The following is a 69880-nucleotide window of genomic DNA, read 5'->3' as shown; positions in this document are numbered from 1 at the left end:
CTTATCGTTACTTTACTGGCTATTTGTGATGGAACCCACATAATGGGGTGGGTTTGACAGGGTTGTGTATCTTTTGGTTAGATTTTTTTGTCGCTGGGCCAACAATGCGATTAAGATCGCAGTGTCTTATTTCTTTTGTTTATAAGGGATTTCACTGAATCTCGTAGTGCACCTCCTTTATCCTTTAACATCCTGTCATAACTGGTGGGAGAGCTAGCATCCCGCTGTTAATGTCTGTTCTTTTAACAAAGTTGTAACAGGGTGTAATGGTGAATAGAGAAAGTTGTTATTTAGATATAACAATAACAGGTGGCTACATGGTAACGATGTGCGGGCTAGTGAGTCTCATCTTAATTTTACCAACCTGCTGGCTAATTATTTATGCTTGTAATCCAACCAAGCAGGACACTGACACGAAGAAAGGATTTAAAAAAAAAGGCATCTTTTTTTTTATGTCTATCAAACATTTTACATAGAAACTGTTCATTTTAGTTGCATTTTGTTGTCAAGTCAGAAACTAAGTGATCCAGCTACTTTGGTGCGGTGCTTTTTATAAATCAGCTCGAAACTTTAAGACTCAGTTAGCACAACATAGAAAAAGCAGGTTTAGCGTCCATGTTAAAGCTAGGTTAGGTACAAATGCATTTTTTTGTTTTCTCTTTAGATATATATATATCTTTAGATATATCAATTTTGTCCCTCAGAAAAATCCAAATTTCCTTTCTTTAACATTTTTCAATTTGTCCAATGCAACTATCGAATCGAGCAAACGGAGACGAAACATTATTTGTTGAACGTATGCCTTTGAAAGCACTACGCCTTGAAGGCCCTGACGCTCTTACACCAATCCAAAGAACTAGCCGCAGAAAATTGTCCTTAAGCTTTGATCAACAATAGCATAAAAAATCGACACTAAGTTGAGTCGGCAAAAATAGATACAGCTACCGCCTCAACAACGGTATCCTGAAGAATAAAACGAAGCATCATTTGGGTATGCTGAAATTACTGGTAAAATTTTTTATCAATATATTGGAAAAGACAGATGGCGTCACAGGACCCAGTACAGTGAGCTTTAACGCCTTTAGACACCAGGACCTTGACTTTTAAACCTAAAGCAACAAAAAAGTCATCCTTACTACTGATTTACTGCAGAAAAAAATATTTGTTTGGGTGACAGTTTGTATGTTATAAATGGTCATCTCTATTTATATCTAGTGATTTCCTTATGCAATTTATAATGGGTAGACCACAAGAGAATGTTTACAATAACTCAACCTATTTTTTTTAATCCAGCACTGACACTCGTATCACTTTCCTTTGTGCTTTTTAGAATCCTTATGCTCAGAATACATGTGCCTCTTCGCGTAGGAGAACAGCATAAGCACTCTTGACCTCCTGCCACTAACTTCAAGTTAAATGTCTCCTTATATGAATATCAAAATAGCCTATCACTTCAAGATGCAATCGACGCTGTGGCCACATAATGGCCTGATAATGATAATGCTATCTTGATGTAAAAATGAATAATGGCATCGACAATCGATTGTGTTTGTTTTCAACGGGTCTGACTGTCAATATGCTACGCCCCGTAAAAGATGTGTAAAATGAAAATTTAGTCAGGTCATAGCAAATCAAACAATCTGAGTAGCCTCAGTCATTACCAGAGCCTTCACAGGCTGCCAGGTGATGCCTGGTGTCAGAACTCCCTAGTTGAGGCAGCTATCTCCTCCAAGAATAAATGATCCATTTTTTTACTACCCTGCAAGATCTTCTCAGCAAAACTGATATATAGAGTGACATTCTTAACGGGAGCAACGAGTTCGACGAAAGCGTCTATTACACCCAAGACACTCAAGAGGTGATGCTAGGTGCAGAGAAAAACCTGTCTTCGCACAGTGCTGAGACACTGTACGAGGTCTCACCCGATGCGATAACGTTTTCGGTTCTCGATGATGAGTCGTATTCTATGTTAGCTCGCAACCCCGAACGTCATTCGGCGCAGTTTGTTCCGGCGGTAGGCGCGAAAACCCAACTGCCTCCGACTATCATCTTCTGTGAGTACAGCATTACTTGTGTAATGATAAAGGATAACTTTTCTTGAGCTACTATCCGCGCATAAACCCACCACCAAGGCGACTGCGTCCATATATGTAAACCTTCGCGCTCATTATCTGGTATAGAGTGAAGTTTTGTTATTTTTAGCCTCTGTATGTGGTAAGCACAGCAGACCTAGGAGCACTCGGTAACAACGGTGGAACAAGCCAAATCAATTTCCGCTATTTTTTAGTTAGTCCAAATGTTTTCGCATTTTAGAGCTTTCAGCCCTCAAACAAATGTAAACTTCGAGTTTCACGTTCCGTACTATCGTTTAGCGTTGCTTCGGACGCTTGGCCCCAGAAGATCTTTGATCTCTTCAACTTTATGTCAATTCAACCTAACCTAAGGGGTGTGTCAATCGTCTGTTGGGAACTACAAGGAGACCGAGCGAACGGGGTCATCTTACGTTAGTATAAACGTATTTAATAAGGTGTGCAAAGATACCATATCATTTCGGTTTCATGGATTGAAAAGAGAATCGTCGAACCTATAAGAAGCCTAATTTTAAACACGCTCATACGACTCCAATAATGCTATTCTCGTTATTTTCTAATTCGTTTGTTCTTGAATAATTTGTAAGTGACAAAAAGATTTTGAACCTTAAAATGCAATAACTTTTAAATAAAAAAAAATAAATAAAATGCAAAAACTCTTGTGAAGAGTTTGATAATGGCTCCTTAATCCGAGAATCTCCTCTCTTAAATCTGATCCTCTTAAATCCTCCTAAGACCGAACGGATAGATAAAACGATTCGTCTTCAAAGAGAATTGTCGATCGACTTTGCAATGTATACTTCCAGTAATTATGTTTGATAAATGATTTCACAATAACTACCGTTAATACGATCACTATATAGAATACTCTGTATGTTTTTCTCCTTTGCCGCTGTCTGAAGTGACATAGATGACCCTACATTGAACTATGTGTTATCACATTGTGTACAACGCTATGAAAAATGTAAGCAAACCTAAAGTCTGAATTACATTTCAACATCATATCCTGTGACACTGCATCAAGTCCGGTCTGGAGTATTGTTGTTGAACGGTTTTGAGCCCCTGTCGTATTCGATAACCTAATTTGACAAAGGCTGTTCTGTTTATGTGGCAACAGGTTCAGTTTTTGGCCTCTTAGCTACTTCAAAGAACGGGTATTGTCCAGAAAATCCAACGTAGGTCAACGATATTTGCTTCTTCACTCACAAAACATCTATGCTTTTTTTGGGAACCACGCCTCCTAATATTCGTCCAATAAAGATGTACATAGCGGTTGAATATAAGATTATGTAGTAATAAGTTAAAACTGATAGAATTATATATATAGAACGACACTTTATGTGACAGTTCTTAAGAAGATTGTTGATGTTTTATTTATGAAAAAAGAAACGTTTTTATTTCACTAACTGCTTACCCGCCAAAATTTCAAAACTTTGAAATTCCGCGCGAAAACGTATGCTATTCATTGTTCTTGTTCTTGCTCTTTAGCACCACTAGCGACAAGTTCACTGTCTGCTATGACCGATTCCTCCTTCTTTGAAGCGACTCGCCCGCACGACAAAGGCTATGCCGACAACAAATGCGCTGACCGTCGTTGTCGGAACAGAACTGGTAGCTGTGATCACTTTTATACACCATGTAATTATATCTGTGATATCTTAAAAAGTTGCCGCCGTTTTGTATAGCTGTCGCATGTTAACACGGGTAGAAATGGAAACCGCGGTAACTGAATATGTCACGTAAAATGTATCAGGCCACTTTTAGACGTTTCTATTTCGTAGTTGAAGAACTAAGCAATAATAGATTGTTTCTTTTTGACTATTTATTTTTATGTTGTAGGGTAATTTGTATAGTAAAATGGATAGAGATGAGCAAAGAAGTTTCCCAGTACTGCCGCGGCTTTATGACCAGCTAAAACAAAGTGGTTTCTCGACAGAGGGGTTAGCAGACATTTTCGAGCCGACGTTTACCGTTTAGAACCTAAGGAACCTACTGTCGCTGTTGATGGAAAAAAAGACACTTATGTTGACGCGTTCTCAAAAAAATACAAACCTTTGTCTTAACATCTACAAGTTTTAACTAGACTCCAGTCAAATAGGCGGAAATTAAAAAAGAAATTGAGCTTCGACTTACAGCTTGTATTTCTATGCCCTGTCGAGCAAAAGAATGGGCTAATGAAAAATTATGCTCTGCGCGAAAACGTACAGCTTCGTATTAGTCTTGTTTGTCGCTTCAATAAAATGGGTATTTCGGTACCAGTAGTAAATTTATTATAAGATAGCATGTTGTTCTCGAAATTTAGCTTCATTTCTGAGTAAAACTTAGCTACGGTTTTTTTTTTTAATCAAATGTGCTTGTCTGTCATCTTCTCAATCGTATGTACAGTTAACTTTCTCACAAGTTCTTTCAGCTGAATCATCGGTCATATTTTATCAATCATCACACAACCGACACACAGTAACTATACCGGCAGAAAGCCCACCTACCCAAATGCCGGTCAGACCGCTTCGCTCTCTAGTAACAAAAAACAACAATTATAACAATTGCACGCAATATATACTGTAGCTAGCGGAAGAGGGTAGAACGCAGACAATAGGGAGGGAGCGATGTAAAGAAGAAACAGAAACATAGTCTGTTACATTAAGATGCGATGTTAATAAAGCCATTGATTGTGTTCCACCTAAATATCTCCCCCATAGTTCTTCCCACCCGTAGTTCAACGGGGGCGTCCACGCGAACAAATTCGGCTGGTTTAAACGCTCGATGGCGAGCGAACAGAGAAAACGGTCCTATTTTCTTTATACTCACAGTAATACCCAGCATTGCGGCCACATGCGACGACGTAACGGTAGCAATTCAGCCAACAGTGACCAGCACGCGCGTAAAGGGGGGGGGGGGGGGTAGCCACACTCAAGCGACGTGCAAACAAATTAACAGTCGTTAGACATAGCAGTGTCATGACCGATACCGACAACAAAATGTACATAGCTTGTTATATTAGACGATAGCTGCTTTTCGCAAACTCTACGGCGAAATACGGCAGTATCGACACGGACAAAGAAGAATTCAATTCGAACTCAATAAACCTAAAAGCAAATCTGTTTTCAGGTGACTTCGCTGCGAGGCGTGGACGGCGTCCAACAACCGGCCACAAATCTGTTCCCGGTATTCTGTCTAGGCTCGAGCCTGCCCAGGCGTTAACTCGCACTCGTTCGCTCGGTCAACAATGTTATAATAAATCGTCTCTTTCAGATCTCTCACACGCGGTCGACGCGAGCCCTGCGCGCGACCAACCCGGGTCTGGTTAGTTATTATTATTATGGTGTTGTTGACGTGCGCCAAATTCGAGCTACAAAGCCGTTATGCGCGTAACTGTAATATTTAAATCACTGCTAAAAGGCATGGGTCCCAGTGGTTGTACCCAAATACGAATTAATTGCTGGCTATATTTCTTGCAAATTCTTTAATATTTTTAAGCGATACCATTAGCAGGTAAAAAAAAGTTCTACTTGATGCGAGGGAACACGCTAGCCGCGGCCTTAATTGTATTGTTGAACCTGTTGATGAATACGCTCTTTGTTGATAGTCCTTTATCTCAACGGTGGTGCTTTACTTGGCACGTCATAAATAAGCGCCCCAATGTTATTAATTGTTTCGATTGGGGAAGCCCAGTTTTGTAAAATAGTTCATCCGGATCTGACTGTGTTGAAATAGATTTTCGCAAAAAACGTTGTAGTCGTATTGCCATAGCTGGAGGACTAAGTAGTGTTTCTGCATATAATTTCACATTGAAAACGTATACTCGCTTGATCCTAGTGTGTATCCTCGCGCAGGAAAATTGTAGGTCTGCGAACAAGACCTACATTGTCGATAGCATATATCTTATCGTCGTAGAAGATGCGGATGCATCTAGAAGTAGGCCTATGTTTTTTGCCAAAGGTGCACCTGTGTTTTGAGACGAGATTTTGCAATGATATGATGGGGCACAAAGTCAGATTATTTTGTTCAGCTCAGTTTTGAACCATACTCTTCTTGAACCAACCCGATTCTTCCAGTATGAATATATTTGCATTCGCAAGCTGCGATAGTTACTGCAGTCTAGAAACACAGAGGTTTTTCGATGGCAAGAAAACTTCCACGAATAAGATTAGTTATTAGAGACAAAATGTGAGCCTTCTTCATATAATTATGAATTGCAGCTCCCGACGCCTATACAAGCAGCAAGTTAAGTAAATTATCCTGGTAGTTCCTTCTACGCGACAACAACTCCCTAAAGGTCGCTTAACAGTGGATTGTTTTTGTCAATATCATATATATATTTAAACAGAAAAAGACTGATATATATATATATATATATAAACGCTTCAATAATTCGTGTACCCTTAGTTTATGCTGTATTTACTTACCTATGTTCACGGTCACCGCCAACAAGACCCTATCGAATCGAAGGCGATATTGTAAACGTAGAAAAACCAAGATTAAGCAAATCCGCCTCGATAGTTACATATATTCCCGTAAGAGACTTGCATTTTTAAAGGTAGCAACTAAGCGCTAGCAATTTATAAATACATTTATAGCCAGTAATCACATAACGTAATTATATCAGACAACGTACCTGAACCCTAGCTTCTGTGAGGTCGGTTTTAGCGGCTAGCTCCTCTCTGGAACGAATTTCAAAGATAAGAGAAAGAAAAAAGCTAAGTAAATATATTTTTTCTTCGGATAATTTCCGCACGTAAAGATCGGTTTTCTTTGATAATCGGCCCAATTTACTTTGTAGAAAATCGCCTGTTAGATACACACCTCAATGCACACAACGAACCTTCACAGAAGTTTTTCATACAAATTGACTAAGACACACAGATCCAAACACACGTTAATACAGCCGGACATAGGTCTGTCAGCCCGCCGAACACGCTGACCGCATTTTATGCCGTCACTCGATGTTCACAGTTGTTGGTACCGAAGCGCCGGAGAACCTGCGGCCATCTACTCAAGTCCTTAAGCAACTCATATGGGCGAGTTAACAAGTATAACAATAATAGGAAGCTTATTAATGATAGGGGAAGATGTTCTTTACGATGCTATTATGTGTTATTTTTCTCAACAGATGGCGGTTGCGGCGAAAAGTTCTTGTCGCTGCTGCTCCTGCTACTTGTTCTGCTGATGTTCAGTGCAGTGATTACTGGCACTATTTGATGACGCAGGAAAGTCTTGCTAGGCGGTGGCCCGAAGGCCCGCTCCGAAAGTTGGCGGCTGCTACCGTGCTCAGTGTCGCCAGTCCATCGGTGGAATATACCTAGCGGCTGCTATTGTTGTAACAACGCTGACAGCTAGTGCACGTTTATTATTATTATCATGTATCTCGCTAGTATAATTTGTCCTTGTTACGACGAAAGACTTTTCATCTATTTTTCCATTTATCCACCCGTGCTTGACGCAGTTTCGCTGACGCGCGTTTCCCGTCTCGGCGCTCTCAGTTTGCTTGTCGCCTGCTGCTTTTTGGGCATCCCGCCCTAAATTTCTGGCGCTGAAGAACGAACACGAACGGTTTACGTCGGCAAGTGAGGTCAAGCTCGACGAAGGAAGCTTAGTTAGGTTGTTCTTAGGTAATGAAAACTGTAGGAATAGATGAAGTAAAAGGCGAAAAAAGGATTTGTGCTCTCGTGATTTTTTTGTATGAACTTCACTATAAACATGCGCTTATATGATGATGATGATGATGATGATGATGATTGTGACGACAGCGATGCCAATGTCGCTGATCATGACGCACTTCTGCGCTGGCATAGTATGCACTTTTCTTCCACGACCTATTCCACGACCAGAGCGTTTTTCTCAAGCCCTATTTTACATCTGTATTTGTAGTTATTGTCAAATCGCGAGCTTTCATATTGTTATTTCGTTCAATTCGAGATAAATCATGTTTACAGCAGTTTCGAAAGTGTCTCTCGGCACCACAGTGCCCACCAGCACCATCACCGTAAACGTTACCATTCTGCACGATGGCTCGTTCCAACATCGTGTCGCCATCTTTGCCACGGTAAGACCAGTAGTAGACCCGTTGTTAGCTTGCTTCCTGTTTTTTAAGCTGGTTAAACTGCTTTTTGTAAATACTACTAACACTGCCATAGAAGAAGCACATGTACACAGACACACACATACACACATCATACACATATAGATCATAACGATCTCTCGATCGGTATCCCTACATGCCATTTTTAATAATATGCTTTCTAAGTCATTAACGCTACAGTAAGTCCCCATGTTAAACAGAAATCTCTCGAATAGGGGAACTGAAAAAGCGAATCCTTTCAGCCATTTGTTCAGATGAGTCGAAGGATAGATCCATACTGCGTCCATCGGTCTGATAACGGGCCGGTGGCTGTCTTGTTGAATGAACGCCGAGTTTAAATAGTTAAATTTTAGCAAACATTATCAGAAGTCTACAGAGATATGTTTACCTGGACTAGCATGTGATTTACATTGTTTGCTTGCTGGCCTATTCGTTTAGCCTGTACTACATTAACATATATACAGATAGTCTTTCACTCCTAGTATAGTTCTCGTTCGCTTTGTAGAACACGTTTATGTCATAACTAGTTTACAAAAAGGTCCTTAAGTAAATGAAAAATTCAATAAAGAGGTCTAGTGCAAACTACCGTAACTCATAAGCTGAGTCCGAAGGCTAAAAAAGACTGAGATTCTACGGTGAATATGGACTTTCACGAAACATAGAATGGCTGATTCAACATGAGATGAAAGACGCCATCTTAAGTTCTATTTTATTGTGCACAATAATCATTCAGCATGTACTGCTCGCTTTGAACTTACTTCTATCTAATTAATCGAGGTGTCTTTAAACTTGGGCCATAATAGGTTTAGGCATTTGCAAGCATCCGTCCCATTCATATGTTGTTTCTATAGTTTTTTAAGCTTTTTCCAAAAGCTGTTTTTAAATAGCAACTCTGCACTTTGGTAGTCTATGTTTTAAGGGCTGAGCCTAAGGATCAAAATATGTTTCAACAAGAACGACTTTACAAGTGCGACATGGTGAGAGGGACACGGTAACCCAGTTATCGTAAATGCTGAACAAGTAACGAATCATTATGGATTATAGAATCCTGTCCCAATAAAGCTTTTCATCTTCCCGTAAACATGTTGGGGCCGTCCGTATCGGCACCCTGTTAGAGGGTCTGCTTTCTCCCTAAGAAGAAACAGTCACAGAAAATTGGGACTGAAGTCTTTTAGGTGACGGACGTCAGCTACAATTCAACAGGTAAATTGATAGGCTTACGGCAGTCACGTTCAAGCAATGCAGCTCACGGTTATCACAAAACGTTACTGAAGATCAACTGTGTGTAAAATATATCTTTTGTCGAACTAATCACACCGTTAATGGCGCGAATGGCTTTCATGCAAAGAGCTAATATGAAGGCACACTGCTGATGCACGAAAATACATAATACTAGCTTCAGAACTTTTCTGAACTTTTTTTTGGAGAACTTAATGTATATATCTAGTTTACGGACAGCGGGCTTCATATCTACTAGGTATTTGCCATGGTATTATTGTGGGACTGCTGCTGGCGTATTTTTTTTTATAACTGCACGAGTATTTATTATACTTTTAATACTACAGATACGAACAGATTGTGCACCGGTGCGAAGATCTTTTTTGTTCACGCCCCATTTTTCTAATGTGCCTTATTTTTTCCGTTTACATTAAACCAGTGTTAATTAGTTATAACCCATAAAAACTCCATGTTCGAAACTAAAGTGTGTAAAAATAATAATCGTTCATATTAAGTACTTTTGGACGATAGAATTACATTGAGCACTGCTTCGCGTTTATCGGTACTGCCCAGAAACGTTTATATATGCTTTATTAACGTACGGCAAGCCACCACGAAATGCAACCAATGTTAATACGCAACGCAGTATAAATGTAAGGTCACCCATCCATTAGATTAGATTTGTTTAAATCTTTCTACTTCAGATCTACCTTGTTTATATTGTTTTTTTAGCCCGATCTTGTGCTCTGGCAGGCCAGACAAACGATGGCGCCACGCGGTGGGAAAATGGCGCTACTGTTCTGTCCATCTTTTCTTTTTTGTCTTGAACACATTGCAGTTTATGCTTTAAGCCGGCTTTTTGATATCTAAGTTATATAAATGACGTAGCCCACGTATCTGGTAATCAACAGGGGCAGCTGTGTGCCATTAGTGTACACATACGTCCCTTAAAAAATATTGGCCAAAACAATCGGTTTCATGTCGGATATAGCATTGGCCAAGCGACTGATACGAGTATTTATTCGGTATGGACAAAACTTAGTTTATACTAACTAAACTTACATTATCTGTTCAAAGTTACGGTAATCTAAAATGTAGAAACACTTGACAAGCAAGAACATGATGCGCTTCGGTACTTATGGCCTGTGCTGTCTGAAGCGTGAATCCTATTAATTGAAGTAGCTAAATTCTGGAAGTTCAACAGTTCCACTATATCATCAGAACTTTAGCAATGCGCGCCCAACTATAAAACACGACTCGATATAATTAAATTTATGATTTGAGCATATAAAATAATTTTCAGCTCCTGTTTACCCGCACACGCAATGCTTGGGATTGAGCAAATCTATTGCTGCTACCTTGTAAACACGTCGGGATAATGAGACAACGCGAACGCCTTTTCAAGCTGATCAAGCTGTTCCGCGCTGAAGGTAGTACGATATCGCCGTTGTTTCCGGCGCGGTTCTCCTGCGATGCGTCCTGATGCATGATCGGGTAGGACGAGCGTGCCATTGGGTGGCACCCGAGCTGAACACTCCAGGCCATTTACACTAAATCCCATTCCAAGCCTGTAGCTGGATACAACAGATAACTTTTCTGTAAGGAACGAAATAAAGGGAAGTGATTAGCAGCAGAGACGTTTTTACTGGCTAAACTATAGCCCGGCATTGGCAAATGACGCTAAATGTTTGTTTAATGTTCCTCTCTACGTGTATGCATAACAAATCCATATACTATCACAATAGAGGCCAATAGGTAATTCCATACTTTGCGCAACGTAGCTATATGTATCGTATTATTGATCTGATGTGATTCGTCGATAAAGCGTAGCGATAAAGGGAAAAAAGCTAAACTTAAGTAAATTTGATTGGATTGGTTGTACCAATGGTTTTTGCAATGAACCAAGGTTCCCTTCCACTAACGTAGTAAATACGATGCTTTCGATGAACTGACAAGTATTTCCCCTCATATGTGCGAAAGTAGGAAAATCGAACCCGGAATGGTTCGGTAAAGGTCGCTATAGCCTAGTGGCTAGATGTACAAATCTTTCCATAAAGTGTAGGCCGACTCCTTGTGTAAGAAGCCGACCCCGGGCATCGAACCGGGATTACCCCAGGAAATATCCGGCAAACTACTCCTGGATAGATGAAACTACTGAAAACTATTTCACGTTCCACCAGCTTTCAGCTGATACTAATAGTAAGCAAAATTAGCCATATCAAAATGTCAGACGTCAGCTCGAAATTCTCTCATACAGAGTGCAATATAAATAGGTGGTCGTCGGTAAGCAGTAGTGGAAAAAAACAAGTGGACAATATTCATGGCCGTTTTCTCGCTTGTTCCTCATCGGTGATTTCAAAGCTTGGGAATATAGTTTATTGATGAATTTGTCGCTTAACATCTTCTCTAAAATCAATACCATACATATGCGACATGACGCCTGTGCGTTCGGCAGTTAACAACTGCCCTAAAATTCTGTAGCTATTAACTCGGTTACATAAGAGCTCATCAGATAACGGCTTTTATAAAAGTTGCTTAAATACTTCAATATCATACGCACATTAAAATCGTCTGAAACGTTTCGAGATTATAGCTTCTTTGGGTCAGGGGGCAAAGCTCTATGTAATTGAAAGTGCGCTTGAATATATGTAGGCCATGCTGGCAATCTTCTACTGGTCAATAAAGTATTTGTAAAAGACCCGGCTCTTGACGGTTAAAGACGAACTTGTGACGGCGCTTCGCCGTGCCACATTCGTTTATGAAAATTTTACGTCTCGTACTGCCGTCAAGCATTTCTTGAGAAACTAGGCTCCAAACCGATTTTCAATCTAGACCGCCCATACGTCCTAGTTAGAGAGCAAGCACTGCACTATCGGGAAAACACTCGCCGCAGCACAACTTCGAATCGATGCTTTATAATTTTCGAGCGCTTCAAAATGATTGACCATTCCATTGACATGTTTATTTTTCTTGAATGTTCTCTTCCATGTTTTTATTAGGAAAACAAGTGTACAGAAGCACTGCCTGCAAAAACATTTTGAGACCCTATCTATATCCGAATACATATAGCCGTGGTTTTGCGATAGCCAAAAGAACCTTGAAAACGACCTCGCGGTAAATACGAGCGAAAACAGCTCATAGTGGAAGATCGGCAAATTTCCCCTCAGGGATTTCGTTTAAGAAATGGATATCTTACGTGAGAAGTGTTGAACCATTAGGAAAGATTACATAAGAAAAAACAAAAAGAGGTGTTCATTACGGAAATACATCTACTAACATATTGCTACTCGTTTGTCAGGAATGCTCGAGATGTATATTGCCCCAACCGCCATATTGGACAGATACAGCTTTGACTTAGAGCCGTTTCAACATCTGGAAAAACACATTCACCTTGGATCGGCCGAAATCATTTTACAGGGGACAATTCGAATTTGGATCGTCGAGGTAGGTGCAGCTGACACAGAACCACCATCCATCTGTAAAATCGGTACTCGGAATGGATCAAGTGACTAAATAGAAGAGGCAAACTTTGACCTTATAATATATGCGCATCGCGGTGCATTTTCATAGCACAGGAGCCACTCTTGATGAGATAGAAGTCCGGCTAGGAGATGAGAACACTTTGCCTTTCATGTTATCATTCACGCTTCGGTAGCAAACAAGCCAGCCTCAAATATGTTATTAATATATCACCCTTTTTCAAATAGAGAAGAAAAGTAATGCTTTTTTTCCAGACACAATACTTCTTTAATATTCATGCTCATAGGTTACATGGGTTTTATTGTTTCAGAGCGCTCCCAGTGGTGGAGGTGGGAGAGTACGCTGGTTCGACTACAGAGAGTCCTTTGTACGTATAGTTGTCCTGCAGCATTCACCTAGGCCGCAAACCTGTGTCGTATAGTAGTACGCACAAGCTACAAATACTTTTGTTAAACTTGAAAAAGTTACTTTGTTGCGCATATTGTTAGTAGTACTTCTTAGACTTTTGTCCCTCTAAGTAGCAACCAGAAAGATCGCCAAACAGAAATTAGGAACGCTTGTTGATCAAGGTGAATCGCGTAAATTTTCAAAAATATACAGAAAATACCGGAAAACCATCGAAGCAGTCTGGTCTGAGCCGGGATCGGCGTGAGGCGTATGCCTTATCCACAATCAGCAATACCATGGATGTTTATATTGGCGCTAGCTTGAAAGCCGCAAGCCAAGAGAGGAGTGCTAGCGATTCATCGCTCGCGCAATGGTGTGGTTGCGTGAGTGCCTAGTGGTTTATATATACGATATATTTTACTCACTTCGGGGAACGTGCAATTTGCAAAGCTAATTTAGGATATTTTTTAAACGCGTTATGGCAGTCACGCTCTTAAAAGCTTGCACAAACGTGAGTATAGTCGGTTCTCGGCAAAGGTGATCTTTTTCTTTGTAAAAAATGGCACTTTTTACCGGTGAAAAATGGACGAGCGTTACTCGTTTAGGCCGAATGAACGTTAGTCCTTTGTTTGCTGAAGTTAGTGCGACAAATATGAATTGCCTGAAAAAACAGTAATTAGTTCATATCTAGCTTCAACATAAAACTGGGTCCTTTGTAAAGAACAGTAAGTAGTGATTCTTTGTCCAAGCTACGCAAAAATAAGTGCGGTGGGCGAAAACAGAAAGAGAGAGAGAGAGAGAGAGAGAGAGAGTATCGAATTCATTGGGAATGGAAAATCGTGCTTAAGGTGAGTAAAAGTCCCATGCTAGTTTATCTCTCTGGCAACAGAGGACTGCTTGAGGTCCGATTCAAGATGCGTCCCTAACAACCTGGCTTTTGGATTGAAAAAGAAGAACCCGAAAACGGAATCTTGCGGAAAAAACGTCTTAGGCCAAGTGTGCAGACATAGTGTCAACAACCGATTGGGGCTAACAGGACAAATCTTTGTTGATCTTTGCGCAAGCATTAGCTGACACGAGATTTCTTTTTAATTGTATATTTGCTAGTACATTTGAGGAATATTTAACGTATAGATCAAGCTGTTACTAGCGATAATGATTTTTGCTGCAGTCAGAAGCCCGAAAAGACACTTCGTTTTTAAATAACACACACACACAAACGCCCATCGATGGGAAGCATGTGAGATAACACTTTGCAAATTTTAATGAACTGCTTATAGCCGCATGAAAACGACCACTTAAAAGTAAGGAAGTGGAAAATAGTTTTCGTTTCGTGTAAAACCTTACCGAAATTTTATCTAATGCGTATAGAGGACACAGTCTTCAATTTCGTCTGGGAACTTCCCACGGTGCCTAGCTCCATGATATGCCTGCCCAGATTACCCTGTTAATACTGATGACAGTAGCCAGCCTGATAAGGAAAACACTACTTAAAACCCGTAAAACGCTTCTCGATATTTAAACGAGTGAGTAAAATGATCACTGGTGGGATTTGCGTCAAAGCTGGCACTTTTGCAGTACAAACATTTTGAACCGCTTGCCAGCCACCCAAACTAAAAAGATTAGTTTTTATTGATAGGTAGATTTGCGTATATAATAAGCTGGAGCGGTAAACGGAAACCAAGAAGCACGAAAGCTTCAATTACGGTAACATGTTAAACGTTATATAGAACACATGACGATGGCGGTACACTTTGTAATTAACGAACAATTAGTTCTTCTAGTACTAAGATCAATGTTTGAAAAGTAGTGCTTTTAAATGTATTTGAACATATTTCGTTTAACTATTGTCTGAACATTCCTTAACCATAACCTGTCACTTCGCCCGACATTGGACCCTGAACACGTCCTAGGCCTTCAAAAACAAAAACTTTTTTTTTGCACATGAAGCATGCAGTGCACGTTACACACAATGCAATCCCGTCAAAAACATGGTAGCCCTCAGAGGCTTTTGGAATTCGAAGATGCGCCCTGTAGGCATTATATGCAGCAGTTTGCTAGATACGACATGTCCTTTTTCATCAGAATCATCTATCAGTTAGGGCGTTGATCTGTTCATAATTAGGCCTGTTGACATTAAAGCCGCCCTCGCAGAGTATAGCCGGCTGCTTTATTCAGCGTTGTTTATTACGTAAATTTTTACGCTTTTTTAGGCATATGGCCGTGTTTCTTAATGTACGATAGAGGATCTTTAAAAAAATAAAGGGAACCAGTGTGGCGAAATTGCATTAGATGCTAGAGATGCTTGAAGGTTATAGTATTTTCAGCAATAATTGGTATGTAATTGAGTTCGCTCAGCGGGCGCCATCACGGCGTAGCTTTTCAGCTTTCAGGACGTCGGTCAGTCAGTTATTTGCCTTTGCTTGCGACCTAATATAGATTAATAACGAGAGTTTGAGGTAACAGTGCAGGCCAAGACCTGCACGACGGATGATATAAATTTGTTTGATCCTATAAAGTGCTTTCAGCACGCAGACGTTCCGTTTGCTTTTTTCTTTGTACCTGCCATTAGTTGAAAATGGATAACTCCATTCATGGACACGGAATATAAAGCTAACATTAGTTCGAAGCTGATTTGTGACATTTAGATAGGTAGTGGATATTTAGATGACTACGTTAAGTTGTCTGATGTCATGGAAAAACTAACGAATTACGGACATTGAAACGATAACACTTTACGGTAGCTTATCTGAGAAGTTCTCAACGCCTTATAAAATAATTGCATCACCGGACGCCCGTTTACAGGAACGTACGGTAAGATACTTTGAGCTACCTATAGCTTTTTTTTTAAGAAGTAATTCAGATCGCAGAAACTTCCGTTCGGAGAAAATGGGGACTCAGTTTTTGGTCCAAGTCGTGATTAGAGTTATCGTGATAAGTTTATGTATTATCGTCGAACATTTACACACGTCGATGGCCGTGTCACCAGTGCTTCAAACCCTTCAGGCGTTCAAAACGCTTGACTGCGTCTGGTGGATCTTTCTCGGACAACATCTCGTAATAACAAATGCTCCTGATATCCATTGCGAATATATTCCGCGGTGCCAGCTGTTTCAAGTTGTTTCTCTCCTGCCCGACGTTTATCCCCCGCGCGACCTTTCTTTCGGAAACGAAAAAAAACTATGCCGTATATCGTTTATGACAACGCTTTGCTGCAAGTGAATCTTTTAATGGTAACTCTTTCATGAACTATCTCATTACTGAACTCAATTAAGAAGAGAACACATCTTTATCTTCTTCTTTTGTTTTCGATGTTTTTATTGCGATTCCAAAACACGTGCTTCAAGAAACCCGATATTGAGTTAACAAGGGGTGCGTTGGCCATATTCTGTTTTACACAGAAGTCACGGAGGTCCTGAGGTGCAGTTACGTTCTATCTGGTCTTCAACTCTCCAATTTTCCCTCGTTTAGTGATTGCGCCAAAAACGAACTGTCGTTTCGCTGAAGGCCTTTTTTCCCATCTTCGTTTCGCCAGCCTTCAGTTTGACCCTCAGTTTCAGGAAACACAAACTTAAGTTATCGTAACATAACTACCTTATAATCGTCATTATTTATGCTGATAATTATAGATAGATAAAGACCTCCTGTAAGTACTTAATCAAATTTCGTATGCTAACGGGTGTTGTGGTAAAGTCATTCAATTGTTTCGATCCGCTATTTTAGCTCCCGACAAACGAGTACAACAACAAATAAAGGTATCGTAGAAATGAACCCGTTCAAGGGCCTACCTCGGTCGTCTACGTCCTCCCATGGTCTCCTGTTACCCGCCCGTTCCTTTGTCTCACTCATCGCGCTCACAGATATCGTCCGTAATCGTCAGTCTGTCACTTCGTGCATTTATCGAGTATCGAAAAGGTATTTCATTCACTCAATCGACACAAACAATCCATAAAATCGGCATTGAAGGTTCTACAATCTTAAATTATCGATATCCAGCAGATGGGGTATGTCACGACAGAGTTTATCAGGCTTCGATCCGAAGGAACCACACATCACAGTATCCAGTCAGATCAAGAACCCCACTCACAAGCACTCTGGTCGATCCGCTTTTATGCGTCCAGCTTTTTTTTTTAATCATAATTTCGGTCTCGACGGGTTTTCAACAACTTGTGCGAGTTCTCATCATCTTCAAGATTTTATCGTTCGCACGCTTCGCGCTATTTTCTGTCATAGAAAGAAGCTAAAACTTCATTTTGCCAATACATAATAAAATGCTAACGAACGTCATTTTTTTGTGAAATATTCACGCCGACTCGCCACACCGGTCGGTGTCTAGTTTTCAAGTGGATCCGCGCGTAATGAAGAACGAGCTGCCTCCGCCAGGGACTCGTGAGGCTCCGCCTCCCAGAAGACCGCGCGTCGCGATTGGTTCGCGCTCGCAAATCAGCGTCGTCAGCTAGTTTCGGAAGCTGGAGAGAGAGAGCGGGCAAAATTGATAAATACCGCCAATTTGTATTACAGATAGATAGAATAAAAGAGATTATCATCACGATTGGCCCTATTTTCGATTATATATAATAGCGACTAGATATTATTAAAATAGAAGCAGGCAAACCACAGAGTTGGAATATATGGGGGTAAATTTACGGCGTTCAAGACTGGACTTCGTTATGCCAACGTTACGCACACAATTAATCTAACGATTGAGTGGTTGTCGTAATTCTAACGAGGACTGGGGAAAGGGGGGTGCTTCATAAAATGAATATTCGGAGGTAATTGTTATGCGGCGGATAGATGAGAGGGATGCTTATTTGTGCGTTGTTATAGAGCACTCGAAGCTGAAATATATGTATGTGTAATTATTACGCTATTTTTTCTACATCTACATGATTATATTGAGAACAACCGCTTTAAAACGGTCGACAGAAACAGTGGTTAGACATACTAGTAACGGCAATGGATCGATTGTTCAGATGGCACGTTGAACGTTTAACTGTGGTACCACTTCGATGCTGAGTAATGAGGGCCAAAAACAATAGCAGTTATGCCGGTTTAAAGTTTAATGGCAGAGACAGACTTTATATGTCAACACGACTCTTGTAGACGCTTTACGTGCCCTCGTGCTGTTTTATAAACATTTTTACAAACGCTATTAGATGTAAACAACAAAGCTTGTAATGTGCTATATATTCAGTGATTTAAAGGTCGGAAATGAGTTTTAAATTAGGTTGATTTTGGAATCACCCAACGAAGTGATTAAGAAAAACCTTTTGACACCGCTTAATTCTCGGACACTGGATAGTTCAAAAATCATTTGAATTCAATGTCCGTATTGCATTAGGCTGGTAACCTTCACAAGTAAACAGAGACAAATTGTCAAGCTCCTACCGTAGTGAGCAGAGATGCTCGATTTCAATATTACCTAGCGCTGTATTTTTTGTATCCGAAGGACATTAGGAGTGTGAATGATCTTACAGAAACAAATCCCGTGCACAACAGTAAATGTAGTCAATTGTGTCAAAAAAAAGCTGTAATCGGTTAACTTTAAAGCATTTGTATAGAGGATGTCAGAGAAAAGTTTTTAGAATGATCTTCCAAAAAACGAAGAAAGTTATAACTCATGAACTGCAATTCAGGAAATGTGACGAATTAATCTTTATGTCCGATCCGATATGTTAACTTACAGATAACTTTGTTTTTTTTTTTTACCTGTTCTGATATCGTCATAAGAGGCTTCGCAGGCCTACAGATGAAATCCTTCCACCGATTATGGATCAGTGCAGTTTTTTTGGCCTACTGCAATCGTGAATACTTGGTGCTGAGATCCAGTCTCGATTAACGAAAACAAACAAACGTGCCAGCTTGTTTTGTCTGACATATTGATTTCTGCAATATATCTAATTGCAGTATCTTAGATAGACTCGAATCCACTATTGCTTAAAAGGAAAATATCTTTGAAATGTGCGGTTAGTAGTACTTATGTGCCGAGACACTGCGCATCTGGGTTACATATGTAGAACATAAAGTCATAAATCAGTGCAGTCAGTCCGGACATCGGAACGACCTCATGCCAACAAGTTCCGGCAATGCAAACTTTTACTTGAAGCAGTGTTACAACAAGAGCACCCTTGAGCATTTGATTTCCACTTAAGCACAGTGCAGCTCCATGAGGTTGCGGTTTAGGAAACGTCAACTTCACGGGAGGTTTTAGCCCTCCATAAATACATATGGAGTGGCGATGCCTTTGTGTCCAGTGACTTACAATAAAGTAAGCTACTGAACGTGCTCATCACGATTCGTCCGCAGGGCCCGTATCTCAAAAATCGTCGACACATGACGCCCATATGACACGTGACGATCGCATTGAACCGCTCATTCTACCCTCAACTAAATTGTAATCCAAAGTAAACGCGTGATCAAATTCAGCTTCACTTGCTTCATATCTTCATCGGACTCGTATTTTCCCGTTCTGATTGATAGCGTTCGAACGCACCCCGTGCAAACTGGGGAAGATAATGCAATCGACGTTAAGCTTTTGATACGAGCGAAATAGTAATCATTTTCTGACTGTTAAACAGTTGAAATAATGAGGTTCAAATAAAGGCTATTGACGGAAACGTTCGAACCTCAGTGAAGGAACTATTAAGCCAAATTATTAACTTTTATATCCTAATAAATATTTCATCGCTGGGTAATTTTAAGCGTCGAAAAATGATCGGTTGACACCATTTACACCGCGTGTTGAACGTGATCACGTGCTAGAAAGAGAGACGTTTAAGTAGATATGATATCAATCGCTTATAATTCCTTATCGCCCTCCCGGCTATCTCGGGGTCAGATCTTGATCAAACCACCCGTTTACGTGTCAACATTTCTGACAATATTCTTTTCAGTGTATATATGTATACGTGTGTGCTTCAAAGTGGCCGGGAACGTTTGTTTTAGGCGTCGTCCTGCCCTCGAAGCTGAAGATGAGGCATGGCGGTTGCAGAATCGATAGCAGTTAAACCGCAGCGTCGAACTCTTACGACCAATTTTGCGATGATTCTTGTTGGCGCTTACATATCTACTGTTGTTAGTGCAGAGCCAAGAGGATCTTTCTCTTCTGCTCTTTACAGAGGAAGCACCGCGTCGTTGTCTCGAACGGCAGCAGACCTCGCAGACAATTGCCGAGTCCGAAACTGCTACCACGCTCAATACCATATGTCATACGATGTCTATTACTGCAGCTACCGCTGAAACATTCGTAAATATAAACAAACGTCAAAGGCAAAAAGGAGAAATCCAAACGATTTCTTGTGTTTGGCACATTTAGGTCCTCATTGTCTGTTCTCTCCCTGAGGCAGGCGGCCGGCCAATTGTCGTTCATTTACAATTGCCGTAATCTGTATAATTCAGCAATACTTTTGGGTTTCGTAGATCTTTGTTGCCAGACAGACGTTTAGTGGTAATATCCACATTATCGCTATTTATAATGCAATAGTACACTGAAATGGGTGATGATTACCATCAATTTTGAATCATGCGCGTATTGCCTGTTGTCTGGGCATTGCGTAGAGCTAACTGATGCGGTCTGTACGGCTGATCGCTGACCAATTTGTCGCTTTGAGAGGTCTGTGGGGACTGATAATTCGTGCCGCCCCAGTCGGCCAAATGTAATTAACAAATAAAACTGAAAAGGTCCTGTTAGGGACCCTCCGAGTGTGGGCTGTTACCGTTGTTACAATCTGAAGAGAAAAGGAACCAGACTCAAATGGAGAAGCAAAGACAAATACGGACGGCAAACGAACGATAAGGGATAAGGTGTGAGAGATATTACCAGCTGTATAAATGCGGACTGTAGACAAATCAAAGTGACGTTTGATCGTACGGAAACAACGTTTTCGTTGTTAGCGGTTGGCATATTTCATCTGCGAATTATCCCGCTTGCGTCGGCATGGTGGTATCGATTATACTATTATATAGTTGCTATTACAATTCAAATCGAAATTGCCCTCCATTGGCCGAGCGTACGACATATTGTAGATCTGATATCTAGGAATCGATGGAGCTGAAGACAAAGCAGACCATCTCGATTTTGCCGAGAGAACGAGACGGGCTACAAAACAGAAACTGAAAAACTTGTATTCGCGAAAGATGTCTGCCAGTAGCTGGAGAGCTCATTTGTTTTTTGCTCCAAAACGCAGACGGATCACATTCATTTGGCATTTAGTATTTTCTATGGCTTTTATGAAGCCACCTGCTGTTAATCTCAATGTACAGCTGTTTTCAAATAAAGTTCAATACGTTGGCGAAAAGAACTGCAGCTACCCATTCGCTACGAGAGCGGTTAACAACACGACGTTATCGGATCTGTTCCGTATTACAAAACAGCAGGACGTCGAAGACGGTGCTCACGCGGTCCGTTATAACAAAGCTTGTAAGGGGGTTACATTTGTCTGATGGAACCTGCCACCTAAAAGAAAAAACCAACTCCCAAAGTTTCCAGACGAAATGTCAGTCAGATAAAACTAGGAAAGGTAACTAGCGATAGTATCCATAATTGTCGCTTGTTGTGTATTGTGGTGGGGTCATAATATACAATCTTGCATAAAAACATATCAAATCTGTATTACAGGTGCCGACCTTAGTTGGGGGGTCCTTTGACTTGGTATACGTCATCGTTCCGTTATGATAAGGTAGTTACAAGGCAGATAGGGCTACCAGGTAGAAGACTACTCTGCGGCTAATCCGTCCGTGCAGTTCCGTAAATAGCGGCATAGCAACGATACGAAAAACACGAGTGTAATCATGCAATCTAATACGAAAAACGGGCTAACTCGTTGCTTCGTGACTGTATCTGCTATTATGTGAATGCGGCGGTAATATCTGGTTCAGAGTTTGCCGAGGAGATAATTTCGGCTTCAAATTAATGCCGGTCGATATAGTGCGTAAGGGCATGATAGCGCTATTCCCTAGGAATAAGCGTGGGTTAATTAATCTTGTGGGTTGAGAGATGTATACGATGACGCATTCGACGATGACGAAACCCTTGAAATGGGGAAGAACCATTTGCAGCCAGTGCCCACGTGGACCGATCCGTGTATTCAGTTGATACGACAGATCGAATGTACAGGTAGGCAATCTATGCTGGCGTTTGTATTGTTGCACAAAAGAAGCTACTTATTGCCCATACACATAAGATGATTGGTAAGTATGTTGCTTAGCATAACTACGCGACGAGCTGGGATCAACTAGAGTTGTCGACTATAAGAATCCGAGTTAGTCTCGTGGTTGCTAAAGTAGTGCCCTTTTTAGGGCACTATTGAGGCTCAAGCAGCTATCTAAAAAGGCGCATTGGCTTACGACAAAAATGCAGTGAGCACTCCGTATTTTTTTTACTTCGCAGACCCCTATACCACATATAGGGGTCCGAATGATGTCTGAGGCGATAGCACGACTGACATCATTGACCAGTTCTTTTTTTTGGTTACGTCCCGTGTTCAGATACGGACATCCGGGTAAAACAATAGACACCACATGAATTCAATGGTAGTTCGCAAAGGAACTCGAAAATGGGAAAAAGGTATCATATCTTCTTGACATTGAGGGCCGGCGAAGAAAAACTGTGAAGACACCAACATCAATTACACGAAGCAGGATCTACAAAGTCTACTTGAATGAAACCGAAGCAGCGAACCTATGTAGCCGTAGGATTAACCATTTATACTGTGTTGAGGCTTCCCGCTCACTACAATCGGCACTTAAAACTTTACTGTCGTCTGAAAAATTTAGCTTGAATATTTGAATAAATATACAAACCCAATGGCGACCTGATAATTTTAGTTAAAGTGTCTAGTCTAGTAGCGCGTATGCACTGCTTCCTATAAAAAGCGCTCAGTCGACATGGGCCTGCAGCTACGAGAGCGAAAATTGCCGAAAGCGAGTTCAGTGGCCGATCTTCGCAACAGTTTGTTCCAAATACGCTTACGTTCGAGGCAAATGATTCGAAGGCCGTCCATAAAAGCAAGGTCTACACTAAGGGCTATCACTCGTTTACTGATTTAGCCTTGAAAGGACTAAAATAAGGTTAAGTAAATCTCGCCAATAAACCGTTATAGATACCGCTAATTTAAACACTCCCGTTCTTAATATTGCCATCTGTACAATGCGTTGCTTGCCTATATGATAAGTTCCATCGAAACGACGAATTACTGAGTGGTACGTTTTAATACAAATTGATTTTTCCTCAACTTACTCCCTAATGCCAATACCAACCTTAAACGATTCACTTCTGGAAGCGTGATCTATCGGAAAAGATCCTTTCGAGTGAACACACCGTAGAGAATCAGTGCTAGCTTTTTAAGTGATAATGCACATTTACGCATTGTTTTATACATTAACTTTCATCAAAACGAAAGCCAATGGCTATATTGGAGACGCTCAATGGCGTGGACCACTTTTACCAGAGATGTGACCGATGGCGTGTTCTATTCCAGGGCGTGATGTCGAAGCGGTTTCTACAACCGGGATGCGGAATCACAGAGACCCGGACAACTGTCAAAAGCTGAAGACATTTACTTTAACGGTAGCATTTGTATACATGGAAAACCTAAACGTTATAAACCATGATGGAGCCCTCTGCTTCAGTCCGAAAGCTGACCTTGGTCCTGTGGCGGAGATTTTCCCTAGAACAGTCATGTACAAGCGTTAGCCTCTACCGGCATATGCTGCTGATCGCTGATGTACGTTCAATTTGGTTGCGCATCTCTGTGAAAAAATTCTAACGCGTCGAAAAAAGTATTAGCTGTTTTTTTTTAATTAAATAGTTTTAAAAATGGTCATATATGTTAGCTAGAATGAGATATTATGCAAAGCTAAGAGTAGATGTGCTGCTATCACTAGAAGGCCTTTACTTAGACCTATAGAGCGCCCTGGACACAAGAAAAAATCTCCGCGGAAAATTTCTACTGTTTCTACGATGATTATTGTCTCGACTCATAAGAAATTCTACCGTTTACGCTCATTAACGCCCCACAAATGATTTTGTCTCTGGAAATTTCGGTGTGAAAACGCTCCTCATAGAGAGGGCCCAAATATGAAAAAAGCTATTGAAATCATCGCGAAAGCTGGACTAGGTCCAGACGCGAGTACATACGATGTCGCAGAGGAGCTAGACATTTACTAGCAAAAAGTTTAAAACCGTCAAAACAACTGGCATAAAGCTATGTTTGGTGGTTAAGTATAGCGAGAACTGACGCAAAAAAAGTTCACGTGATCGTACTACCATCTGCGGAAGTCTACAACGAAATAGAAGCATTTCTAAAGCGACTGGTTACGGAAATGAAAAATAGGCCACGTGCAATAGCAAACAAAAATGAGCCAGTTAAGCCCGGCCTGATGACGAAGTAGATGATGCTATGAGTTTGGTAGAACTGGGAAGGCATCATGCTTTATGAGTCGCCAGTCAAAAAAACAGAAAAAACTGTCGTCACCGTTCAGTGAACAGAAGAGCTGTCGTCCTTTACCATGACAGTGCATGATGTGACAAGGCTTCTACAACGATCGGATAATATTGCTATAAAAAAAAAATGGCAAAAGACCATCGATCAGAACAGCGTAGCTCTAGTTTGGTGGTATTAGTATAAGCATGATTTGATTTTAACACAATCAATGTTTTTTTTTTTGTTTTGTTTGACAAATTAATATGGCTCTTTTGCTTGCTATTCTGCTACCTGCTGCTCCGTTTATAGGTGGGTCAAGGCGGCGGTCCAAAAAATAACGCACATGGAAAACAGAGGGGAAATTATCTCTTATATAACATGTCACAGTCTGTCACGGACTAATAAAGGTTTCGAGTTTTTATTGGGCAACTGCTTACGGCAGACATTGTTTGAGGCCGCGGGTGTCTTAGAGCCCAAAGCAGCGTACGTGTGCCAGACTATTCCTCGTATACCTTACCACTGCGCCATTACGAAATCCTTCATGAACTAGATACCGCAACCCTATACAAAAGCGTAACTACTGCTGCACAGTCCACCATCAAAACGAAAAGAGAAAATGATTCGCAAGGCCAATTCCTTTCTTTTTGAATATTCTAGTGTTATTTGAGGGATTCTTTTATTCTAATGAGACCAAAAACACATCCTTCTTATATTAGTCAGCCCGGAAGTGATAATCTTAGCATCAAAGAGATTCTTCACGTGGGAAACTTATAGATGATCGATTAAATCGATCCTAAATAAGATTACTTCGTGGCAAAACTTATCGAGCGTATAGATACATTTTGTGACCACTAAAACAAACCTCTTAATAAGACCGACAAGAAGATTTAAGCGTTTTTCTGAACTGGAAACCTGTCCGTCGTTCTAGTCGAATCTCAAGGCGGGAAGGGTGCTCTGACCGATAACAATGCATCTTTTTTTTTTATAACACTGCAAAAGTTTTTTCAACTGTAGCTGTTTATAGGAACACGCCCGTAAAGGTAGCGAAATTGGGTAAAAATTGCACGCGCCAAATTATCTAGCATCGGCGAATTACATCGTTTCACACGGCGGGACAGCTGAACATCCTCAGTTCAGTCTACGTACTGAAGTGGCTCGAGAGGGTAATTCAAATGCTCGTTCTAGTCCAGGTCCTACATAGCGGGGCACAATCCATTCTTTAAGCATTTGTACATTCTCACGCAAGCGGCAATACGAACAAGGAGTTGTTTTCTCATCTAACGGTTTGGCAATTCTTAACGTTGAATTAGTAGATATGAATCGGTATTGCCAAGGTCAAAAAAAATAGACCTTCGCATTTGTTTCGACTACAAAGTAAAAGTATGAAATTTTTTAGCGTTTCCCTCTGTTGGGCATGACACTTACCCCAAGTGACTTTTCAACCTCATGTCAATGAACTGGTTCAAAAAATGCTAACTGAAAACTTCTCGATTAGAGATCCTTACGAGTTTGCACTTACTACAATTATATAAAGGTTAGGCTTAATTTATTATATTAAAGCCCATTAGTTCGTTCGAGTTTGAGTAAATCAGGCCGGTTTAAGGCTTCCTACCTACGGTGCATGGGTATTCGCTTAACACGTCTGGTGGCCATAAATCCTAAATCGGTTTCGCGGTGTCAACCAAATGGACGATTTATTTTTCATGCCAAAACTGTAGCTCGTGTACACTACATGTCTGCATATATAGCTATACGTTCATTTATTTTATTTATTAATTTAATTGTATCTGTCTACAGGATCAGTATTTATGATACGTTCTTAATATAATAGTTAATGGTTATGGATGATTTAATTGATAAGGCGAGCTTTCATTGGGTATCATTGCGCTTCTTTTAAAGCATGTACAACAATCCCAATAGATACAGTCTTGTAGCGTAGTCATTGTTTTACGAAGTTCATTGCACAACCGGCTCACCAGCCCGTGCGAATCGCTTCCTGGCTTTGTACGTTGCGCGGTAAAGCAAACAAAAATTGACCGTCACCATTCCGAATTATGAGTCAACTCCAGGCACAAATGATATAGGCTAGGACGCTTAGTTTGCACCCAGTTGGTCCTTACTGCGGCTTGCCGCAAGTTTTCCAGCTACTAAACTTCATTTGTAAACCTTTGTCCTGGCCTAAACGCTTGTACACGAGCTGAAGTTCAATTATGGTCGAAGTAAGTAAAAAGCACTTGTAGTAACTGCAAGAGCCATAGATACGTCGAACTGGTTCTGCACTAGTTTGTTTATGCCTCAAGCGTGTCTCGGAGATATCCAGCAAAAATGCTGGGACATGATGGTAACATGACAAGGCACCAGGATAATCTGAAGATTACAATTTCTCAAATATCAAGCATGTCTTCTGCGTGTAAGTCAAATATAAATTTTAAAAAACCCTCAATCTTCAATACTTCGTATTAGGTCATTTATATTGACTAACTATGTATTAGTATGTTTGTTGTAGACACTTGTAGCACGAGCATACACGAGATACGTGCTTGTAACAACGACAATCATACAGCATAAAACTGGCCTTATTAACAGAATCCAATGTAGAATTAATTATTTTATTTAATTATATCAGCCCACAGATTTCTAAGAAATATGTACACATTTTCGGTTTAAAGAAGCCTTAAATAAAATACATTTGAAGAACAGATGTATTTATATTAATTTATATCAATTCATGCCAATTGAGTTAATGAATAGTATACAACACCATGAAGTACTACGGGTGCCCTTAGGGAAACCATCTACATAAGTCCGGGTTGAGTCCGCCATTACAGACTGTGACACAAACGTGTTCCTTGGTCAACGTCATTGAAGGTCGTTAAAACTATTACCGTTAATAGTTAGCTACTGCGAGAGCGTTATCGGTCTTGCCTGTCGTTTCGAAAAAAAACATCTATTGATTGTGCTGCGTGTTTAAATCAAGATTTAAATTTTCAAACGAACACGATACATTTTATACTGCATGGATTATAAGGTAAGTGGAACGCGCGCTATATAATTAGCACATAATTAAGAAATTATGGAAATATACGCCTTTGTATAACTTAGAGTTACGATGTCTTTCTCCTTCGTAACGCTATGACCATATTTCCTGATTGAATCAACAGCAGCACGCGCGTAAGGCACCTGTCACCTGAATGACAATAAGCACATTTGCGTTATATCTGCCGTGTTCGTTATTAGTTAGATGGTGATGCTGGCGCATTGTTCCCTGCCTGTGTATTGATCTGGATAATTTTTGAGGTTACCCTATGTGTATATTGGTGGCTTGCTGATCTCAAAAAGTCGTTAATAAGTTGGTATTCTCGACCGATTTTCCCAGCTATGGAAAATTCATTTCTTTAGTCCTTACAGGCCTCCGCATATTCATGGTCCTTCGTTACTAGTGTTTACGAATCGATCGAAATGTAGCTGTGAGTCCTAAACTTAGCGATGAGCCTTTTAATTGCGTCGTACGGAAGTACGAGAAAGAAAAGCTCGACGCTAACCAGTGTTCGAAGGCTCAGCAGTGCCACATTTACGGTCTTGTCTCCCTCGCCTTCGATAGCGCACAGGGCCGCTCTTGGCCTTAGTGCCTGATTGAATTTTCGATGTAGTGTAAACTGTATAATCGACGCTAAAACCATTGACGCGAAGGCGAGCACTACAACCATTGCGTACGTCGACCAAACACCTGATATGTTGTTTGATGAAAATAAATCGGGTTGAAAGAGTCTCTTTAAACATTCCGGTAGGTGACTCTGTGTTAAGGTCAGTAACATACCGATGGCGAGACTCACAGCGAAGGTGATCAGCGCGAGTCGACAATACTGTTGATGTACCGAAGACGTCCTCACGAAGAACATGCTAAATATGAACAAGCTCACTGTTAACATAAACAACATTACAGCAGCATGACATCTGGTGGGCGCTGCGCCCAAGACAAGATCGCCAGAACTAAACAAGAACAAGGCAAATGCGATCGAGTAGATTGCCAAGAGCACAATGCGCGCCCCTGAATATTCACACAGTTTCTCTAGAAGCCACAGTGCCAGCAGACAGACTGCCGGAAACGCAAACACAATACCCAACTCAGTCTGGAATAAGACCTCGTCGCTAATATATAGTGTCCTGAAAAATAAAAGCAGAACTTGTACTAAGGTATGGGTAAAGCACAGCATGGACAAATGGGCGACGATTACGTCGATGGCCAACTTTTCGTTTGTTTTACGACGATCATCTTCCGCATACGCTCGCAATACGCTTTCACCGGCAACGTCACCGAAATGTATACCTCGGCCGTGTTGCAGGTCATTGCGATTGGAAACGTCGGCGAGGAGACACCCTGTAGCCCATGTCACCGAGCGCTCTCTTTCAAGTCGAGCAGCTCCTGAGCTTCCCAGCGTGTTTATGTAGTCCACCCGTTCCGAAGAAATCGAGCTTGCTGGACTCCGCATAATCGCTTGAATCTGAATAGCCTGGTCAAGGGACCCATCTTCTCCATCTTCGTCGAACGGGTCGGAATAGCGGTTACTGCTATCTTCCGAGTCGGATGCTACTGGTCTTGGCGACGACGTCATCGTCTTCACGCACACGCCACTCAGCTAGACTAAAACATTGACTGTGGTCTTAGCGTATTTTCTAGCCGTTCGAAAAGCGTTGTACAGCAGCGGTTCCGCAATGTAAAATGTTGCAGACGACGCGAAAACATACGAATGTACGGAAATGTATTCAAAGTCTTCGTTATGTTCAATTTACGTTGGACCTTAAGGTAAGCACAGTCTTGCCTTTCTTGCCACGTTCCATGAGCAAACATGTGGGCAGCTTTGAAGCAGTCATCCTGTAGCAGAGTGCTACATCTATTGTTATGTATTGTGTGCGCATCCACGTACAGGTTCTGTGACGTTATTACCCACCAGAACGATTTTTTCCATTGGACTGAATAGCGATCAGCATCACCATCACTGACCACATCGTTGTATCGGATATTAACTGTTGGTGTTCAGTGCAGTGCATGGGCAGGCCGACATGTGGCTTCAAAATGAATGCGTTTACCGTATCATATGATGTTGTCGCAGAGACATCGTTGTTGGACTAGAGATCATTCGCAACTGGCAACAGCTGCCATAGAAGATGGAAGGAAAGTTGCTCAGAGAAATACGCATTGGTTTAGGAGATATATATATATATATATATATATATATATATATATCTATATATATATATATATATATATATATATATATATATATAGTACATCTTGCACTTTTTGTGTATTTTGTAGATACGCATAGATAGATAGGTTTTTGGAGCTGAGATAGAAAGACAATAAGCAAATTGTGGGCAAAAAGTTCAAGCTGAACGTACTTGAATCGTGGTAATAGCTCTAAATATTTATGTTTCAAAAACTTTTATACAACTTTGGAAAAATCGTGCTAAGTCCGTCACCTCATTTGCCTCTTGTCCTCTACTGAGGAAGCCCCTCATCTTTGCATGGGCGTAACTTTTAGCTGTTCCTGTAACCTGCTGATCACCTTCCCCAATCTACCAATTTGGTGTACCCCCAATGTGGTGAACATTTCTGCAGAAATCCATATGATTGTTACCATTTGCAAACTTCTGCCCAGTCAGGCCTCTATATCACTCTCGATGCCTCCTCCTCCTCCTCCTCCTCCTCTAGTTACTACAGTCAGTCCTCTTACGTCGCAGTATTTTGGGTATCGAGCATCACGTCGTTGCTGCTGCTCCCGGAAGAATTCCGGCTCTGTGTGCACTTCATGAGTTGTGGTGCCATCTGTACAGTTTCTCATACCGTAGCACCTGCCTTTCCAGTATTTTCTATCCTTTAGCGTTAAGTTTATCTATCGTTTTAGTTGTATGGTGTCACCATTTAACCATTCTGCTTTAGAAGGCCGTGGCTGTTCGACGTTATGGTCCATGGGCCGATAAACCCTGTGGCCGCCCTACGAACCCTTGAGCCGAAATCTGTCAAGGGACTGCTAGCACAGTATGACGGCCTGCGAGCCGACAAACACTCTTACAGGTAGACAGATCTGGTTACTTTAGCATGGCTATCGCTAACGCTGTGCTAACTATACATTTACGGACTGACTGATGCAGCGTTTGCTCCTCTCTCAGTTTCAAACAGCGACTGCCTCCGTATCGGCTGCGACAACTGCAACAACGGGTCTTTCGCCTATGCTTTTTTTGCTACGTGCAGATCGTCAGTGATGGAGCGAGTGACGACGCTTCGCCGAGCACTCCCCTTCTCTTCATGGCTACAACGGCAGGGGAAGCGGCACAGAGGCACTCACGATGAAAACGAAGGCGAGATTGAACGAGATCAACGCAGCGGAAGCACGAACCGAAACGCCGAACGAACGATGAATGGCGACAGTGGCAGAATCGCAGTCGCGCATAGCTAGCGATTGAACCCATCGAAGTACTGCAGCGGTGGAAGCCGATCCGAACAACGGCGGGCCGGTACCGGCCAATATTTTCTCCGTCGTTACACTTAGCGTTCTGCTTAGCGGCGACAAAACGTACACGGCAGCTCCAGCGAAAGCAGAGGCAATTCGAGGGAGAGACGCGTCAGTTATCGCGACGGTGACGGTGGCTGCTAGTGGTCCAGCCCAGCCAAGCCGAATGACGAACCCTACGAACGAACAACGGCTGATGACGCGATGATGATGGAAGTGCAGCAAGCAATGCAGAGCGAATGCCGAACAGGAAAGAGGCGATCAACCGGTTTTGTTGGCAGACGCACGGTCGTCGTCACTCTCCAATGATGGTGCCGCAGCAGTCGGCAATGTTTTCAATACTTCGTTCACAGGTCGCTTCTGCAGCAGAACGATAGCACACAAAGGACGAGTGGATAGATCGAACTCCGGTGGTGATGCCGGCTGCTGGCTACGGCCTGAAGCTGCGATCTTCTGTGATGATGTTTTGTGTCTGTGTGGTAATGAACTGCTCGCTGGCGCTGGTGACACGCGAAGCAACCAAATCGGATCGTGTAGAGTCGCGGAATCAAACAGCAAGCTGAGGCTGGCTGACTCGGCAGTAGCAATAAAAGCGTGTACGACGGATATACTGACTGGTGTTTTTCGATGCTGTTGTCGGAATCCATACGAACTGTCTGGATCTGCGTAGTGGTTGGTTGTTGAGGGGAAAGCGAATTTCGGGGTAGATGAGTGGATGAAAAGAAGGTTCAGAGTCCGAAGTGAGAGCCTAGAAGCTGAAGAACGCACAAGAGAGGGGTGCCAGAGATCATGTAGAACGTGAGGGATCGAGAAATAGAAATTCGCTTCGACTGCGCAAACCTGTAATCAACCCGTAATGAAGAAATCGGCTGAAAGGCTGTGTTTGGTCTGAAGCAGGCAGGAGTGTGAACGATCGTGTTAGTGAGTATGTAGTTGAATAAATAACCTATAAGCTTTCTTGGGTTTGTGAGTAGTGTTCGTGTTACGCGAAGTTTGCCAAAGATGCTATGGAGGGCTGGTGGTCGATACATGTCGCATTGTGCATTCTCGGCACAGCACTGATTTACGGACCGTTACTGAAAGCCCCCCTTTTGTACGACGATGTCGCAGCCGTCGAGAGAAATCCGGATGTAAACTTGCCCCTAACTTGGTCGCTGTTCGAGAATGACTTTTGGGGCACTCCACTCAAGTCCAACTTCAGTCATCAAAGTTACCGACCACTTACAGTGCTGACGTACCGACTAACCAACAATGTGTTTTATCAGCGGTTGTTCAACGCTATACTTCATGTTATCAATACGTTGTTGTTCACGACCCTGGTGCAGGAAAAAGCAGGAAACCGGGTAGCCAGAATCGCGGGGGTACTGTTCTGTTTTCATCCTGTACAAACGGAAGCTGTGATACAATTGGTAGGTCGAGCAGAACTTTTGTCCGCGTTTTTCTACCTGATGTGTATATTCAGTTCAAGTTATTCGATTGCATGTGTGTGCACGAGCCTCGCGATGCTCTGCAAGGAGCAAGGGGTAACAGCCCTCGCAGTGAAAGCCTTACTGGATATTATTTACTATCATGCCGGCCACAAAGATAAAACCCTCTGGAAAAAGTTGCTGATATCCACCTCAGCCACAATGGGTCTCCTTACGACCAGATTCGCAATCTCTGGCGGTACTCCGTCATTTCATGAGTTCGATAACCCCGCCCGACAGCTGGCATCGCCGCTCAGACAGATCAACTTCGTCTATTTGGCCCTATTCAACGTCAAGCTGTTATTAAACCCATATTGTCAAAGCTGCGACTACTCGTTTGAATCGATACCTCTCATCGAGAGCTTTTTCGACAAACGAGTACTTTACGTGACGTTCTTTGCGGCGACCACGTTAACTGTGATAGCTTCATTATTTAGGAGTCCCGTGGAAAAGGCCATGAACGGATCTGGTGGCGATGAACTCAAAGTGCCGTCCTGTAATAGTAAACGTACCAACAATCCTAGCCATCAACATCAGTTCAATAACAATAACTATATTCCGTGCAAGATTACCCAAGAAGTGACAGGAGCAGGTATCTCAACACAAGCCGCGCTTCCGCTGACCGCCTTAACGATGGCATTCATTCCCTGGCTGCCCGCGTCTAACCTTTTATTCTACGTGGGCTTCGTCGTGGCCGAACGAGTTCTCTATCTGCCCGCGATGGGGACCTGCTTCCTAATAGCAGTTGGCTATGGCAAAATATGGGCTCTGTTGCCTGAACGCAGCAGCTCGCTGTTACGGAACGCCCTGGTGACCTTCAGCTGTGCGCTGTTAATGAAGAGCGCGATTCGCGGACAACAATGGAGAAGCGGGGTGCAACTCTTTGGAGCGGCGGTACGCGACTATCCAGGTAAGTGATACTTCGTAGTTTTCGTGAGAAGTGCCCCGTCATCTGACTGAGTGATATTTTTTGAAAAAACAGGGGTAAACGCGACAGTAGAAAAGTGTCTTACAGAAACAACGATTTCTGACATTCAGACGACAGCTTCAGGGCACATAGCACCTGTTAATTTCATACTATGATCGTAACTTGTGAAAGCATTTTCTCCAGTTTCTACACGAAAATTCCAACTAGGAACTGCTGTAATTTATACCTTATTCCAGTATAGCCGTTCTGACTAAATATTCTAATAAAGTGAATAAAATATACCGTATGTCTACTTCTATTACTGTTCGATTACAGGGAATATAAAGATGTGGAATAACTTGGGTAAGGCATTCGAGATAGAGGGGGAGTTCCATCTCGCGCTCAGTTGTTTCGACCGTTCGTTGAAACAGCGCGACGAAATTCGGGCGCACTGGTATAAAGCTAGACTCCTTTCAAAACTGAATAAAGATGATCTAGCCAGAAGCATCTATCGGGAAAAATATCCGCTTGTCGCAGTTCCATTTGACGATTTCGTGAAGATACGCAAAGAGGACATCTTGTTTGTCGTTGACTACATTCGTCTCCTCATAAAGATGGACGCGCTTGAAGAGGCGAAGGCTGTGGTTGCTGAGATGATGACTTCGACGCCAAATGTGGCCGAATTTCATATTGTTGCTGGTGAATTGTTCTACCAACTCGACATGAAACCTATGGCTGAGCGAAGCTATCGCAAGGTTCTTGAGATCGATCCTAGGTTAGCGGACGCGTATTACAACGTAAGTGCCAGAGCTTTAAATGAGATGTCGTTAACAGAAAGAAAAAGCTTGACTTAAAGTACAGCTTTATATGATACTAGATAAAGCCCAAATAAGTACAGTTGCCGTAAATACTTTTATTGTAGTTACTAGTATTTTTATCGTAGCTATTTAGGGACAGTTAAATGATGTTCCCAATAAAACCAACACTTTTTCAGCGTAGAAGAAATATTTTCGGTTACTTTGTTGTATACACATGTTGCAGACTATCAATACATGATTTATTAAAAGGAGATCATTTTTTAAATGACTTATGAGTATAGTTAGCTGATGTTGATAGCCGCGTGTAATTAATCTGCTTGTCTTCAGCTGGGCGTGTTACTTATGGAACGCGGAGCTACTGATGGAGCGGCCTCAATGTTCCAGCAATGTATTGAGCTCAATCCGACACATGAGCCTTCACGCGTGAATCTCGACGTATTGAAGACTAACACGGAGGATGACACCATGATGTCTCTCTACAAGGATGCAATGGACGCACTGAGGGAAGGTAGCTACACAGCAGGTAAGCGTGTCCATCCTTTTCTTTTTCAATATTAAGTAGTCACGAGTCCACTACTATGGGTATATTTCTGTTGGTAAAATATAGTGCTTCGTTATTCTAGTCTCCTTGAGTACCCTTTTCATTTGGGATTTTCATAGAAGTCATTATACATTCCACACACGAAACTCATGAAATATATATATATATATATATGCTGCTGCCATCCCAGTATCCGGTTGCCAGCTGAGTGAAGACACAATGAATCATTTCCGGGTGCACGAAATCAGTTTTGCCACTATAGTCGAATCCCTGTTTTTAGTTCGCATGTTCTATACATTGCACAAATCGCGATATGGTGCCACCGCCTATCGTTTGATGTATCAGCCAACGATGTTCCCAGGGTAGCATGAAAGGTCAGCTAAGAAGCATCAACATGAATCAGTGTAAGGTAGCGGTCGGCGTTGTCATTGTTTCTGTTGGCACTATTTTCAGCGGAATCTTTACTGCATCGTGTATTATCCCGACAGCCTCACCATCCGTCTGCGCTGTACAATCTTGCCCTATTACAAACCCAGTTGGGGAAGTCGCCAACATCATCGATAGCATTTCTTGACCGACTGCTCGTTGAACGGCCGTCTCATTCGAAGGCTTTGCTTCTCAAAGCTAGTATCCTCCATCGGCAACTAGGCGATACCGAGTCAGCAATAAAGGTTTGTTGTTAATAATATTTAGCTGGCATGAATAAGGGCAACGCAACCACTTCTGGTACAAAATCTATAAAATGTAGAGCTATGACCGACACATTGTGTCATCAGTACTGAATCCTAAAGTAGCAAATCGAATAGGGGATGACAACTAAAATGAACTGCGCTTTTAATATTCTCTGCAAGTATACCATACTTGCGCTATTACTGTTTTTTCAGGGCCAAATGGAAATGGTTTCACTTGAGCCTTATGACCTGAAGGTTTCTGTTGAGGACATTTGCAGCCGTGTATCAGCTCTATCTGTGATTTCCTCAGGCATTTTTCCTAGCTGGTTTTCGAAATAATGCCTGTACCGAAATTGAAGCTTTGTCCAATTTCAAGATCCGACAGCGTTCTTTAACCTTGAAGCGCTTAAACTCTACTAGTCCCGTTCGATCGGACTAAATGGCACATACGCTACAAAGTTCCTGTGATAATAACCCGCTATATATTATTCTTAACAATATTCTCCAGGGCAGTATTCTCAACTCTGTTACTTGACCATTGTTGAGGTAAGCATTCGCAACGCAAATGTTATAGACAAGACGTCAAGAAGTTTGTTTAAGTTTTAAGCTGCGTCTCCACCGGAATAAGGGCGACATATGACATGACAAGGTACGCAGCCAAGGTACTGTGTCCAGCCGCAGTGATTTGTCTATGCCCACACCATTAAGCAAGTGAAGTTCGTCCCCTGCAGGATCGTTTCGTGGCCAGCATGAATCCACAGCTTGACCACGCTGCTATCCTTCATCGACTTTTTGTGCTTGCCCATTTATATCATTGAGGACGATCACCTATCTTATGGCTATTTCGCTCAATGCACGCTCTTCACGAAGCTGGGCTGGCTTTCCTAATCTTTACCAAAACTAGGCCGCCATTCTGTATTCCTTGAACATTGCTTGAGTCAAATTCGTTGTAGATAGGTAGAGACATTTAAGAATAGAAAAAAAAAAAGGGCAGCTTTATTTACCTATTGCCGCAGACTGATTCCTCATTATGCTTATTATAGCTGAACTGTGATAGTCAACTGCCGTAGTAGGGAGCAGCAGCGGTTCTAATGTTTTTTGTTTTTTAACTGGGCGTAAATGATAGCGTTGTGTGGCTCTCAAAAAGCGGAAACGCGGCTGGCGGAGATGCGGAAAGGAGCGGACCGATTCAGAACAATTTGTGACTATGTCGATCCGACGGATCATCCGAAGAGATTCCTAATCTAGTAAAACGGAACCACAAGGACAAAAAGGATATGCCCGTGTGAAAATCGTTGCCGAACAGATTCAATACTATCGGTATTGGTACAGTAATATATCAATACCTTGTAAGTGGGTTGATAAAACAGGCCTAAGATATGTTCGGTAAAGAAAAGCAACTATGGTCACTTTTTATGCGCCTGATTCCTTAATGTACTGATACGTTTAGTTCGTATACGATGCTTAACCGCAATGTGTCAAAACGGACGGTCGTGGCTATCATTTCAATATGGCTAAATTTTTTGTGCGGTCGATAAAAGCGAGATAGCAATTCGATATATAAAAAGTAGCCCTTAAAATGACAGTGCTTGCAACAATTTCCACTAAGTCCAAGGTGTTTGGTTTTTTCTTGGAGTCAACTAAGTCAAATGCATTTTTCTATAGTGAGAACTTTTCAATTGTTTTCTTTTGGGGGTGTATCTTTGGACCCATGGTTTCCTGTTCGAGACAGAACTTATGAATTTCATTAAGTTCCTTCAAGTAGGTTCTGTATATAACAATAATAATAATAGTAATAAATTGGGCCTGAACGCTCTAGATCTGTTTAGCACCGGATCGCATCATGCATCGGCCCAGCCTCCGCGGCTATGACCACCTATAGACACCATAGACTAACGTATCTTTCCCTCCATTAAACGACCCGTATTATGTGTATGCTCTAGATATTATCTAACAGTATAATCGTGTTAACAATCACACAGATCATACTGTTAACGATCTAAGTAAAATTTAAACCTAATTTAGGTTGAGCGTAGGTGGTTCTCTCTACTACTGTCGCCCATCTGTTGCAGTAACCCACTCTGTTCCATTAGGTTGCGGTTTGTCTACTATTTAGTTTTTAGTAAATGAAGTAGGAAGGTAATCTTGCCAGTCATTCGGTTGCCTTATTTGCCAAATCTGATTTCATGGTTTCCGGAAGCATCGTTCTTTATATGATCACTCTGTTTTGGATTACTTATTTCGGGATATTGGCACTTTTTTGATTTTATCTTGTACAAGCAAAAAAATAGTCTATGGCCGTGTCATAATTATCCTGTTACTTTGCATCGGCACAATCCTCGATCTAGTGTTTCGCAGTGCTGCTGCAAGTAACTGTTAGACAGCTATACTGTTGAAGTTAGTTATGTTCGATCATTGATCTTAGTTTTCAAAATTCTATACATTATATATTAAACAGCCCAAGAAATCTAACTGTTGAGTAAAGCAAAGAGACTGATACGATCTCAAGTTTTGAACCAATTACTTAAGAACATACTGTAGTCAATTACAGGGCAAAGATCGGCAAAGTTCTGCTTTTCGAAACGCTACCTTTGTGCATGTTGCAAAAAACTTGAGCAACTAATTTTTATATCTTAAAACGGTGTTTTTTTTTTTAAGATTTCTTCTATCATCTGGTCAGAGGTCGTTTGCGCAACAGTCGTTATTTATATGAGGCGTTTCTAATAAGAGGTGTCGAAGTCCGATCGATTTTGAGTATGTTTCTAAATCCTCTTCATATCCTTAATAATTGTCAAAGCATGTGAAGACAATTGAGAACATTTATACCCCCATCCAATTCGGCAAGACAGGGTCCTGGGGGGTCCAGGGCGAACATTGGAAAATGTGATTTTTAGCGCATAGGTCAAACTGTATTTAATGTTTCACTGATTTATAATCCCTGAAGCCCGCAAAAATCATGGCGAATCTTCTAAAACATCTTTCTTCGAGTATTTACGGCATAAGCAGTCCGATGTCGGCTAAAATGACAGACGAGGCTGACGAGTTCATATCTTTCGGTGCGAGAAAACTTAAAAATATTGTATCCTTATTTTTTTTTTTAGTCGGTTTTAATTGAATGAAGAAAAAGCTGAATTTCACTTTCTCGATTTAGTTATACTGAATTAACGCACGTTCGTTCGCTAAAATAAAAAAGCATTGGTACATAATACAAATAACTTTAGAGCACAATAATAACGGCTGTCTGCACTAAGCGTGCGTATGTATATATCATACGTGTTGCGTGAATATGAACGCGCCTTATTTAAAAAAAAAACTAGCAAAATTCTAAAAAAAAACTAATAAAAGAAATATCGTTCTAATGAATATGCCAGTGCTTTTACGCACTTTGGCTAACGCGATGCACGCCTTTCTACTGGAAAGTCGATACTTACAGGTAAATTACTTTGTTTATAGGCGGTCACGTGAATAAATTTTAACGTCTTTAACTCTGTATTGAGAGTTGATGATAATGATTTACTTCTAACTCTCACTTGCCGTGTGGGGAAATAAAACCTGCACACGCCCATATAACATAACGTAACGCGGTCAGATTTATTAGACAAACATTTAGAGAAACTCAGATAATAGCATCCGTAAATTACGTCTTTAGCATATCTATGAACAGTACAAATCAATAATGAACTATATATATCCGCATTAATTTCCATACGGACTAAGGGTTTATTTAGGACATATTTATGAGTTCCACTATCAGCTTTTTCGATGATGATATAATTAAGAGTATCGTGCTCACAGCGTTTTCCCGAAGGGGAGGCAGGTTCAGACCTTGTTTTAGCTCATGTAAGTTAGTTGCTGGGTGTAAGATTCTACCCAGTTGGTATAGTCTATCTGGGAAACAACTACAATTTGAAGCACGAGCTTTACTAGTTTCGGACCATACGGCAAAAAATAGTTGACTTAGTAGATAGGTGTAAGTAAACTTAACTTCTTGACGCCCTATTATTTAGTTCTCATTTCAGTCTTAGTAAATTGTTCTGGACCTGATTTCAGCTGTACGCCAAGGCCTACATGGTTGATCGAAGCTTAGAGTCGCCTCTAGAGGCCCTTTGTGATCTTTCACCTCGAACGGCTTTTTCGCTTGGCGGAAGCTGCCACCGGGATGTTGACGTGGAGATTTTAGTACAGCAGCAGCCTTCCGCGTGGACTACAGGACATTCTCAAACAAAAGAATATTCAGACCGGCCAAACTTTAGTCAGCGTTCACGCGGCGCAATGTGAATCGAAGGCAAGGGGCAATCGCGGTCTGCGATCACACAATCTGCCTTCGTCCACCTGATAAAGTTTAGTATTAGTAGGTTAATGTGTTGAAATATACACATTGGCATAGTAAATGGCAATCCAATCCTTCGCTGAGCGTTTAGGCAGTCAAACAGATAAGTGCGGTTATTTATAAAACTAAATTTCTTTATTTTGGTAAGTCAATCTAAAAATCAATCAAATATTTGAAAAAAATCTTCATATTTACAGGGTCGAACGTATGAGTGATACTTCAATAAAGTAATCAATGTTAAGACGATACTTGTATGGCAAAAGGAATTTGTGAATTTGTAAGCAAGTTACCCAAAAAAGTTCATCAGCCATGACCTACGTGCACGCCTGAAATACCATGCGATATGTTTTCTGTAAATACCTATACATGCATTCCTATAGAAAATAATAGTCACACTAAGTAAATACAGTAAACTATTCTAAAAAAAAAACTACGTTATCGTGTTGTTACTTGGTTAGTATTACTACTAGAAGTTACTCTGATTTAGGAAACGATAGGCTGTGCTTCTTCGATAATTCAACATTCACTGCAGGGAGCCGCAGGTGGACAACTCTTGATGTACTTGAGTAAAGAGGAACATGTTTCTCCCTTTTAAATAAAGTACGCCCTGCCTTCTTCTAACTTCCATAACTTAGCTAAGGTAATGAGTTGAATGAATAATTTCAAAATTGCCACTTCGCTAGAAACACTATGATGCTTACCTTTTTGTAAAAGGTTAGTCGGCGGTAATGCACGCAGATTGCCTGCTACTAACAGCTTACCACTGTTTCATCACGAAGGTTGCCTGCTCTTGACAAATTAAACTACAGGCAAGAAAGCGTGAGGTTTCGTAATGTATCTAAAGGACTCGTTCGTTGTCTAAATAAAGAGATTGGCACGTAATTTATGCGTCATAATGTCACACAAATAACTGTAATAGAAACTTGGTTTATGTTGTTTTGACATAAATCGATGTAAACGGTGATGAACTTGGGCGTGAAAAATCGTTTACTCAAACGTTACAGCGAAGTCCGTACCAATGCGAAAAGACTCATTCGGTACTTTTTCTCAATTCGTCTCTGGTCTGGCCTGGCCTTTAGGCCTAGAAAATAGCTCAGGCATATTGGAGAAGAAGGAAACGAAACGAAACGACTGATTTTATGTCTGAGCGCATCCGTGGCGTAGAGCCTTTGCTCACGTGTGGCATTGTGGCACGTATAGCTAAATAACTATACCTTATGAGCCAGATTTTTCAACGTCAAGCATGATACTGGCAAGCTATCTCAATCAGCTAAGTCTGGAGGTGCAGTTGGAAACAATGATCGTTGACTGTACAGGTAGATGATGCATATTATTATTTAATGAGGATCAAGTCTTCGCCAGACACAATTTAGTTATAATTTTTACTCCAGATAAATCTTACTTCTTAATACATTTTGTCCTTTAATACAATTAGCGATATAACTTTATGGATTGACCTATTTACTGATCATGGGACGTTTCAGCTTCTCGGTGTCTGTCCGGTAAACTGGTAGCATCGGGCGTTAATATGAACGAAATAAATATAGTGACAATGGCCTCTGAGAACTGACTAGTTTAACAGTTTTAGCGAGAAAAGCTGACTGCAATGGCAAAATCCATATCTCAATGTAGCTCATATTTAGTCACTATCAGAAGATACACAAAAGTTCTTATTTTAGAAAGTATGAACAAATCTATCTTCTGTTATCACTGGTCATTTTCCTTTCGCCGCTATTTTATTACTGGTTTAAAATTGATAAACGCATCTAGGCCTTGTTAATATATATCGAAAAAAGATTACATATTAACAATAAACGTTAACGTTTTCAGTAACAATTTCGTGCTGCAGGTTTATACAAGCCACAAATGTGGGCATTGATGTAACTCGACGGAAAAGCAATTAATTGGGAGGGTACATTGGTTGCGCAAGCTACTCGGCATGTCGAGTAAAACCCTATCGTAAAATAATGTCTCTTCTTTTATCGAGAGAATGGCATTTTACTTCCAAGTGGTACGAGCTATATGTATTATATATATCAGATTAGCTATTCGAGTCCTAGGGGTTGGTGTGGATTGCTCTGAAGTAGAGAATATCTTGATGAGTTGTTTCAGTGGATTTTTCAGAACTCGATGGAGTTCACCCATACATAAACCGGCTAATTTTAATGGAACTGAGCGCTTCCTGTGGCTTAATTTGTCAAAATGAGCTTCGGATTGGTAATCAGTTTTTTCTTCGTTAGGGAAATCCTTACCAGTGCATCCTAGATATATAATACAGTTGGAAATATTAGTAATGGCTTAATTTATTTACGCATTAATAATAGATAATTGAATATATATGAAATTAAAAATAGTTTACCATACTGTATGGCTAAGTGAATATGGTCGTGCAGCACTCATCATGCGAAGATCTTGGAGGTTTAATTGCTCCTACGTAGTTACACGATAACTGACGTTTGCGGCTAATGAGGGATTGGTGTTTCGCTCGCATAAGTTAAAGTATGACTGAAAAAAAATACAACCTATTTAAGTATTTCTTCTCCGAAGCTGAACTTTGGCAATTTAGTAGAGTAGAGAAGACGCACCTAGCCATGTATAATCCACGTGTATCATGTTATTAACTCTGTCCCTGTAGTGAACGGAGCACGCATGTTATGAGGGCCTTCACGTGACTCACATGTTTTATCGCGGGTAACATCTCACATAACTGGTATTAAGGGCCAATACGACGACATTTTCAATCTGACATCAGGTGACGACCTGTAGCCGAGCTGCAGATCTAGCTAACTGATTGGGTCTTCCAGAGAGTACACTAAAATACTCTGATAACACAAGACAACACTCATCCACTCCAGCGCTACAGAGAGCCCCAATCTCTGCAAAATCACGAGAACTGGGCTTATTTTTGATTCACTAGGAAAAGGTATTGGTCCTAACTGGAATAACGCAACGTACTAAGCTTTGATGCTCTAATCGAACTGGGCCGGAACGTTTCGAACAAATAGAAACACCCAACTCGTCTAAGTTAATGATGCTATTTATTGATTATTTGTTTTGACTTGTGAACCGTTTTTTTTCGACTACGTTGGACAGAATAACCAGGCAACAAACTGGTACATTTCTTCTATTTGTTCGTTTCTTGGTGGCTAGCTTAAGGAAGAATTTTCAAATGGGCGTCAATGACTCTCTCGAAGAAATCCACAGAGATTTCCGCTGATTCGACTTCCACTCAGTATATCATTATACAAGGTTAAACAGAAGCTAATATGATAGAAAAATGGCCAGTTTCAAAGCTTCATGGATTATGTGTGGAGAGTTCACTCCACAGTAAGAGCTTTACAGAACTGAAACTTTGCGTCAGATTGCTGTCATAGTAAAATCATCATTTTTCTATTTAATCATTCATCGTCATAAAGCGTATGCTCAAATGAGTGTCTCATATGACTCATTTGTTACTGTATTATTTTGTGCTGGCTAGATTCCTATGTAAGTTTAACATAACGACTTCTAATACGTAAGCGATACTCGTGTCGACACCTTGGCCGACGATCTCATTTAGGTCAGATTATAAATGGGTTCTTCGCGCCGAACTGGGTTGGTAGTTAGGTGGAGCAGCCTGGAACGACATGCAGTCTGATAATTTTTTGCCCCTTTAACTTTAGGGGTCGCTTCTCTTTTGGGTGCAATACGATCCTCTTCTTTTACTCTCGACCGCTTAACTACACGATTGGCGATGTCAGTTACACGAAAAACGGCCATCACTGCCTGTGTGCGTAGCAGTGGCAGGCTGTTGTGAAGCATCAACATCACCGTCGTCGCTATTTTTAGTGGTTCTTGCCCATGACGTCACCTGACGCTTACGGCGCGGTTTCTCCCTGGGGAGTCTCCAGAAGCCACTTGGTTGGACGGCGTTTTTTTGTTGGCGCACCGATTCTACCGTCGTCATGTTCTTGTGTTCACTGATCGCGCCGGCTGCAGCTGCCCTTTCCCTGGGCGTTCTGCACTCGACCATCGCTTTGGCCGTTGGTGTGAGCTTTTTTTGCGGTTAGCGATGTTTGTCATTCCCCCTGTTTATGTGTATGTGTGGTTGAATTCTCTTTCCAGAAAATCGTCAACCTCCTTACCCTAGCATATAAAAGGGGATGGATATTTCGATTTGGACAAACAGCTCCGAGCAGCCCGAAAATTGAGGTGAGTGTAAAAATCGAGGTACATAAGGAAAATCGCGGAAGATCACGCTCATAGTGGATAAGCGTTTTGATTAAACTTGTTTATTCGTCTCTCCTTTATGGTATATATGCGACTTTGGGTCTATATTTATTTTGTTTTGCCTGTGAGTTCAGATATTTTGATCATTACTTTTATTGCTCGGGATCTTATCGGTATGATCGGATTAATTCGAATGATTCCGTTGGATATCTAGTTTACGACCTGAAGTCAATGTCTGCTGTCAAAAACAACAATAATATAGGTTTTTTGTTATCGTTACGCAGCCAAGCCAAAGATTTATCTAATGGTAACGTAAGTTCCTTGAAAACGTTTGTTTACTGATAGTAATAGACTGACTTGCTCAGAATTGTCATTAGCGCCTCGCTGATAATAGTTATTGCGGCCGAAGCAGATGAATCAAGGCCTGCAGCCAACGTCCATTAGTGTATTTCACTATAGTCCATCTTCCTTACTTAGAACTGAGATACCCCTTTAGAGACGCTCCAAGGTTATCAGTAAGCTGTCGCCTCCTCCGCAGTACAGATTTAGTTTCGCGATGTAGTTCTAGTCAATAAACGTATTTCGTCTTTCGAGACCATCGTCAAGGGTTTGTTACCAATCTCCCTGCCGCCCTGTCTTTACACTCGGAATTCTTTCAGAGGCTCCCACCAGCGCCATCTAGGACGACGCTATATATAGAATAAGGCTGGCCACAAAAAAGAGGCCTCGACACAGCGGATAGTTAGCGTTACTGCTATTGCCCTCGGAGATTTTTCAAAAAACTTCTGTCGTTTATTCTTCGTTTTCTGTGGCTTCGTCTGATTAACACGCTATCATTGGCTTTGAAGGTCTCATCTGAATTGAAAAGACGTCAAAAAATTTCCGCCCGAAAAACGCCAGCGTTTCCACTAGCTGCTGGTGTTAGACCAACAGGTTTTTTGCACATAGGGTCGTAATTGTTTAATGGATGGTTTTGAATAGAAATAGTTGTCTGAACTGTTGTTTAAATCAGCCTATCATACGCAAATGAGTCAATAAAAAATAGTACATCTAATACAGTGAACTCGTCCGTAATTAAACCCCATGCAGAAAATTAAATCGTTGTTTCTATCTGTGCGCTCCCAAAAACTGTCGAGATGTATGCATTCGTCCATATGGAACACGGTTAACTAATATGATCTTGATTGACGCGACGTTTCCTATTCCTTATTGCCGAGTTTCACAAGGGCGCACCATCACCATGAGGTCCGTACACTCATCATGTCGCCGTGAACTTCACGAGCCCAGCATAATCTAAACTGAATTAGAATAACTCAAAATAATGTTTTGTCTTCTTCGTTGGATCTGTCTTTACAGAAGTATGTATGCCTTGATGTGCGTGACCGCCTTCGGCCTTTTGGCATTTTCTGGCCCCGTGGCCTCCCAAGTGATCGAGCAGCGGAGCTCAGTCCGCAATCCTGATGGCTCAACGTCCCAAATTCACAGCCGCTCGTATTCTCAGGCCACGTACACCGGTGCATCAACTGGACCTGATGGAATAACAGTCGGCTTCGATTTACATCAGGATTCGCGCGGAAAAATCACGGGCAACGAATGGAAGGCCAAGGATGGACAGAGGGTAGTAGCGACCTTTTAACTTGTCGTTTTTACATCTCACTTTTTGTTGCACATGAAATGTGCAGTACCGTTTAACATATACACGATGCCCAATTCCTACCTTATGCTAGCGCCTCATGTCAAACAGAGCACCTTCTATGCCGAACAGGTATCGTTAGACTTGTAATAGTTTTTTTTACGCTTATTTAATTCATTTCTGAGTACATCTACAGTTGTGACCTCAGATACAGGTACTTTGTTATATCACAGGCATTGCCTACTTTAAAACTTAGCTTAGATGCTTCCGGACGGATATTTTTAGATGGTTACGAAGCATTCGAGCATGTCTCACTAGCGGGCGTAGGCAAGTAATCAGATGGTGAGCAAAAATAAAACGTGCGAAACGGCGGTGCAAACGGCTGAACAATCATATAGTTCTTTAGCATTTTGTGCAGTACTAGGTATGATTTGCAACGTTTCTTTTCAAGACTATACAAAGTAAATCGCAAGAGGTATATTATGTACTTTTTAATTAGTTAGTATCACGCTTTTCCTACTCAAGTCTATTGACGGCTGTCTAGACATTGAAGTGAATATCGTAATTATCTGTATGAACTGTAGGTAACTTTTTGTACAAGTTTAGAGTTTATATCTTTATTTTTTTCTGTCCGCTAGATGCCTCTTCTTATTATATCCATGTTTGGCAACCCCTTAAATAAAATAGTTTTCGTCAGAAAAAAACATGGAGTTTAAAGTACACCGCGACTAATAAATCTGCTGGATGTTTCTGTCGTCCAAATATCGCTATAGATGTAGGTGTTCTTCAATGATTTTTTATTACTATTTTAGCTCGAAACTAAAAAGATCGAAGAAGACGCCAGTGGCATCGGTAGCAGAACAGCTCTTGGAAGCTTCAGCAACTTCGGACCTAATCTTGGCAGTTTTGGACCTCACTTCGGCCCGAGCAGATTCGGTTCCGGATTGAGCTTCGGAACCCCCGAAGCGGGAGGCACTGGCGATATAGGCGGTGTTAATACTCCTGATGTCAGCGCCAATGCGGGATTCCCTAGTGGAGGTAGGTTGTAAAAAGAAAAGCACTCATAAAAATTCTGGAGTTCCTGCATGTTACGATGACTCATTGACATTATGATAGATGAAGACAAAAGTTAGATATAGATACGATAATATAAACATCCGCAACCCTACCCGACAACGCGCTTGACAGCCTATCAGATTATCGAGATCCTCGGTAATGTTCGTTGACATTTTTTAGGCCTTCCTTGGGCGAGCTTCGGTAACTTCGGTGATCAATTTCGTCACTTTGCCACTCCGGGTTTCGACCAGCTTCCCCAATACAACTTCGCCAGCTTCGGTTTCCAGCAGCCCTTAGCTATCCCAAATTACTCCAAGTTTCTTCTCGGAGGCGTTGGATCAAACCCGAATATCGTTAGCGACGGACATTTCGCCAACGTCATCCCCAGAATTGGTAAGGGTGGAAGGAACCCAGTCCTGTTCCTATGTACCTATCCTATAACTGCTTGATCCTAGCTGTCCCAAAACCCGAGATTTCTGTTGCTAAAAGCACTAATCCTGCTTCAATTACCTTCCACCCTTACTAACTTCCAAAAACAAAGTCACTTTTAGAAAGTCCGGTTACTGACAATACATTCCACGTATATTAGATACTTTACGCTGGTTTTTATACCACTATTACGATTATCTATCAATCAATTACCAGATATTTCCAAACGTTGGTTAAAATTTTAAAAACGATCTCTTTGTACAAAATAGATTTATATAGAGATGAATACATAAGACTATTTTTTCAAATTAGTATAATCTAGTTTGCATTAAAACGTAAGATCGTATGATATGTGTTGCTTTCGGATATTTTTTACCTTAATTTATCGTTTCTCGAGGTTCGGTCTCATAACGTAACCGTACTATAAAAACCCCTGAAGCACAGTAATAAGTCTTTTTACCTGCTTTGCCGCAAGAAAGGCGGCATGTTACATGATTTGCTGAGTGTTCCGTGTAGGACATTTTTTTCGTGTCCAAACCATCCAGCTTAACTTTAGCACCAAATCAGCTGCTATCGCTGTTCTTGTCAACAGGGACCCCCAATTAAATGGACTAATTGTTTCGTGTTGTTTCCAGGCCTGAATCCTGGTATTAGAAATGGCTTTGGATCAAGTGGTTTTGGTGCGCCCGGTTTCAGCAGACGATCGTACAAGCACGAAGTTGACCCTGCCACCGGTAGCAGCTCATACAGTTACTCAGAAAGTAGCGGCCATCAGAGTTTCTCTAACACCTATCATTGAGCTCGTGCAAATACAATCTGTGATATTCGCCATTGGAGTGACGCAAAAAAAAGCACCATTTTGTCTTTAAGGTACTCGACATATTGTACATTAACACACTTGTTAATAAATACAAAACCCGCGTACGATTTATCATAAACAGCCTGGCTAGTGTATTTATTAGAGCATAGGAATCTTTTCGCTTGGTTATGAACGCATGGTTACACACATGTGTTCCCCCGCGTTGGGCGTTAATCCTGAAAATGCTTGTACTAAGCTTAATATTTTGCATGGCAATGTTACGTTTTATATTGTATTGGGTGCGTAGCTTTTGTGTTTACTAGACAGTTTATCATCTAACTTGTTTCGCTAACCTTAACCCTTAATGACTTCACTGAATTTTTTTAGGCATTATCAACCCTGGGTTTGCTCCACCGCTTTTTGGTGGCTACGGTTTTGGTGGCAAAGGAACTCATAAAACTGTGGTAGGCCCAACTACAGGGAAAAGATCCTACACCTATACCTCGGATGGAAGTCCTTAGGCGGATCGAATCAACTTTCTTTGTAGTCGTTCTGCCACGCCGAGACATGAGGCAATTTCCGTTACGCAACCCCAGTTCAAGAAGAACAATAGCTTTTTTAACGACGGAAAAAGGTGTTCTTCTTCGGAGATTGTTGTAGGAAGATCATTTATTTAATACATACCGATGAGCTTTAGGTGATACATTAATAGACAAGGCTGAGTAAACGCTGTGATATACTGTGACAAAGAATACTCTAAGAAAAATATTAAACAAATCTAATACTCTATTTGGGTAGATCTAGGGAATATCGAAAACGAGGTAATACGATGTCTAATAAACCTATCTCTCTACTCATATTGACTGTTTTAATTTTCGTTTGCATGCGAAAAAATTAGTCCTTAAAAATCTGGCCTAGAATCTCAATGCTTTCAAATACTTGACCTCAGCGTGTTGCTAGTTTATTTACAATAGCTCTCTTGACGGTATAAATATACACACACACATATATATATATATATATATATATATATATATATATACATAAAATATTATTCATAAATCTGAATAAATTTATTGAATTATTGAACAGTTATTGGAATTACTAGCACTCTTTGCCCGGAGGCGCTGCGCCATCAGTCGCTCTATGCTGGCCACTAGTTGATCTGTATGTCAATGCAACTGACACCTCCCTTAGCGGCTTCTTGGGGTTGAATTTTGATGAATTTGTAGTTACCCTCACGATCCCATGTCTCTCGCATCGTTGAGAAGTATACTAACACGACCATCACAAACAGGATCACCCCTGTTTTTTTGAAATTTCAAGAAACAACACGTTAGCGATTGACTCACATACGCACCCAGTCTAAATCATTTGATTTTAAATTTTACCGCCTATATATTATTAACCTGAAGTACTTGATATATCTCTCATTTTGGCGACTTTTCCATTCTAGTCGATTTCGTTATACATCAGGTTTAGATGATCTGCTCCTGTCGAACAGAAATCCCGCATAAGGTAGACTCTATATTCTTTCGGTTGCAAGAGAGGTACGAAGAGCTCGATTTAGGAGATGTGGTTACTGCATTTTCAATCAATGTATCTAGGCACCAACCTTCCACGGTTTGTAAACGGCAAAAAGATAACTGTGTATCGATAGTGATCGTGATATGTGTATAGTCTGAAGTTCTTGCTACATGTATTATTTGCATATATAGCACATGCTACCATATACCAGAAACCTGTCCATGTAGTAAATTATATGTATATATAGGGGTCTGGCAAAGCAAAATTTTCTGATGTTTAAAGTAGATGGGTTGAAACGGAGCTACTATTACTATATTTAATCAATAATCAGAGATGATCATTCTATGGACCCCCGATAGACTATTTCCGGGACCGTCCAAGCACCTTAATTTTAGCCTTTGTATGTATATTACAGCAGCTCAAATTCTCTAAATACAGAGGTAGGTAAGTATATAAATGTTATTTATTTCAGCTGTTTCAAGGTAAATAAGCCGCTTGGTTGACCAAACACTCCTGCTAGGGCGTTCCCAAGATAACCCACTACGTTGTACCTTATTGCTTTCTGTCAGTCATAGGTGACCTCTGACGATTCGACACAAAACTAAGCTTAATCCGAGACATTTTCATTTAGACTAATTATGCTAATCGCATTTACCCGGTATGACAAAGATTAGCCCATGGGCATTGCCTGTCCAAGAAAAGATCGCACCAAGACTAACCAGGAGTACGACTAGAGCGACTTCCAGGATGAGGAATACCTGGAATGGGTTGCAACTGTAACATTAAGGATCTTTTATTAAAACAAGTGGTTGGAATAACGGACAAACGCTGCCTAAATTGTGGTACCATAGCAGGGAATGCCCTGCACATATGTGCAGTCACATTGGCTGGAGCTTTTTTTTTGATTTTGCTAGAACTACGTCCTAGCTAACCTAGCTAGAGCCTGATCTATTGAGATATTGACGTACTTCACTTCTGAAGACCACCACTGTCTCGTGCTCGAAATTGATGCTAGTGACTCTAATAGAAGTGTAACCTACATGATGCTATTCTCTGATGATGACCACTTGCCATTTAACTCCAGCCAGGATTTTCTTGCCATAACTTCGTTATCCGAACGAATCTAGCATCATCTACTCGAGCTGACGTTTCCTCATGGCGTCAGTACGTATTACTAATTTTTGGTAATAGACGTGGGTGCGCGTGCTACTGCTGCGGCTCCTGCTGGCCTAAATTCGAATTTCCAGCCAAGTAACTGTGCCGATTTGTGTGGTAGGTTCGCTCTAAAATTATCCCAATAATAATCAGCATGTATATATAAATTTTATTAATATATAGTATAAAATTTATATATATATCGAAGTGATATAACGCACTTGATACGCGTACTTTTTCACCGTCTATTAAAAGCTTCCCAGAATTGCTTCGAGAAACGATCAGTTTGGCTGGGAATACGTCCGTTATTAGTTTCCATAACATGACACTGTCTATCGATAGGCTTAAGCAGGCACACTTTCGCTGCGTGATTGAAGATCATTGGTTTGGTCCCGCCTACCAAGCTATAAAAATGCTATCAGTGCTTAACGTGCTACAGTGAAATCTGGAACACTCTGAAGGTCGTTTGGGGCAATGAAATAAACGCAGGGAGAGGGTGTTCGAATTATTTTCGGCCGCTTGCAAGTGTCGATCACCATTAATTACATCATAGACACGAGCGTGTAGCATTTACATCAACGTATACATAGATGTGTCAAAAAATAAAGGGATTTATGTCTATTTTATGTCAGTAGCATTGATTGAACCTCGCTTCAGCTAGATGACAGCATTAGCATGCAGTAACAGAAAGGACGGATCTAAAAATTTACCTACATCAATCAATATCAGTAGAGGTAGCTATTAAGTACGGTAAACTGCGTACCTCCAAGAGGGTGTCGATTAGTGAAATAACAATTCATGCTCAAAATAAGTGTGTAATAATCTAGACTACTCTGTCGAAAAGAAGTTTCAGCGAATATCTGCATTTGCCGTTCAATTTCAACCTCAGCTGAGTTCGTCTGTAATGTTCGCGGTGAAACGAAAAAATCGCGCGATACTCGGGCCTCAGTCACTGCTCTGCCTGGTATTGCAAGGAAATGAATAGAATTCTGTAAAGAACTGAAGGCTAGTGAGCAGTTTGAGGGGAGTTACTTAGCAGTGTCTGCTGAAATCGCTTTGAAAGGTTTGGAAAAGTCAAAGACCTCTGTATGAAGCACACTCAATACGCTACACAGCTGCGAGGAACAGGCAGGGTTCTCCATAATGTGAAAATTTGCTTGTGTAACTTACGAAACGTTTTATCCAGCCGCGTTACTATCACGTATCGCTGGCATGCGCAGGACACACGTTGAAATGTGGGCCCACTTAAAAATGTAAAAGGGACCCTTTATAATGATCACGCGATCTCGTGAAACCTCATAGGACTACTCTGCTTTTATTAGCTGCTGTGAGCTAATAAAAGCAGACGGCGACTCGACCCAGCTCATTGAATTGAGTAAAAAATTGACAAAAAAAGCCCTAGCCAAGAAACCGCGACCAGTTTTCCTATTGTATGTTTACATATTTAACTCGCTAAAAGCCGGAAAATTCGGACAGAAATTGGACGAAATTTCTTTTGCGTCCGGCCGATAGCGCAGAGGTTTCGGTTTCCTATGAGACAATTAATCTATTAATAAATTACAACGCACCTTTGTAAGAAGCCCATATAGACTTGTAGCGGCCCGCAGAACCATCAGTCTCGCTTGCTACTGATTACAAGCTCCTCTGAACTGATGACGACTAGAGAAGACTGAAGTCAGTAAGCAAATTCGTAGGAACACGACCGGCAACGTTGAGCCAGCTTCTGTTCTTCGGCCATTGTTTGTTCGTCCTATTGTGCCCCTTGTTAATCTCCTTATCTTCTTGTCTTCAGCGAACCTCCTCGTCTTTTATGAGCGTCTACCATTGTAGAATAGCCGATAGACTGACGATTGCTGGCCCCCTTCAAGTGTCTTTATCCCGCCGGATATCTGATTCGCATCCGAAAGGCTCCGTCTTCATGGTCCAGACGTTGTATAAGCTGGTCTCGGCACGATCAGCAAGGCAGTTCATGCAGTCGCTCAGACTGGTTCGTTACCTGGTGGCGACACAGACGGCCGGGCTGATGCCGCCCAGATCTACCCTTTCTTCGACACGGTTCCCGGCGGATCTGCCTTCAAAGCGTGTCTGCCAGCCCGCGTAGTCGGTGACCGAACAAAGAAGCGAGATATTTTCAAGAGAGAAAGACGCAGTCTTCAACTTGCCTCCTCGGTTTTCTAGCAGCAACCTCTCTCCAGCCCTTATTTGTGTCTATGTCTATACGCACAGAGGTAGCCTACCAGTCGTAGGTAATGCTCCCGATCTGAACTAGCAGTAGTTATTCAGTAATAATCAGTTCTTATACTAGTTAGAGCCGCAGCCACGTAGGTAGTACCTAATAAATAAGAAGCCAAAGTCATCTCGTTGAGCTGTTCAGCGACAAAGTGCGCAGAGTCTTGACACCGCCTCGCAGATTCGTCGCTCACTGAGATCTCCTTTCGTTTCTCGTTAACAGCATCCGCATCGTTGTTATCATCATCAACAGCACTGCCTCTATAGGCGGCAGCGCAGGTTATTTCTTGCCGTATTTTTCTTCGTCTCCTCTCGGTCCTGGAGGGCGGCTCTAGAGGCCATCGTCGCAATGATCGTAACAGCGATCCGAGCGCCTTCTGGCGACTATCGCCACCAACAACAGTACATTTCAGCAAGCACACTTCGTGCTAATGCGTATCGGCCTGACGTTAGTCTCTTCTAGATCTCGCTGCTGTTCATGCCGCCAGCTAGGTCTCGCCTGCGAGAGGACTGCTGCTGCTGCCGCTACCGCCGCCGCTGCCGCTGCCGCCGCCGCCGCTGCCGCTGCCGCCGCCGCCGTGACCAGTCGCGCTAAAGAAACGTCTGGAGAAGGCGAAGAGGACGATTCAACCGCCCAAGTGAACCGATTCGTTGCCCCGTTGCCTACCGATCATAGCGCGGCCATCCGATCAGCAATCGATGTTGCTGTTTCCATTCGCGCTGGTTGTCCTGCCCGTATAGTGGAGCATAGTCTCGGTTACTACAACGACGGGACGATCGTGTCGAGAAGTTGTGCATTGACTGTTGATCGTGATGACCCTGTTAGCAATCATTTAGGAACCTTTCTTGCACCTTTATTCACGTCTACGTGTGTATGTTTGCGTCTGTGGTAATTTTGTCTTCCCTGGTTCGAGTTAGCGGAGAGAAGTGTGACGGTATTCTAATATCGGCGTACTAAAAGGCCACCACAGACTGACACATTGACGTTGAGATTACCTACTGCTTAGGCCTTCGATTTGACAATTTGTATCTGGCTAGGTAGCCATGTTAGTATCATGCCAATCGAAACGTGAAGGGCCTACCGAAGTGTGATGATAGTATCTTAAGAAACGTGGCTCAGCCTGTATCGTTTCTCGTTTTAGCAACGCGAACAAACGCGTGTCCCGAAAACAGTGGCGTCTTTTTCCTGCTTGCACTGAGTGTGCGCGCGAGCGTAAGCCCATCATCTCCTTTCGAATTCTGTCCGTATCTAGGCTTAGTTGCATAGTACTATTCCAGGTGCAACACCTCGCCCGCAAGACGTACGCGATACGCTCCTGTGAAAGAGAGTACGTGACTAGAGATTACTGTGCTTACTGTTGAGGTGGGGGGGGGGTTGTCTGTCTGGTTGACTTCTTCCGTTATCTTGCGATCAGCGAACTATGACGAAGGGTCAGCTCCATTTTTGAATTGTCGACTGCATCTTTGCCGCTGAACGCAACTTGGCCATTACCATCACCAGCGTTACCTTTTCTTCCGGAACAGTTTGCGACGTCGACAATCGAGGATACCGACTAAATATGGCGGTAACCTACGCGAAAATCCTTTCGCTTGTTGCGGTGACTGCGGCAGTCCAGGCCGGATTCTACGCTGATAATGGCCTCGATCGAACTATTTCGTACCGCAGCTTGCCGAAACAGGAGAAACGTGAAATGGAAAATGAAATTCTGAATCTTCTCGGTCTTGATCGTCGGCCAAAGCCAAAAATCCATCAAACGTCAAACTCGGCTCCGAAATATCTGATCGACCTGTACAATCAGGTCGATCTAGAAGCTGAAGAAAAAAATGCGTCCTTTCGCGATGTCGATTTCGTCATCAGCTTTGTCAACCATCACAATAATCTCGAAGATGAACAGAGTATCGAACCCAAGTTGCGCTTCGATGTTAGTGATATTTCGCCGCAGGAAACCGTAATGCACGCTGCACTCAACCTTTATCGAAGAAACACCCGATCTGCCCAAGCCCAACCCGAAGCTGAGCAAGATACTTCAGAGGACGCTCAACCATCATCCGCTTACATGAGATCACCCCAAATTGTTCCGGCAGAAAGCGTCCACGCTATTCTCCAGGAAAAACAGAGCGAAGAGTCAATCGCGAGTAGTTTACCTACTCCGGTTAAAAGCACAACTTCTTCGACTACAGCATCAACCAGCCTGGTAACGCCTATCCATGATCAAAACACAGTTGAATCAACAATTCGTAATAAGAAAACGTCTACATCCAGCACTAGCATTAAAACACCCCATTTTCCTAGTACTACCAGCAGTTCTGTCACGACAACGACCGGTTCTAGCATTGCAGAGTCACCACAGAACGGACCTGTCTCAACATCAGAAGCAACGCAGGCCAAGTTGAGGCATCGCCGAATGGTATCCCCATCGTTGGACTATCCGGACGGGTTTGCGTTCTTCGACCAGCCCTTTGAAATTCAGGTGTTTTGCATGAGACATGGCAACTCGATCGGAGATATTGCACTCGAACCAGTTACCAATTACACCGTGGCTACCAACGAAACTGGATGGATCCAGCTGAATGCAACAAACCCACTTCTCAATTGGGTGAGTGCTCTTCGAAACCCCTCAATAACTAGTCGACGTATTCGTTTGTATTGTTTCACGATAAATTATCAAAACACATAGGAATGAGCTGATAACGCATGTATTGGCGTATTAATGGTAGTAGTAGTAGACAATAGAACTGAGGCTCTGATGAATGTACTCTCGGAAGCACCGTTAAGAGACAGAGGCGTAGTGAGAGCAGACTTCTAGCTAGCCAGCGATAAAGAACTGAGGACGTTTGTAAAAGCCATATCTAACCGTAGCGAGCTCTTGCTATCTTGCTTACAAACATTTGGTTGCTATCTTTTTATCTTATTATAGTAATACTATTAAGAAAAATCAAGTTTGCTCGATTTGATCGCTCTGTACCCCGTCCACCATTTAGGTGTCTTCTGGTCAACGTGCTGGCTCGTTTGTCTTAAAGGCAAATATATACGTATACATACGGACAGCGCACCTATACGTGTTTTATCTCAGCTTAATTAGCGGCACAAATAGAAGTAGCATTCTCACAGTTGGCAATAGGAATATACGTACTTGACAAGCAACGAACGCGTCTGATATTGTGACTTGGTATAATAAAGACAGCGAACAGACCGGTAATTTCCTCCTGTCGAAGTCGACTTACGTCGGCGAACGTGCTTTCAGCCTAACGAGATTTCAGGCGGCGACGTGGTCGTGGTCTTTGTAGGCACGTCGATTCCTATTTGGGAAGAATCAAGTAGCGGTTGATGATTTCGTTGAACGTTCTAATGCCACCATTGAACCGAACTCGTCGGTCTGAGGAGCGTACCGACAAACTGGTTGGCCTCTTCGTAAGCTGAGCTGAAAAACCCTAAAGAGGGTACTAGTAATACACCCCAAGTAAACAGACCGCCCTAAGCGGGCTACTGCATTTCGGTGGCGCCCGGCGGCTCGCCTCCGCCAGTTGTCTGTGAAGACGCGATTATCCATCGTTCTTTCATAGCCTCCTTAGCATCTCGCTAAAATGGAGATGTTAACCATGGTCAAAGCGACCATTAGCGGCCGATGCTGGTCGCTGTAGTGGTTGTGAGTGAATGGCTTACTCTCTTTACTTCTCCCGCCCGCTGCGTCTTGTTTGTCTTCGCTGAACGTTCGTTATGTCTCTGTTTTTGTTTCGGTTATTCTTAGGTGGCCTTTCCCGGAGAAAACTTTGGTCTTGTGGTCCGTCTGATCGATCCGGAGTCCGGCGTGCAGCTTTCGCCTGCTCAGGTAGGTAGACAGAAGAGGCGGTCACGACGCGGATAGGAACAGCGGTGGCCGCCGCCGCGACGATAAAACAGTGGTGACGTCGCATCATTGGAGACGTCGAGGGCCATCTCGAAGAGCGTCCACCACAGACGGCCTGTACAAATAAACATGTCATCACAAACGGGCAATCTTGTTTATTGCCGCATTTTCGGATGCGGTAGTCTGTATTTAGTGTCAGCCAAGAAACAGCGAAACAATTTCATTGATTCGAACGTTGTGGGAGAAAGAAGCTTTATAACAGATTTGAGAAGAGTAAACAAAAATTATTTGTTGTTAGCCACTGCACTATAATTTAGTATATCCGAAGACATTTCTAAGAATTCAGCTACAAGATCCGAAGCGTGCGGCATGTGGAAATGCACAAAATAGCTATTAAGGAGCGGACAATAGGCTACCATCTTACTGCATTAAAGCTGTATGCACTATCTCATTTGAGTTATCGTATACTATGTGAAGGGAACGACTGCTTTATGATGGCAATTACTGAGCCTAGCAGGAAAACTCTGCGATAAGGCTTTTCTCATCACGTGGCTGTTTTGTTTATTAACGCATCATCAATCACGTTATAATTCAATTAATCCCAGGCGGCGTACATAAATAGAGAATAAGGGAATTTGCAAAAACTGAAGCTCACCTAGCTTTTACCAGTTTAGCTAAGCTGAAGGGTTCCCCTAGACCCGACTATCGTAGATAGCGTCGGCTGACAGTAACGCGAATCTAATAGCTATTATAGGATAAGCCTTTAATGTACTGTAACGTTGCAGGCAGGACTCGTCCTGGGTGCTACAGGGGAATTTGCCCCGTTCATGGCCGCTTTCATGAAGGAGGGGTCTGGTGGCAGACGTCGTTCTACCCGAGCGTCAGAAAAAAGCCGTCGGGGCCGCCAGCCAGCCAGCTCTATCAATGACGACGTTCCGTCATATGAAATCAGGTTTGTAAGTTTTAGTTCTAGGCAACTTTAGAGCACATACCTTATAACTTCCACGCTGATTAAGTGTCGAGAGAGCTCGACAGTCTACAGTTTAAAGACACCATGTATTGATGGTTAAGCAGGTTCAGTGTTCGAAACAGATTTACAAATAGCTTGCTCTGGTAACTCATAAATCCCCTCCAACAAAAAAATATAAAGTACAAAGGTTGTACGATCAATACTGAAATCTGCTAATCTCCGATTGTCTTGTGCGTGCCCCCTTCTAGGCATCACTTTTCACGTCGGAATTCGTGCCAGAAACGGACCCTTTACGTGTCGTTCCGTGATCTCGGTTGGCAAGACTGGATCATTGCCCCCGATGGGTATTCAGCATTTTACTGTGACGGCGAATGCTCATTTCCGCTCAACATGAATGCCACGAACCACGCAATCGTTCAAACGCTCGTACATCTTGTGAGTCCGAGTCACGCTCCAACTGCGTGTTGTGCGCCTACGAAACTCTCGCCAATCATGGTTCTCTATTTTGACGATAACTCTAACGTCATACTGAAGAAGTACAGAAACATGGTTGTTAGATCTTGTGGCTGCCATTAATATTGAGTACTGCTTTGCGTTCTCTTCCGTGCGAAACCCTGAAGGCTTTTACGTGGGGTAAGTCGGAGTCGCGGCTAAACTAGTAGCAAAGGAACCTACTAGAATATGAAGCTTGTGCAACAGACTAGAAATAATATGAGAAACTATAGCACCGAAAACAACTGTTATAATATTGTGTAAATGGTAGCAATATACGCGAGCTCGGCATCTGTACAGTTTTACAAGAATCGCTTGTAAATAATGGAAGCGAATTGCCGTGCCAGGACAAGTACAAAGCTAGGCTACAGCGGTGCTTTGGGCTCGTCGAAAGGTAGTCCTCACCTATTATACATAAATACAATATAACTATATAACAAACGATTATTATATGCTGTATTTGTAAGAATTTTCATTGTAATTGACAGATTGGTTTCTGTATACAACTCAATTCATATATATTGTTTATTTAGCTGGAATATTTATTTGTAAATAAATGTGTGTGTTATTCGATCAGCCCAAAACGGTTCACATATATATATACTTTGCAAGAAACTTCGTAAGACATTCTAGATATTCCAATTATGAATGGAATAGACCTTTATCAACATTCTATCTATCTCATCGAATTATATTATAAAGACATTAGTCGACCTAAATTTCAAACCCCATGGGCACATCCTTGTCATGGAGTTGGTGCGAAGTTAGCGGGTACCTGAAACTGTCCCTTTTCACTTTTCTGCATTTCTTTCCATTGTACACTTCGGCCTTTATGGTTTCGCTTCATTGTATTTCTGCACGTACTGCTGACAATCGTGTTGGGCTTCAATTGTCGCCATTTGCAATGTCTAGCCGCCGTTGCTCCCAGGTGGCGTCATTCTGTCGCCACCAACGCAAAAGCTTTGTGGGTTGGTTCTTCCGCTATCCTCCGCTGCGCCATGAGAAGAATGGTCTTCAAATTTCGTTGAAATTATTCACGCTTTGATTTGGGTCGTGGCAGCTTCGCCGGTAGCTGCGGACTCCCAGAGCAAAGTAAAAATGTGGCTGAGATGCCATACTTTCGTTAGCCATCAGTTGATTCGTCGGTGGAGTACTTTCAATCGTCAAAAATAAGAAAGAGTACGCATTTTCCTGCTTTCTATTATGGGTTAGTGTGCATGAAGTGCTGGTACTATGAAGCTGGAGAAGAAGGTGCGGATTGCAGAAGCAATTTGTTAAAGGCATCGAGTACTTGACTATAGGCATCCCAACCGTATGGGTCGCAGTTATTAAATAGGTTATAGAGGATGCGAACGGACTCTAACAACTACTGCTAAAAGGTTAAATTAAATAAGGTGAAAATAGATTTTGATCGTGTTATTGGTGTACATTCAACGTTATAATAATTCTTAAAACTTGTAACAGTTACATGAACTTCAAGACTAGAAATTTCTCACTTTTTAATTAGAATTTCAATTAGAAGTACCCTACCTAACTTACTTGATTCGATCTAGAACAATCGATCACCGTCACCGTCACCGTTAAACGTTTGAAGTCTTCCTTTCGTCGTCTTTGAAGTCTAGTAAAAGAGTTGTGGTCTATCGCTTACAGTAGTGAACCGCATTTACGCGTACTTTTCTCTTGCGCAACACTTACTATAAACATAGGTTTTATTTACTGAGAAATAATAATGATAATAATTGCCGTCTCTGCAGATAAGCATTTAGGTTTTTTTTCAATTAACCTACGCTTGAAGATTAATGTAACAACAGTGAAGCTAACGTACAGGTTTATGTTTATAGAGACATTTGTAATAGAGGTCAGGACAAAACTGTATATCAATGAGCCTGAACTTCTTGCGGCTTTCACACAATGGGTATTTGATTTAACCAAATTTATTGATGCAATCGAATAATCCGACCTAGGCGCTCTCGTTTAGACATTAGGGATCCGTGTTATTTTATCGAGTTTGAAACACCGATCATAAATTATGGAAGAATCTGCCATGAATCGACAATGTTTGCATCAGACTGCTGAGCAGGGGTCTTATGAGGGATTATCAATTTTTAATACTAAACCTCTCAGTACCAGCAAATTTCGATATTAAATGGGTCGTGACGAATTAACTGAATTTGATGCACCGCGCTTGAATAGCCTTAACAGTTTCCGCATCAGCTGATATGTGTTCTTTTGATTGTACGAACCAGATACGTCCGATGGCAACACCGGCCTCGAAATTTTCTCTAGTAGGACTCGCTATCTCAGCAAGTCCTTGCCCCTGTTGTTGTTGTTGTTGTTGGCATATGGATTCGCATTCACATTTAAAATCTGTCGTTCAGCTGTTGAGCTTTTTCTGAACTAAGTTCTTAACTAAGAGCACTTACCTTTACGTTACCTTTCTAGGGGTAGCTCCGTGTCCTCGGATCTTTCAGCTTATAACGTTTTAATACCAAGTCTGACTGTGTAACCTTCCTTGCTCACTTAAGGGGCAATTTGAGCAAATAAAGGGAACACGTAAATGTCGTTAAAGGGGTGGATTTTGTAGGTGACTGGGCTGTCAGCCAGGCCGATTTGGTGCTTCATTCTCGAGAGATGGCCACTCGTTTTCTAAAGAACAACAAATCGCGTCATATTTTAAGCCTGCCGTGTCTGCGATGAAGGATATCCTTTCATCAATTTCGGAGGATTTCACTGGTTGCAAAGATGAGGATTTCGTGAAAATAGTTTTCCGGGTATGGGCCTTCGGTGACCCTTAAGCGCTCGAACCTGAAAAATCCAACCAAATTCTCCCGGCGAGCAGAACTGATTACTGCAATCATCACAATTTACAACGAGCAAATAACTAGGCTACTTCCTGCATCAAACGACTATGCATCGGTGATTGGATAGGTCACCAACACTATCAAGCATGACTGATACGGGCCGACTGAGTGAAGGTGACACAGGCTCTTTTTGAGGTCCACGCATCAAAACGTCATTTATTTGCCCCATGAATTCGTTCACCTCAGCTTCAATCACGTCCAGGTTAAGGCGAACCTTACCATCCTCTGGAACTGAATGGAGAAGAAACATAAGCAGGAAAAGTCATCACCGCCGCCCTACGCAACAATTGATACTCGATAGCTACAATTTCTCACAAGTAATAGTATGAGTAGCAATATATTACGTATTAAGGAATAATAATGTATACTGTAGCAAAGCTTAGCAGCGATAAAAAAAAAACCATGAATTAGTTTGTCTGCTATTGCAAAATTATGCAAAAATCTTTGCCTAAATCAGGGTTAACGCTTTGTACGTCTTGTTTTTATTCCGTTAGATGAACAATGATAAGCAGCTGATTAAAAAACAAGTTGAATTCATAGAGATTTTGGATATATTCTATAACATTCATTAGTTTTGGCTATCGACGGATGTTTTTGAATTCTTGCGGGATTTTTTGGGCGCCGTAGACCACATGACATACTTCCTTTGTGCCGGGGACGATTTTCCAATGAATTAGATACATTTCTATTAAGTACAATGTTTACTGAAATTGTGGAGCGGAAGATCCAACCTATATGCATTGACAGGCTTTACGTAGAACGACACGCATCAATAAACATTTTATAGCCATATCTTAGGTGTCTTTCTTGCGATAACTTTTGATACAGGCTTTTAGCAAAAACTGCCAAGGTCTGGGGCCCTATCCAGATGGTCTTAATCAACCCGGCACGAGAAGGGATCATCGTACCTAATATAATAATAGCAACACTCAGCGAATAACGTTAATTCCATCCGATTAAATCCAACCACTTGCGCTTTCTCAGTTGGCGAAGGAGGTTGTTTCTATATTGACGACAAGCTGAGTAAGTTTTGTAAAGTATTATAATTATATATTCCAATTCTACGTACAATTTTTTAAAAACAGGCGCGACGAAGCAGACAATATGACGAATAATTTCGACTGCGAACTTCAACGAACTAAACGTGTCCAGAGGTAAATAAAACCTCTACGGAACAGTTAGAGGTGTTTGACAATATGATATAAAGCTGCTAGGCCGAGTTTTGTTATGATTTTGGCGTTTTTTTAATGGAAATGTCTAAAAAAAAAAAAAAAAAAACAGTAATGGGAAGCAATTTCGATGACGGAAAACTTTGTGGCTTAGGCGATCATCTGTTGCACATCGATAGTGAACCTGTGGAGAATATCTTCATGACCTCAGACTCGGCTTTATCCTAGCTTATCTAACATGCGGGGAAGCAAATACAGGCCTATTTGCTTCGCAACAAAACAAACTATTCATATATATAGAGTGTTTAGCGTTTATCTGCCACTGCGCTATACTAGTTTCGGTATATTGTCGCCATTAATTAAATAGGAAATGTACGAACTGATAACATGATTTTTTAATGAAGCGTGACGTTTATGACAATAAAAGCGAAAAAAAAAAAGAATTTTTAAAAATTGTTCTGTGTACTCGCTTGTTATATTCGGGAAACGGATTTTGCCGTTTTCGGTCTCAGCTGGACCTTCAGAGCTGGCTTTTTGTTGAGTTATTATCGGTTTTGATTCCAATGATACCAAATTGTCAAGCTCATTCTCTGTTACGCTTCTGCCTTCAGCTTTACAATGGACAAGATCGAATAGGGCTTGTATATAACAGGCATGGCTCCCCACCAATCGCCCATTTCGTAGGTAATGTATTTGCTTGACTCAAACTGAGTGACCCGAACATTAAATACTGAGTTATAGCCAGTTTAATAGCGACAACGAGTGCAATCAAAGTTCCCTGATATAGGCCACTACAATAAAAGGGGCTGATTAAATAGGATAGTAAATCTTGAAAAGATGGCCTGTGGAAAAAAGACATATCTCTTATTATTTGTAGCCGTTCCAACTTTCTGGGTATAAGACACATGAATTACGGTGCAATCTTCTATTGGAATATTTCAATAGTTTGCTGATGGTGTAGATTGGTAGTGAAACCTAGAAAACAAGAAACAACTATTTCTGTTATGAAGAGACAGACTTAATAAATGGCTAATAATGTTCGAACGTTCTTAAAGCGAATTAGTACACATCTGTTGTTGCTGTTGTTGTTTTTTAGCTTTAACTGAACAACAAACTTGTCATTTGTCCTCTAATCGTAGTCTTATGAAAAGAGCGACGTATAGCAGTGACATTATTCAGTGTTACGTCCAGGGATGGACTGCGTTCATGAAAGCTTCCATCGCTAGGTCAGTTCCCCTACTGGGCCAAATCTCAAAGGTGTGCTTCTCTACTATCCAAATCAACGTTTCGAGCTTGATGTCCGGTACAGCTTTTGCTACCACGTATCGCTTCGTATGTTTCGACTTTTCAGCGTTAAACGTTACTGTTAGCAAACAATTATTTCCTTATCTATCACACTAGCAATAATACATGTAGCGATACGTTCGAGAACTTCACCGGCCGGCGGAAGACGTCCAGCACTCCAGGCTGAAATGACTAACGAACGGGCACGGCAAAAGTTACGTTGTAACAACAGTTTTACGTATGCCTCGACAATAACGAGTAAAGGACACTGTATGCACGCGTTGTGCCAATGAAGCTTTAGTGATCGACGACACAATTGAAGTTCTGAAGAACCTGATGCTTGGATGATGATTGATGTTATTGTGATTTGAGCAAGATTCTAAACATCAAAAGCTGCTGCTGCTGCTGATGATGAAAAGATTCTGTATCATTGCGCCTGCTACCAATTTCGCTGTTCTATATGTTCTCCCGATGCTTGGGATAAGTGAAGCCTTTCTCCCCAAAAAAGCCTCTTTCTTACAATTCTAAGAACGAAATATTCTATGGAATGAAAAGCGAATGCGGAGGGGTCCAACAACAACGCTCGTCAAATGGCCACGCGAAGTTCTGCCATTAACTGAGCCAAGTGCTTTACACAGGCTACACTCAGGAATATCTGAACAAACATCGTATCACTAGCGAAATCAAACATCTCTTAATCAACACTAAACGGTCGAAGTTCGATATTGTGCCAATATGTTGAATTAACCGAAGAACAATAAACAATGATGACTCGTTTGCAGAAACTTAGACATGTTTGTTGACACCCACGAGACGCTTAGTTGTAAAAGCTTATTTTGGTTTGATCCCTTTAGCTAGAAGCGTTCCTATCGCTATGATTGATGAAAATAAAGATTATTATTGAGCCCGACGATATCGACCAAGTCCGATCGTTGCTGTTCGCCGTAGGTTACAGAAGCCTCAATCGTCAGTTACGGTTCAAAATTTTATTGCAAACGAGACAATATTATTTAGCTCCAAATTAGCCGAAACCATATTGGACCTGGCATAGATTTACTTAGAATTGCCTACCTCCACAGCGGAAGTTGCCACATTTGTCGACTGTTTACAAACATAGTAATATCATAATAGAGTCATATAGGTAATATTGATTATCATATTTTGTATATCGTAAATATAAACCATACTGGCCTTCTTCTAATAATTCAATTTGGACGCACATAGATAACAAAGACTGTGCCACAATCGAAATTTACATCAATGCATGTTGCCGAAGAAAGTAGAACTTCTAATGTGTAATGATCAGAACAAAAATTCGCGCTAAACTTCAATGTACCTTGCAACTTGGCTGTAAAAATAAGTTTTGATGCTGACGTTTTTCAGTGACAAACAACAACTGCTCCACTGTGATGATTTTGGCACGTAATCGGTTTCAGCGGTAGCTTCACATAAGTACAGATGCCATCCTTTCTACAAGTCGAACCATTACCTAGGTAGTAAGACAACGTGAAGACCCATTTTTCAAAGACCTAATAAAAACAGAAAAAACTGCTAGACGACAAGCCAATACGATGAGAAAGAGTTAGTTCCGTTCTGAGGTAGAAAAGTCAAGAACTCATCAAGCATACCTAGTTCATAAGACTTACCGACACCTACACACAGTACAGCCAGCATAACATCGTGCGTGCATGCATGTTGTGACGGTCCTTCAAAGACGCCGCTGTTCGGCACAATGCAGAAAGCGGAAACAAAATCAAATGAAAACGCACCATATTCCCCCATCTGCATATTCCAGACGACGTATCCTAGAACCCTCCACTTCTTTAGAGTTTATTTGATGTTGATTTCTACAGAATAATCAGGTACCGCGCGTTTATTACAGGACATAGATTAGGCCAGGTTACGGATAAAAGAAGCTTGAATCCTTCTAGCAAACACACAGACTAGTACCCAGGGCGCTGAATTCACTACGAATCTGTGCTAAATGCAGTGAAGTAGTTCATTCTTATTGCTTTTCAAGGTAGATTATATTAAATTTACAGAATACACCTGTATTCCAGAGTTGTTTTCCTTTCGACAGATGTTGTTTGTGCCCCCTTCGTATTTTCTCGTTTTCGACACTTGTTGAACCTTGGGCGTCCGCTTACTATTGCAACTGAATTTATTCCCTTTAAGAGTAAATCACTGTCGATCGCCTATGTCTTTTTCCGAAGACGTCGAGCCCGTTTTGCCATATGCGGAGTATTTCGGTGTATATAACTTTATATAATTTTGATCGAAAGGAAAAAAAACACGGGCTTAGCCGGACTTACTGACATGTGGTAAAAGGTAACATCTGCCTGAGACCTGAATCATAATCATTCGATCATTGATACGATGATGACAAGTTATCTTTGTTGCTCAAGCATATAGCTTTACCATCATGTATTGTCCATTCGTGATAACGAGCGCACACACTAGTGATAAATTGCAGTGATTCTCTGTACATAAATTTTAAGTAGTACATAACTAAGAATAGTCTGTTAGAAAGACAAGACAATTTAACTACACAAATGGCGCCTATATTTCAATAACAAAAACGCTTGTTTAACAACTAGCTCTGCGTGCGGTAGAGACGTTCATTCCGTTTACGAATGCGGGATTAACAGCGGAAGATATAGGAGGAAGGCGTGCGAAACGTTAGCGTCTAATCACTGATACAGATAACGTAGGCTTACCCTTTTTACGTTCCAAGGCCGAAACTAATAAGCTGAAAAGGATTACACCACAATACGTAGTTACAATATTTAAATGCAATATCTCCTATAATGGTTTCTGTGTAAATCAACAGCCTATTTAAGCTACGCTGTAACACATTACATAAACTTTTCATTTAAAAATACATATATTTTGTCATGACGACATGATCCATTCTTTGATTAACGTATAGACGTCAACGCGTCGACGTAATTTCCGTATATCAGAAAAACAAAATGAAGTTGAACCTCTTAAAGAGGTGTTTTTATCTAAAAATGCCTGCTTTTTAGTAAATACTTCTTAAAGTTCACTTTATTTATAGATGTTCTGTTTAACCCAGTATCAATTCTTATATGTGGTCCATCCCTATACGGTATATATTAAGCTTGAAGGTTTATCTAAAAGATGCATTGTTGCACGAAAAAAACTCTTTAGTTTGCATTTTCTAAAAAGGAAGTCATCTCAAGCGGTAACTTGGCAATATCGGAGGACCTTTGAAATTGCCATTGAGGACAGCAGGAAACCTCGAAATCATTAAACCTCTTCAGTTAACACTCACACAATAGCTTCGTGTCGGGAAGTGCAAAGGCCGCGGTCTATTTTCATCTGCAACGAGTCCTATACTCACACTGATTTGGCCAAAAAAAACATACAGATCTGCTGATTCAAATCTGGCCGTCGATGACACCCAGTCACGGCGTATGCGCGTCGCTCTTTTCATTAGGTCACTCGACCTTCGCAGTCCTACTTAACGGATTATTCGGCATACCGCTAAGCAGCTTACCCAAGTCCAGTCTTTATGTCGCCAACTAATTCGCTAGAGCTTTCAACTCATGTAGCTAGAGGTATTTCCTGCAATTGCTGCCACCGCTTCCGGCTCCATCTGTATGAACTAGAAAGGGCCAACATAAAGCTGATTGGAAAATTTCCACACATACACGTTAATCTTAAGCGGTAATAGTTTATTTGGCTGATTCTCCCTTTTATCTTCATCGCCAATAGACCTTTAGTTAACTCTAGCTTGATCCACCAGCTGCCCGTATACCATCCAGTAATAGTAGTGGCATCCAGTAATAGCCTAATTGTTTTCTAAGAGCAGTTTCTGGCCATAGGAGATCATCCAGACGTAACCTTTCCGTACGTCATCCTCTGGATCTTCCTTAGCTGTAAGCATTGATGGTGCACCGTTTGCGAAAGGGATTAACCTGCGAAGTACACATTGATATAGGAGGGTGTTAGCGTTCCTTTCTCGTTGTGTAGTGCTATTAGAATTATTGCAGCAGTAGTTTTGTTTGTAGAGCGTCCGTATAGCCGTTCCCACCGAACAGATTGCTCGCAACGGCCGTGTCTCACCAGCCGCGGCACCGATAGCACAGCTTTGATTGTTAAAGTGTCAGCTTTCCTTGAGTTTCTCGCCTCACCTAACGCGGTCGCCTACAATCGTTTTCGATTTGGTCCTAGTAGTAGTCGGCTTGTCCTATGCGGCTACACTTTCAGGAGCTGCGCTGCCTACTATTGCCACAGTCCGACGTTTGACCGGCAGTGAACGTGGCTACCAGTTCGTGCTCATCTGTGCCACAGGTCAGCGCCAATTCATAGTAAAACTGATAGGGACATTTCACTAGGATCGCGCGAATCGCTGACTCGCCCTACTGCTGGACGAGGCGGCGCTTTACCTCGCCAGTGGCTGTTACAAGACAACGCAGTAAAGCGCTGCCGGCAGAATGTCCGTCTCGTGACACGGAGATGAGGCGCGGGTGCCTGCCAAGCAGCGAAAATACCATGAAACGAATACACGTTGTGACTAGTGTATCAGCGCACATTTGCATTGCAGATATTTTGCCCAAGGATCTGTGAACTGCGAGTTAGGACAAGAAATCGGCAAAAACACTACTGCCAGCTCCGTGAATTGTTGACATCGGTCACGTTAATCAAACCCTGATCAACAAGATGTACGTAAATCTAGCGTAGATAGAGAAATGTGCAAGTAACGGAGAGCCTCAGGGTGGAACTATTAGGTATTGCACGATAGGAAATAAGTTGTTCTGCCGAAAAATGCTGAGAAAGCTCATTCGAGAAATGGGTCAAGTCTTGAAATTGGCGCGCTTCTGTGCTACGCTATAATTTTTGAGACATATACTAAATTCATATAGTAACATGCTGCTGCCCACAATGCCAACGGAGCTTTTAGTTAACCATCTGTAAAAAGTTATTAAACGATAAAACAGTAGGGAGTGGCGGTGAAGTTGTTTGTTTCCGCTTTGCCATGTTTGTTTTTTATGTCACTAACTGTAAGGCGTTCGAATTACAGAGTAACTAGTTAGTATAAAATTACCTCGTAGTCTTTCGAGGTCACTTCAAGATCTGCCGAAGTAACTCTTCAGTGTATCTCTCACTATCCATGATCCTTAGCGCGTTTGTCTTTGTTGCAATTCAATGCATCGGAAAGTCGCAGAAGTTACACGCAATGCTAAATTGCTAGAATTAAGATCGTTAAAGTTTAAGGGTTGATGAGTCTTTGAAAGCACGGCAATCTAAAGCATCCACACATTCTCATGCTAAACAGACGTACGTGCGTTTAGCGTACCTGTTTAGAGGGAACTGAATGTTAAGGTTAGATTTGGACAGCGTACTATAAACCGGACAAGCTAAACTTTCAGTTCTCCGTCCTTTCAGCTATCTTGCTAATGAACAGAAAACTTCAAGTAGAATCTTTACTTCGCAATAATAGGAGAAATGTCATTGGAAAAATTTTCTATAGTAGCCTTAAATTATTCCTATGATTAGTTTGACGCCTGGTTGTTGGAGGTTTTCAAATATGCAAAGTCTTCTGGGCTATTTGAAATCTAGTCTCTACAAAATGAAGGGTGTCAACTTTTTTATGTCGTTCGTTTGTTCTATTCTGTTTATGGTACCCACAAAAAATTGCTCGATTCTGACCTTAAGGAATTACCCGACTTTGCTATGCCAAATTCAGAGATTAATCAAATGGCTATAAACGCTTTCTTGGGATTAGTGTCAATCAGCTTATCTATCGTTGACGGCATGTAAGGGTCCACTCAAGTTCGCGCCTGAACAACACCACGTATCGGCCTAGTTTCTGTCAACGAAATTTTCTACTGAGGAAAAGCTAGTGATTTAGATTTATACGTCTGCTCCTACTTCTCACCTTAGACATATTCCGAATCGGCTAGTGTTCCTGCTAGATAGGTCGTTCCTAAATGTAGGCCATCACTTGAATGGGATCATTTTGATTTATACAAGCAATGTAACACACTGTGTAACGCAAGCACCACCAAAAATACCGAACTCCATATTTAAATTGTAATCGTCATAACCCGGTTCAGTGGGCCGACCCGTGCGGAGTAAAGATGTTTGTTAATGGGCAACCCAAACATCAAAAAGCCAACGCGTATTGCAGCGATTATAAATATTTACATATATTTGTTTCAGGTTTATCTGAATTCTCTGTTTATCTAAAGCACACGAAAATCGACATTTTATTTAGTTGTACCCTTTCCTAGATAAGCGTTTGTTCCTTTTGATGGTCACATTCTAAGA

General features: G+C 41.6%; 7 protein-coding genes and 1 long non-coding RNA gene across 22 annotated transcripts in view; 5 read left to right on the top strand and 3 right to left on the bottom strand.

The window, feature by feature from the left end:
• Positions 1 to 17178, bottom strand: part of LOC111250031 (uncharacterized) — a 24541-nt gene extending 7363 nt beyond the window's left edge. The window contains exons 1-3 of the mRNA XM_022804635.2: positions 17043 to 17178; positions 10746 to 10983; positions 6706 to 6751 (exon numbers count right to left, since the gene is read on the bottom strand). Of these exons, the coding sequence (XP_022660370.1) occupies positions 6706 to 6751; positions 10746 to 10983; positions 17043 to 17103 (345 nt within the window). The 5' untranslated portion in view covers positions 17104 to 17178. The remainder of the gene's footprint in view (positions 1 to 6705; positions 6752 to 10745; positions 10984 to 17042) is intronic.
• LOC147755986 (uncharacterized) overlaps positions 1 to 17803 on the top strand; it is a 24553-nt gene extending 6750 nt beyond the window's left edge. The window contains exons 2-7 of one of the 3 annotated variants that reach the window (XM_086988945.1): positions 1331 to 2054; positions 3579 to 3728; positions 5199 to 5393; positions 12686 to 12831; positions 13178 to 13234; positions 16978 to 17803. In XM_086988945.1, the coding sequence (XP_086845071.1) occupies positions 1862 to 2054; positions 3579 to 3728; positions 5199 to 5393; positions 12686 to 12831; positions 13178 to 13234; positions 16978 to 17007 (771 nt within the window). In that variant the 5' untranslated portion in view covers positions 1331 to 1861 and the 3' untranslated portion in view covers positions 17008 to 17803. Of the gene's footprint in view, positions 1 to 1330; positions 2055 to 3578; positions 3729 to 5198; positions 5394 to 7200; positions 8134 to 12685; positions 12832 to 13177 lie in introns of those variants that run through there. The other 2 variants (XR_015327607.1, XM_086988946.1) reach the window with 2 other exon arrangements.
• A 12287-nt stretch (positions 17804 to 30090) lies between these two features.
• On the top strand, positions 30091 to 40355 carry LOC111249719 (protein O-mannosyl-transferase TMTC3-like). Of its 6 annotated transcripts, none has more exons than XR_015325805.1 (7): positions 30091 to 33565; positions 33899 to 34359; positions 34708 to 34903; positions 35375 to 35592; positions 35773 to 36138; positions 36719 to 36941; positions 39643 to 39783. XR_015325805.1 is itself a non-coding variant. In XM_086986186.1 (5 exons), the coding sequence occupies exons 1-5, from the start codon at positions 32197 to 32199 to the stop codon at positions 35929 to 35931; spliced, it is 2403 nt and encodes an 800-aa protein (XP_086842312.1). In that variant the 5' UTR covers positions 30091 to 32196; the 3' UTR covers positions 35932 to 36153. The 6 variants fall into 6 exon arrangements, 2 of the variants coding, with proteins under 2 accessions (XP_086842312.1, XP_022659699.1); XR_015325806.1 differs by having other exon boundaries at positions 36719 to 36912; positions 39643 to 39777; XR_015325808.1 differs by having other exon boundaries at positions 30093 to 33565; positions 35806 to 36138.
• LOC147755985 (uncharacterized) lies at positions 39267 to 43937 on the bottom strand. The gene is made up of 2 exons (XR_015325812.1): positions 42282 to 43937; positions 39267 to 40725 (listed from the first exon to the last, which is right to left on the bottom strand). It is a non-coding gene; the product is annotated as an uncharacterized LOC147755985 (long non-coding RNA).
• Positions 43938 to 43957: 20 nt separating this feature from the next.
• Positions 43958 to 48905, top strand: LOC111249193 (uncharacterized). 2 transcript variants are annotated; one of them, XR_002672826.2, is made up of 6 exons: positions 43958 to 44113; positions 45488 to 45749; positions 46577 to 46802; positions 47001 to 47213; positions 47885 to 48119; positions 48436 to 48905. XR_002672826.2 is itself a non-coding variant. In XM_022802749.2 (5 exons), the coding sequence occupies exons 2-5, from the start codon at positions 45492 to 45494 to the stop codon at positions 48046 to 48048; spliced, it is 861 nt and encodes a 286-aa protein (XP_022658484.1). In that variant the 5' UTR covers positions 43958 to 44113; positions 45488 to 45491; the 3' UTR covers positions 48049 to 48187. The 2 variants fall into 2 exon arrangements, 1 of the variants encoding a protein (XP_022658484.1); XM_022802749.2 differs by lacking the exon at positions 48436 to 48905 and having other exon boundaries at positions 47885 to 48187.
• A 51-nt stretch (positions 48906 to 48956) lies between these two features.
• On the bottom strand, positions 48957 to 53349 carry LOC111249195 (uncharacterized). 5 transcript variants are annotated; one of them, XR_015325811.1, is made up of 4 exons: positions 52299 to 52434; positions 50616 to 50858; positions 50231 to 50333; positions 48957 to 49353 (listed from the first exon to the last, which is right to left on the bottom strand). XR_015325811.1 is itself a non-coding variant. In XM_086986187.1 (4 exons), the coding sequence occupies exons 2-4, from the start codon at positions 50675 to 50677 to the stop codon at positions 49205 to 49207; spliced, it is 330 nt and encodes a 109-aa protein (XP_086842313.1). In that variant the 5' UTR covers positions 50678 to 50858; positions 52299 to 52434; the 3' UTR covers positions 48957 to 49204. The 5 variants fall into 5 exon arrangements, 2 of the variants coding, with proteins under 2 accessions (XP_086842313.1, XP_086842314.1); XR_015325810.1 differs by having other exon boundaries at positions 50231 to 50349; positions 50647 to 50858; XM_086986187.1 differs by having other exon boundaries at positions 50231 to 50349.
• Positions 53350 to 54518: 1169 nt separating this feature from the next.
• gbb (TGF-beta family member glass bottom boat) lies at positions 54519 to 58853 on the top strand. Its single transcript, XM_022802748.2, has 4 exons — positions 54519 to 55556; positions 56709 to 56789; positions 57593 to 57759; positions 58026 to 58853. The coding sequence occupies exons 1-4, from the start codon at positions 54519 to 54521 to the stop codon at positions 58351 to 58353; spliced, it is 1614 nt and encodes a 537-aa protein (XP_022658483.1). The 3' UTR covers positions 58354 to 58853.
• Positions 58854 to 67647: 8794 nt separating this feature from the next.
• The window catches only part of LOC111249278 (uncharacterized), a 13944-nt gene continuing 11711 nt past the window's right edge, over positions 67648 to 69880 (top strand). For all 3 annotated transcript variants that reach the window (XM_086986919.1, XM_022802911.2, XM_086986920.1), the window contains exon 1: positions 67648 to 68271. In XM_086986919.1, coding sequence (XP_086843045.1) covers positions 68270 to 68271 — 2 coding nt within the window. In that variant the 5' untranslated portion in view covers positions 67648 to 68269. The remainder of the gene's footprint in view (positions 68272 to 69880) is intronic.

Source organism: Varroa destructor, unplaced genomic scaffold, assembly GCF_002443255.2.
Source record: "Varroa destructor unplaced genomic scaffold, Vdes_3.0 BEIS01000004.1, whole genome shotgun sequence".
NCBI classification, from domain to species: Eukaryota; Metazoa; Arthropoda; class Arachnida; order Mesostigmata; family Varroidae; genus Varroa; species Varroa destructor.
Note: the sequence above shows the minus strand (reverse complement) of the source record. Positions and strands in the feature narration are given on the sequence as shown.

Excerpts from the sequence above, each read along its gene's own strand:
- LOC111249195 (XM_086986187.1), bottom strand. The coding sequence starts at position 50,677 with ATGGCAAGAAAATCCTGGCTGGAGTTAAATGGCAAGTGGTCATCATCA. Across the intron at positions 50,350-50,615 it reads TCATCAGAGAATAGCATCAT|TTGCAACCCATTCCAGGTAT; the intron begins GTAGGTTACACT and ends TTAATGTTACAG. Across the intron at positions 49,354-50,230 it reads GCTAATCTTTGTCATACCGG|GGGTGATCCTGTTTGTGATG; the intron begins GTAAATGCGATT and ends TCAAAAAAACAG.
- gbb (XM_022802748.2), top strand. The coding sequence starts at position 54,519 with ATGGCGGTAACCTACGCGAAAATCCTTTCGCTTGTTGCGGTGACTGCG. Across the intron at positions 56,790-57,592 it reads TGCAGCTTTCGCCTGCTCAG|GCAGGACTCGTCCTGGGTGC; the intron begins GTAGGTAGACAG and ends GTAACGTTGCAG. Across the intron at positions 57,760-58,025 it reads GTTCCGTCATATGAAATCAG|GCATCACTTTTCACGTCGGA; the intron begins GTTTGTAAGTTT and ends GCCCCCTTCTAG.
- LOC111249719 (XM_022803964.2), top strand. The coding sequence starts at position 32,197 with ATGGAGGGCTGGTGGTCGATACATGTCGCATTGTGCATTCTCGGCACA. Across the intron at positions 34,360-34,707 it reads TAGCGGACGCGTATTACAAC|CTGGGCGTGTTACTTATGGA; the intron begins GTAAGTGCCAGA and ends GCTTGTCTTCAG. Across the intron at positions 34,904-35,374 it reads GGAAGGTAGCTACACAGCAG|CGGAATCTTTACTGCATCGT; the intron begins GTAAGCGTGTCC and ends CACTATTTTCAG.
- LOC111249193 (XM_022802749.2), top strand. The coding sequence starts at position 45,492 with ATGTATGCCTTGATGTGCGTGACCGCCTTCGGCCTTTTGGCATTTTCT. Across the intron at positions 45,750-46,576 it reads AGGCCAAGGATGGACAGAGG|CTCGAAACTAAAAAGATCGA; the intron begins GTAGTAGCGACC and ends TTACTATTTTAG. Across the intron at positions 47,214-47,884 it reads CAACGTCATCCCCAGAATTG|GCCTGAATCCTGGTATTAGA; the intron begins GTAAGGGTGGAA and ends TGTTGTTTCCAG.